This window comes from Rosa chinensis, chromosome 4 (genome assembly GCF_002994745.2).
Source record: "Rosa chinensis cultivar Old Blush chromosome 4, RchiOBHm-V2, whole genome shotgun sequence".
NCBI lineage: Eukaryota > Viridiplantae > Streptophyta > Magnoliopsida > Rosales > Rosaceae > Rosa > Rosa chinensis.
The window spans coordinates 51,730,590-51,798,691 of record NC_037091.1 but is presented as its reverse complement, the minus strand read 5'-3'; the positions used below and the strand labels follow the sequence as shown (position 1 = coordinate 51,798,691).

The following is a 68,102-nucleotide window of genomic DNA, read 5'->3' as shown; positions in this document are numbered from 1 at the left end:
CACTTCTTGGGTAAACTCAAAGGTTCGGGTGACAAGCGAGAGGTCTGCTCGGTGAAGGTACTCGCAAATCACGGCAAAGACGAAGGTGAAGTGGATTCGGTTGTCAAAACGTTGTGCGATGATATGTGTGTGAACGGCGAATCGCATCAATCCAATCCGGACTGGCCGAAAGAGATCAATGGATGATAATTCTATATTACGAACTACTCCCAAGTGCGAAAAGTAAAGTACATATAAAATAAAGAACAAGAAAGTAAAGTGCTTGAATGTAACGACTGAAATAAAAGTAAGAAACTAAAAATGAAAACAATAAGTTATGAAAGTTGAATAGAAGGCAAAGTACCTATGAAAAAGTAAGAGAAAAGTTTGAGTAAAAGTTGTATATTGATTTGTTTGTGTGGTGCAGGACCTTTTACGATGAGTTTAAAGCTCCTATATATACAGATCAAAACCTAGGCTAACTTGCTCTCTAGGACGTGGAATTCAAGTAGGATTCATCTTCCTTTTTTGGGTTGATTCATCCATAAATATTATGATTCGGCTGATATCTGGAATCTTCACAATTGAAATCCTTAATTGATTTGAACTCTTTCCTTGTGAGGATTCCTTCCTTGAACGGACTCCTCGGCCGATGTTTGTCAGTTGGGCTTAGCTGAGCATATCTAAGCTTCTTCTCGGCCCATCTATGTAGTCACTCATTTGAACTTGGATTTTCCAACCACGTAACCGTGTGATCCACTTTCATCATCTTTTGGGTTGTTCGACCCAAAATCTCAAACCTCGGCCGAGTGATTGAACGATGTCTTTATCTCAGACTCAAAAATCTAATCTCGGTCGAGTGACCGAACAACGCTCAGTCATACGACTCAAAACTATACTATCGATCGAGTGACCGAGAAACTCTGATTTCGATCAACACCTTCATTTCGGCTGTATGACCTAAATTCTATATTCTCGGTCGACCTAATGCTTATTTGACTAATTTCCTCATCTCAATTGAATGACCAAATAATTTCATTCTCGGCCGAATGATCGAGTGACTTCATTCTTGACCCGTACTTAATCTCAGCCAAAATTCTCTCTCATCCAACAGTGAAAGCTTAGTAGGTCGACGTGCAAAAAACAGGTGCAAACAGATAAATATATTAAACACGAATGAGGTTTCTGATTCTTGCTTGGCAATTTTAAATGCAGCAGAACTTGGCACACTTTCTGAGATTTCATTAATTCTAATGTTTTTCTTCTATCACCTCATAAAACAAAATCCACATCCTGATAAAGTAATCTGGGGTTCATATCCAAAACCAATTGGTAATGGATGGATTGGCCCAAACTCTTATAAACTCATAGGCAAGGTCCCACTTTTCCCATGTGGGATGTATATATTCTCAACACGCCCCCGCACGTGTAGAGAATTTTCAAGCCATACACGTGGACAACTTTGGGTGACATGGATCCCGTGTGGCCATTAGACATGCACACGTGGGTGGGTAACCTGGCTCTGATACCATGATAAAGTAATATGGGGTTCACATCCAAAATCAGTTGGCAATGAATAGAGTGGACCAAACCCTTATAAATCCACTAGCAAAGTCCCCATTTTCCCATGTGGGATCTATAATCTCAACACATCCAAGTAATCTGCAAGCAGAGCAATGAATACAAAACCAATTCAAGCAAATGTCATAATCTGTATGATTTTGTGTAATAAATGCACGTCATTGATATCATAAAAATCTTAAGAACAGGAGGTAAATGAAGGAAGTGATGCATACAAACAAAGTAAAAAGCTTGAAATTCTTCCCAAAATAGCTCGGACTTAGGGAAAAAAATGCACAATCGATTAAGGACTGGCAACCAAATTTAACACTAAACCAACTAAAGAGCATAACTGAAGATGGAAACTGACCTTGGATCCAAAGTAAAAGAAAATGCAGGCAGTAGCTATTTGGTTGTCCAATGACTCATATATCAAAACAATTGTTGTCTGCAAACAGAACAGGTGAAAGCATCAAACATCATATGTGCAAAAGTGCTTATAGAGGCACCCTTAAAATGCTAGGGAACCTGTTAGTTATAGTTATTGTGGTTCATCAACCAAACTCTATGAATGCTCTGCCACAACAGAATAATGTACCAAATAATCAAGAAGAAAAAGATAACACAAAAGAATTTACTGGGCTTAACATGAAAGTGGAAAACAATCAAAGCAGTGACTAATAAGCATAAAAGGTTTAGATTTTGCGTCGTTCTATGATTCCTTAGCAACTTAACAAAAATTAAGCACATGGCAAGAGAAAGCATTCACCTTTATGACTCTTCTCTCAATTCTCTTCTCACCTGAATGCAACAACTAAAACTCCATCAGGACTCAGAGTAACACTGCTTCATTTTCACTGAGAAAATTTAGTAAGAATTCTTTGGAGCGCAATGTACAGAGAGGTAGGAAAAGAGGATTGATTAACCAAAATCAATTTAGTATGAATTATTTAAAGCACAGACTATAGCCATGGGCTCTAATTACTAAATCTAGAACCGTAATGAGAAAAAATAAAACTTGAAAAACAACAAAATTGATTACCTTCTTGCAACTCTCGCAACACTTGAAACTCAAAATGGTGGGATGCTCAAAAACCTTTTTCTCATCTTTTTGGGCTCGATTTTTCTCTGCTGCTCTTTTGTATGAATTGTAATTTGACATAAGGGTGAATAGTAATGAAGCCATATCTACTCCACTCAACTCCCATGTTGCCCTCAGTCTCCGTTTGTCTTGCGATTGTGCGCCATGGCGGTTGTTGTTTCTTCTACAGATCGTGTGCAAATGCGTTGCGTGTTGCGCACTTTATTTTATTTTTTCAGCAGCATTTTCCTGATTTACAATAAATTTTTTTTTTTTTACTATTTTACGGTATTAATCCTTTTTTATGTCTTTATTTTAGTCTAACTTTATGTCAAAATGGGCAATATTATCGGATCAATTTTTTGGTGAAGCTTTTGACACCAAAGTCTGCGTCTCCCTTTATAGGAGTAGAGATGTGAGGGTTTTTTTAATGATTAGTTGGTTGACAAATATGTATTCTTTTTTGGGCGACGAGTCATACACCACCAAAGGTGTCATTTAAAAAAAAAAAAATTTATTGGATGCATTATTAGTTAATTGATGTCACAAAAATAAATCATAAAATGTTGGCTGAATATCACGATAGGGAGCCATAAGAGGGAAAAACATTAATTAATTGAGATACTTAACAAGCTTACAGATCCTTTATGAGAATCACTAATAATTGTTATAGAGAATACAATTAAGTTACAGAGAATACAATTAGAAATCAGTACATAAGAGAAGTCTTGTACATGTTTGTTTGTTGTAGAAGAACATTAATATATTGACGTGTCATTCTATCTATATATTATCTACTTCTAATTTTATTATATATATACTTTTGGTCTACCTTTCCAGCATATTAACCCCATTTTATCAATTGGGATTTGTACAACGATGTAATTTGCATATCACGCTATAAAGGGTTGGGCGTTGCGCCTGCATTTATTGAATCATTGGATGTTCAAAATCTTTAATGATTAAGCACATTTATTTTATTTTTGAAAAACATATAATAAGTGCATCTTGTTTTAGAGAAACGGGAATTGAGAGAAAATTGTTGTGTATTCTCATTGATAATAGAGGTCTCTTTATATAGAGAATTACAATACATAGAATCTGAATTGTACAAGGAAAAGTAATCATACATTGAATGGATATCCCTAAGATTCTCCGAGATTATCTCTAATTAAAATCATATTACCACTAGGTCAAGTAACCTAGAGTTTGGGCTAGACACAAAATAGAGATTTACTTGAACACTCCCCCTTGTGTCGCCCAAATGTGGTGCTCCTCTCGTTGCCTCATCAAAAACCTTGCCAAGTAACAAAAACCATGTGGGACAAAAATAACCTCGGTCGAAGGAGGAAAAAAAGTACAACACACCCTTCACGTTTCGAGACCAACATATAGACATCTCCCCCCTGATGACTACGATCATGGGAATTCAGATAACTTCCGCAAGCCAATGCTTGCCACATGTTTCTCGAACGTGGATTTGAGCAACGACTTAGTAAACAAGTCTGCCACATTGCCCTCAGATCGTACTTGATTTACCTTGATCTTGAGGAGCTTCTGTTATTGTTTATTGTAGAAGAATTTGGGCGATATGTGCTTCGTGTTGTCACCTTTGATGTAGCATTGCTTCATTTTTTTAATGCAAGCAGCATTATCCTCATAAATACTCGTTGGCTCATCTGTGGTATACTTCAGACCACAATTCCTTCGAACATGCGAAACTATGGATCGAAGCCATAAACATTCACGAACTGCTTTATGAAGAACAATAATCTCTGCAAGGTTCGAAGAAGTAGCAACCAACATCTGTTTAGTGGACCTCCAAGATATTGTCGTCTTACCTATGATGAATACATAACCAGTTTAAGAACGACATTTGTCCGGGTCAGAGAGATACCCAGCATCAGCAAAACCTTTCAAAACATTTATGTCTTTTTGGGATGGGGAGAGGGAACGCAGACCACAGTTGGTGGTGTTCTTGACATATATTGGGTCCAAATCCATCGTCTCTCTGTAGGGATAGAATAAGCGCATATCAATCGTACCACTTAGGTGTCGAAAGCTATCATTAACGCCAGTCCAATGGCGTCGTGTTGGCGCAGAACTATTTCTAGCTAACAAGTTCACGGCAAATGAGATATCCGGTCTTGTGCATTGTGCTAAGTACAATAATGCGCCTATTGCACTTAGGTAGGGCATTTTTGCCTCTAGCACATCTTCGTCGTCCTCTTTTGGATGGAATGGATGTTTCTTTGGATCAAGACTACAAACGTTTTTATCAGTATTGAAACCCTAAGCATCTTTTGGGTATAAGCTGATTGATGAATCAGGATACCATTTTCACGATGCTCAAGTTCCAAACCGAGGCAAAACCATGTTTTCCCAAGATCTTTCATCTCAAACTCGGATTTCAAGTGTTCAGCAGTTTCTCTTAACTGTTTAAGCATGCTAATTATGTTCATGTCGTCAACATAAACCGCTACTATTGCAAATCCGGAACTTGTCCTTTTTATGAACACACATGAGCATAGTTCATTGTGACGTATCCCTTACCAATCAAGCAGTCACTTAGACGGTTATACTACATCCGTCTGGATTGTTTCAATCCATATAGTGAGCGTTTCAATCTAATCGCAAACGCGCTCCGTGGTTTAAAGCCACTTGATTTAGGTAACTGAAGTCCATCTGAGACCTTCATGTATATTTTTGTATCTAGATCCCTATATAGATACGCAGTAACTACATCCATAAGCTACATGTTCAGTTTTTCAGAAACTACCAAACTGACAAGGTAGCGGAACGTAATGACGTCCATTATCGGAGAATAGGTCTCCTCGTAGTTGATTCTTGGGAGTTGTGAGAAGCCTTTCCCCACAAGGCGAGTTTTGTACCTTACAATCTCGTTTCTGGCATTACGCTTTCTAAAGAATATCCATTTATGACCAACCGGTTTGGTGTTGGGCCGTATTGACACAACCTTTCCAAATACCTTTCTTTTCGCTAGAGAATCAAGTTCTGCCTGGATTGCATCTTTCCATTTTGGCCAATCAGCTCTACGTTGGCATTCATCAACGGAGCGTAGTTCGATGTCATCGGTCTCATGTTGAGTCACAAATTACTTACGCAATTGTGCCCCATAATTATGAAAATTGATTTGTCTTCCACTCTATTTTACCCTTTTTAATCCATTTCCTTTTATTTGTAGGAAACCTTGCATTGAGAATAAAATGACCATTTGAGGCTTGAAATGCGGAGATTTGAAGCTAGGAGAAGAAGACACGGAGATTAGAAGAAAATTGCAAATTGACTTTTCCGGCGACTTTTCCGGCAAACTTTTCCGGCGAGCCACCACTCATGGAGGGTTTTTTCTCCAGCAAAGGAGGACCATGGTTGTGAAAATATCTTATCACTTGAAATTCAAATATCTCCCTACACCTTGTCCTTTTGTCAGCTTGCCTATTTGGGACCATTTGGGGGACAATGTGTAAGAGCATCTCTTGCACACTTTGGGACCAAGGAGGACACACATAGCTGATCAAGGGGAGGCCAAAGGGATTTATTCAGCAATTCTTGACTCCATTCAATCATCTTCATCCTATCCAAGATCCATTTTTCTCTCTAGAGAAGAGACCACCATCTCCACTTCTAAAAACCTCCATTTCCACCACTACATCCTCCATTTCCTTCACCACTCAACACCACAACTCATCTTATAGATCCCAAATTTCACTATTCTCACCAATATCAAGAGCTTGGAGCAAGGAGAAAGAGGTGACTACCACCACATCATGTTCTTGGAGACCCATCTCCACCACCTCTTCCGGCATCATCAATAGTCACCCTTTACTCCCTATCTCTTTATGTATTTGATGTTTAATAGAATGTTGAAGCTTGTGTATCTAGCTATGTGTGAGTAGTGAACTAGTTGGGGCTAGGGTTGAAAGCCCTAGCCAAACTTGCTTGGATTGATGCTTTTGTTTATAAATTGATGCAAATTCATGTTGTCATTCTCACATGCTAAGTCAATAGTTGAATGCATTACTTAGACCTAATCAATTTGAGTTATGTGTTTGCCATGACATGAAGTTTTTCCTAGAGATTGATTACCTTTAGGCAAAAAGGGAGCATGAAAGCACACCATGTGTGCATGTGAGGGTAGTGAGCTAAAATCACCTAGAGATAGGATTGGTTTGCTTGCTTAGTTACCTAAACTCTAAGCTTTATGCATTTTGAGGCAAAGGATTGAGACCTATCCGGTAATTGAATTTGTCTCTAGGTAGTTAGCTCTAGACTTATCCGGTTAGAGTTAATAAAATGAAAGGGGTTTAAGCCTTTGTAGTCCTATCAGGATGCTAAGAGGGTAGTTGGACAATTAGCTTTGCATCATTCATATTCAATTGCTTTAATGCTTGCAAGGGAGGCAAAAGGTGAAACCCGATGCCCTAACTCCCATCCATTTCATAACAACTTGTTTTGTTTAACTTAGTTTATATTACTTGCTTTCATTGTTTCAATTTGAATAGAAACCAATCTCAAAATCAAAATCAAATCTCTACACACCATCTTGCACATACTCACCATGAACTTTGGTTCACTTGTGAGCCTTTGTTTGTGATTGTATATTTGCATATTCTTCTAGTTTTTCCTTAGGTTTTCCCTAGCTAGGAAAGGATTTACCAATCCTCGTGGGTTCGACATCCTTACTTAATCCCCTATTCTATAACTTGTACCTCTTGCACTTGAGGGTGGCTTTAATGCTAACATCTCAATAATCTCACGCGCTACGGAATACGTGAATACATCATCAATGATGATGGAGTTTCCTTCCCACTTCCCATGTACAATAGTGTAATCAGAGATCTTTACGTTCTCAGGGATAGGTTCTGACATTGAGGCATCCCCCAATGATATCTCTTGGACATAACCATAATCCGGAACATTCTTATAGGACAGATTTTTAGTATCGATGGTCAAAGGATTTGTTTGTGCCTCATTCGCTCTCTTTCTAGGGCGAGAATCCTTTGAACCAATTGATCTACCGCGCTTCCTCGCAGGACCTGCTGCCATAGACGCCACATCACTGCCAATATGGGCAATGGTGCTATCTCTGCCAGTATTTGGGACGTCAATCCTTGCAGGCGTGTTTGTAGCAGATATATGTGATCTCGTCACTTTGGAAACATTAGAAAACACATCAAGCACAGTGTTTGCTACGTTTTGGAGCTCAATTATTCTTCATACTTCAAGTTCGGACTGTGCGGTACGGGGATCGAGGTGAGACATAGTGGGGACAGACCACGACAATTCCTGTCGTTTTGTTGAACATCTATGTTCTTATCTCCCCTTATCGACGGGAAGACTGTCTCATCAAAGTGACAATCCTCAAATCTAGCAGTAAAGAGATCGCCTGTCAAGGGTTCAAGATAGTGGATGATAGTTGGAGATTCATAACCAACATAAATGTCCATCAGTCATTGTGGCCCATCTTAGTACGTTGTAGCGGCGTAATAGGCACATAAATGGCACACCCAAAAATGCGTAAGTGCAAGATATTAGGCTCGTACCCAATCACTAGCTGTAACGCAAAATAAGGTTAGGTAACAGTGAGTCGTAGACGAATTAACGTCGCTGCGTGCAGTATTGCATATCCCTAAGCGGAAATAAGGAGATTGGTGTGTATAACCAATGTCCGTGTTATCATCTGTAGTCATTTGATAGCGGCTTCCGCGAGACCATTTTGGGTATGAACATGGGGAACTGGATGTTCTACATCAATCCCCAGTGACATGCAATAGTCATCAAACGTTTTCGATATAAACTCCCCAGCATTATCAAGTCGAATTGACTTAATTGGATGGTCAAGGTAGTGAGCCCGTAGACTGATAATCTGGGCGAGGAGTTTAGCATAAGCAGCATTTCGAGTGGACGATAGCGCGACATGAGACCAGAGTGTCGACACATCAACCAATACCATAAAATATTTAAAGGGTCCACATGATGGTTGAATTGGTCCACAGATATTCCCTTGGATTCTCTGTAAGAACGGAATGAGTATTTTGGGATGCTTTTCATAGGACGGTCTCGGTCCTAATTTCCCTAAGGAACAGGCTTTGCAAAATGAGCGAGGGTCTTTAGAAGCAACCAATGAGGATTTTGGTTGGGCATGAGCGTCTGTAGTGCTATTAGAAGCAAAATGTGTGACTACATCACCTATCATGGCGTTGGAACCATGGGAAGTGGCATCCATGGCGTCTTGGCCATGGGGATGAACATCCATGGAGTCATGACCATCTTTGGCGCCATTTATGGCGTTGTCACAAGGGACATTCGAGGCCCTATGGAGGCGATGGACAGTGGCCTCGCCAGATGCGGCGGCGGCGGCGGTCACACTAAGTCCGGGAATCAACCTTTGATTCTTGCTTTGTTTTGCTCTAAAGAATGGATGTCCGTGTGATGTCTTTAGTATACTGATCATCATATCACGACCAGGATGTCCTAGTCAGTCATGCCAAAGCCAATATGTGTCAGAATCTAAGAGATCTTCTCTTATCACGTTATTGGATTCAATTGGTCGAATTGTAGTAACGTAAAGTCCACTAGATTGACACATAAGCTTCTCTAAGATGCGCTTCCATCCGCAATCATTAGAGGTAATGCAAATGAACTCTTTTCCTTTCTCAGTATGCGTTTCCTCATGGAATCTATTGGCTCTTATATCTTTAAAGCTCAATAAGGTTTGATTTGCCTTAGGAGTGTAGAGAGCTTCTGCGACATTAATCAAGGTGCCATTTGGCAATAGGAATTGGGTCATTCCATGTCCTTGAACTAAACCTAATGGCCCAGCCATCATAGTCACAGAGGAATATGTAGGCAACATCTCTAAGAATAATTGTCTATGTTGTAGAATGGTGTGCGTAGTCGCACTATCTGCAAGACATTGCAGTTCTCCAGAATTCATTCCTAAAAGAAGAAAGCTCGTAATTAAAAGAGAGTCATACAGAAAAAAAAAAAAAAAAAAAAAAAAAACTCAACTTTTATTAATAAGCTAAACGAAATTACATCATTGTTTCTTTAGCCAAATAAAATCTAAACTAATAAACTAGCTATACAAAATAATGGCAGTCGTCTAACTTCTTTTGGTAACTCCAACGCAAATGTGATTAGGTGAGTAGAGACATGTCGGTGGAGCAAAGCTCGCTTAAGTACCACTAATCTCAAAACCTTCCTAGACATCACTTTTACTTTGGGTGAGCCTACTTTGAAGAAAGACTAAACTATTGGCATCTACTACAAAAATAATATGGCAATTGCCTACATCTCTTGGAAAATAAAAAGGACTTAATCAAAATCGTCAGTTTCTTGGCCCTTAAAGTCGTCCACCCTAAGAGCGAGATCGTCATCTTGATCATCTTGCTCCATGTAATGTGCTTCCCTTACTTCACGACACGCCTTGTATGCGTCTGCAAAATTGTGGGATACTCTACATGCTTTGGCCCAATGTCCGGATGATCCACACCATAGACAAACATCATTATGGTCAGGCTCCCTTGATCAAGGCGCCTTCAGGGCGCGATTTGGACTGCCATTACCCTTGCTAAGTAGCGTCACCACCATGGTCAGAGGCTCCGCCTCTCTCTTTCTTCACACGTTGACCTCCACGGTTCCGTGCTAGCCTTTCTTGGCGGTTTCCTTCCTCTTAAGAGCGAGTATATGGACCAGAACGTCCAGAATTATCCCTACTCTTAGGGTTTCACTCCTTGTGTCCTCCCTTGGGGGCGCTACTATAGTTAGACTCCGGAATAGACTTGGTTCTCACGGGTCTAGAGTTATAGTTCTTCACAAGGATATTGTCATGCTTCTCAGCTACGTTCATGGCACCAATAAGCTCATGAAACCTTATGATACGTCCAGCATTCACATCAATCCGATAATTCTTAGCAATCATCAGGGCAGAGATGGGGAAGGTAGAGAGAGGTTTCTCGATCAATATCATATCAGTGATGTTCTTTCCACAAAACTCCATCAAAGAAGCGGAGGCTATGCCATCTCACTTCTAAATCAGGAAGCAAGGAGTCACGAACGTTGCCAAATCGTTGCTCGAGTTCCACCCATAGTTTTCTGGGGTCCTCTTCATTGAGGTATTCACTTTGGAGCGTGTCATTCATGTGCCTTTGTTGTGAAATTTTAATTAAAACTCGCAAGCGCACAAATCGTCGTTAGTATAATGTGCAAGTATGAGGTCGTTCCAACTGAGGATTGATAATCAATTTAAATCATAACCTAATTAATCCAAACACAAAAATACATAAACAATCAAATTAAAGAAGATATGGTTTTAAGGTTTTCAACTAAACAAATAATGTAAAAATTAAAGAAGAAACAAACAAACAAATAATGATAAAACTTAGGGTTTCAGAATCAACCACTAACAATCCTATTTATGTTTCAATGTAATTAACAGATTCTTTTGTTTCTCTAGATGATAGTTCCCGTATCTAAATCCTTCTCAGGTACTCTAGACCATAGTTTTCCTTGAGTGTATGATGCTCTCCTTCTCGGGTAAAGATCTTATATCCTAACTATGCAGTTTATCCTTCTCAGGTATAAATTTAACATACAAGACTCATTATGCTTTAGAAAACACGGGAATCTAGGAAAACCTTAGTCTTTCTCAAGTAATAATGTAATTTACCACACTTAATCACAAGAAGCTAATTAAATTATATTGCATCTCTGCTTCAAATTTGTCTTCCAATTATTATATGCAAAGCCCTAAGGTGATCAATCAAAGAACTTAAACATAAAGCATCAATTCAAATAGTGATTAAGCATTCATCATAAAGAAACTATAAATCCATCAATAAATCATCAAAGTACATAAACAATCATGATAGGGCATCATCCTAACCCTAGAAAAGGTTTAACAAAAGATCTTGTGCCACGGAACTTGTGTTCTCCACAAATGGTTGTAAATTCCCGAGCAGATTTCCTGTTCTGAACTATCTTCACTCAAATAATCATAACTTTCTCCAGAAATATCGAAATCAAGATCCGTAAAATTCTACAGAAAGTAGACATCCGTAGTTTCTAATGATATAAGGCTCATTGTCTGATTCGATCTGGTTGACTCCCAGTAATTAGGTGAAGTTAGATGTTCTGTATAGGTAGATTCTGAAATTTGGGTGTCTTTCCATCCTAGTTAGCTCATTTTAGCTTCTTTTCTTCTCTTTATGAGACAAACCTACAAAAACACTATAACAACATAAATGACTCGAAATAAGGAGGACTAAGCATAAATACTAAGATTAAGAGGCAAAGAAATATAGGAAAATATGAGCACATCAAATACCCCCACACTTAGACTTTGCTAGTCCTCGAGCAAAACAACAAAAAACTAACAACACAAAGACACAAAACAAACAAAAACACACTAAGCCTTTCAACGTTAATCTAAAAAATCTCATAATTTCATGGCATCAAGATTAGCACAACAACCAAGAATCAATCCAATATTTATTCAAGAGTCAACAAAAATATATAACTTTAACATATAAACATGTAGGACATGGGGGCAACATTGGTGATATAATCTCAGCATGCTTCAAACAAGTTATGACTCAAATCCTCACCGGTTTACCCTCTTTCTTCTCTCAGATTTATTGGCTCATGCAAAAGCATATATTCACTCAAGTTATATGTGAGAGAGATAATATATAAGACAAACAAATAGCTCACGTATAATAGGAAAAAAAAAAAAAAGCTTTTTCTGAAAATATTTTTTTCAAGTATGATCCCATGAAGTATACCAATTACTTGCATAAATGGACCCAAGTCATAGGTTCAACTCTTATAACTCATCTCCACATATCAAAGACTGCTCTTTTCAAGGATCAAAGAGGTCTTATAATTAAAGTTGTAATGGGGTCAAGGCTTAGGGTTCATAGAAACGAAGGGATAGGAAAATATCAAAGTATCCTAAAAACCTAGTAGAGCTCTTGTTGATGTAGAGAGACAATCTTGAAATTCCACCACGTAAAACGTCATAGACTCCTCCAAAGTCTTTATAAAGGGCTAAATGTCATCATGTAGGGCTCATGCTTCATTCTAAACTTCCTTTGAACATTTGTGAATTGGACAAAGACCAATTTTTCTTGAATAGACCTTCACTTCAAAGCAAACTCCAAATCCACATTGGGGGGACTAAAATCCATAAACACTTACTCTTTTTTTTTCTTTTCTTTCTTCTTTTCATACATGCATTTTTTTTCTATGGACAAGTCTTACCCCCGCACTTGAACTTCCTTCTCTTCTCCATCTTCATTCTTTACGCCAAAGACCTCTTGTATGTCTCAAAAGTTACCTCCACTAAGTCTTTCGAACATGGGTAAGGATAAAACTATACTAAGGTTTAGGGTTTAAGGATTATGAGGGTGATGAAAGAAAGGCTTAATGTAGGTTTATCTAGGGGGGGGTTGCACATCTTGTGCACACAAATAGGGACACATGGCTATTTGGCAATGTTGATAATTTCCTAAGGTGCCTTTATCTTTTCCAAGGTCCAAGCATATATTGATAAAAGTTTCAACAAGTATAAGAGTGAATTCTAGCACTCTATAGTCTATTAAACTTAATATATGGCAAGCAATCAATCAAGATGAAAGAATAATGAGATCAACAAAATCATCGCCAAGAAAATAAGATGACATATATTTTTTCATTTAACACTCAACAAAGAAAAGGCAAATAGGCTCAAATATCTCACATAGGTTATGTATGAATCAAAAACTTATCCTAACATGCTCTTTTCTGTACCATGTAAGCAAAGCCACATCCACTACACATACATATGACAATCATACATTCTTATTAACCAAAGAATAAAGTCAAACATCATCTCGATTTTATGATCCTCTTAAGCCATGATTTCTGAAATATATACTCATCATAGTTGTTGAAAGGCCTAAGACTCAAGAAAACAAAACCAAAAATAATGGCGCACAAATAACAAAGAAAACACCGTTTTTTTTTTTTTTACGATTTTTAATTTTGCATAAACCCATAAAACTAACAATCCTAATAGAAACAAAAATCAAAATCCCTTCCCCCACACTTAAATCTAACATTGTCCTCAATGGTGAAAGAATTAAAGCATGCAATGCACATAAAAGCATGGGAAAGAGATAAGTGAAAAATAAAAACAAGAAAGTAAAGAGAAGAGTTTAGAGCTCCCTGGGATTTTGTGAAGAATAGCACAAAGCCGATGTTGAAGTCAAAAAGATAGCAAAAGTCATCAGGAAAAATTTCCCCACAGATTGAGCACTGTTCGGTATTTCTCAAATATCTCTTAGCTCACAGCTTTGAATAATGATCTGCTTGCATGGTGCATTAGAAACTAGACTCATGTAGCTTTCCGGTGATATGCAATAAGCCTGTTAAAACTTCAGTAAGATGTCCAGAATCTACATCACAAAGAAGGTACAGAACCTGAAAAGTTAAAAAGAAATTTAATGTTAGCAAATTCAAAACTGAAAATCACATAAAATAGGGAAACAAGATAACAAAAAAAATGGTAATCAAGTTAGAATCAAAATCAATCGTCGATCCCAAGCTACGGCGCCAAAAACTTGTTGTGAAATTTTAATTAAAACTCGCAAGCGCACGAATCGTCGTTAGTATAATGTGCAAGTACGAGGTCGTTCCAACTGAGGATTGATAATCAATTTAAATAATAACCTAATTAATCCAAATACAAAAACACATAAACAATCAAACTAAAGAAGATATGGTTTTAAGGTTTTCGACTAAACAAATAATGTAAAAATTAAAGAAAGAAACAAACAAACAAATAATGATAAAACCTAGGGTTTCAGAATCAACCACTAACAATCCTATTTATGTTTCAATGTAATTAACAGATTCTTTTGTTTCTCTAGATGATCATTCCCGTATCTAAGTCCTTCTCAGGTACTCTAGACCATATAGTTTTCCTTGAGTGTATGATGCTCTCCCTCTCGGGTAAAGATTTTATATCCTAACTATGCAGTTTATTCTTCTCAGGTATAAATTTAACATGCAAGACTCATTATGCTTTAGAAAACACGGGAATCAAGCAAACCATTAGTCTTTCTCAACTTATAATGTAATTTACCACACTTAAGTACAAGAAGCTAATCAAATTATATTTTATCTCTGCTTCAAATTTGTCTTTCAATTATTATATGCAAAGCCCTAAGGTGATCAATCAAAGAACTTAAACATAAAACATCAATTCAAATAGTGATTAAGCATTCATCATAAAGAAACTATAAATCCATCAATAAATCATCAAAGTACATAAACAATCATGATATGGCATCATCCTAACCCTAGAAAAGGTTTAACAAAAGACAACTAAATAAAACATAGGAAAAACATGAAAAGAATGGAAAGGGAAAAGAAAAGGAAGATGGATGAGTCGTCTCCACTCCTTAGGCGTCTACATTGTGCTCCCGAGACCTCCTTCTCATGTGAATTCGTGCTCCCTTATATAAGGAAGAGTTCTGCTCATCTTTGACTTCATGTTTCCTTGTAAAACTTGGGTTTAGATTCCTTTCTTCATTTGGAATGGGAAAACCTTGAAATATCTCTTATAGAAGTTGAATCCTCATCTGAATTGACTTCCTTGAAACATTATGATTGATGATCTTGTGCCACAGAACTTGAGTTCTCCATAAATGGTTGTAAATTCCCGAGCAGATTTCCTGTTCTGACCTATCTTCACTCAAATAATCATAACTTTCTCCAGAAGTATCGAAATCGAGATCTATAAAATTCTACAAAAATTAGACATCCGTAGCTTTCCAATGATATAAGGCTCATTGTCTTGTTAGATCTGGTTGACTCCCAGTAATTAGGCGAAGTTAGATGTTCTGCATAGATAAATTCTGGAATTTGGGTGTCTTTCCATCCTAGTTAGCTCATTTTAGTTTCTTTTCTTCTCTTTATGAGACAAACCTACAAAAACACTATAACAACATAAATGACTAGAAATAAGGAGGACTAAGCGTAAATACTAAGATTAAGAGGCAAAGAAATATAGAAAAATATGAGCACATCAGCCTTGTCGATCATGAAAATTATGGCTTTAGCTTGGTTCGCTTCAAAAGCGGCAGCTTGCTCAACAGTAAGCACATTCTGACTTGGCTCTTGGATGGTTTCCAGAATTCCATCAGGCTTAAGATGTTGGCGCACATCACAGACCCACCTGTGGTATCCTGCGCCTGTTGCCTCCAGTGAAACAAAGTTCAACTTGTTCAGGTTACTCATCCTGAAAAACAACAAAAGATTAGGGTTAGTTTCGAAGCGAAAAAGGCTAGCTTGGTTCGCTTCAAAAGCGGTAGCTTGCTCAATAGTAAGCACGTTCTGACTTGGCTCTTGGATGGTTTCCAGAATTCCATCAGCCTTAAGATGTTGGCGCACATCACGGACCCACCTGTGGTATCCTGCACCTGTTGCCTCCAGTGGAACAAAGTTCAACTTGTTCAAGTTACTCATCCTGAAAAACAACAAAAGATTAGGGTTAGTTTCGGAGCTAAAAAGGCTACCACGAAAACAATAAAATTTCTGAGCATAGTCGCTTCCAAGAAATTAGGGATTTCTGAGTGTAGTTGTTTCCAAGAAATCCAATTCCAAGAGGGGTTTGGATTAGATCGAAACAACGATGCATGTGGTAGATCGTTTCTTCTCAAAAACTCTAAGTTTGGAGGACTCTACAAGCTCCAAACTTGGAGTGAGCAGGAACCTCCACAGTTCGGCTATTGGTCTCCCTTATGAAGAAGAAAGGGGGGTAGAAGAAGGGAGGTAGCAAGTCCCCAAGAAAAAGAATAAAAAAAAATCAAAAAAACGGGAACTTTTAGAAAAATTTACCTTGAAAAGTTGCCGGAAATTTTGACCAGAAAAAGGTTGCCAGAGATGACCGGAAAAGTGGATGAACATGGCCTGAAAAAGGTCGTCGCAGGTCGCTGGAAAAGTGTCCAGAAACTGGTGGCCGGTGGCTGTCTGCGGTGGCCGAAGCTAGGCGGGGCTGCTGCAGGGGCTGTGCAGGTACTATGCGAGGCTCGTGCAGGGGCTGTCGGTAGATGCTGCAGGAGTCTTGGCAGGTGTCGACAGGCGCTCGGCAGATGTCGGCAGGTGTCATGCAGGCGTTGCGGGGCTGTCGACAGATACACGCAGGGTTCTCAGCAGCATCTCGGCAGGTATGCAGGGGGCAGGCACAATGCAGGGGTCGGTCTGAATTTTCCAATGACCGGTTCAGGAGGATTCCGGCCGGTTCTGGTGGTTCCGCCGCCGGTTCTGGGCTCCTGGAGACTGGGGCTTCAATATGTGAGGCGGTGGATGCTAGGATTTGAGGGCTATGAAATTAGGGTTTCAGGGTTAGGGCTTCGTGCTGATAACGTGTCTTAAATAAACGGAAATTGAGAGAAAATTGTTGTGTATTCTCATTGATAATAGGGGTCTCTCTATATAGAGGATTACAATGCATAGAATCTGAATTGTACAAAGAAAGGTAATCCTACATTGAATGAATATCTCTTAAATTCTCCGAGATTATATCTAATTAAAACTCTATTACCACTAAGTCAAGTAACCTAGAATTTGGGTCAGACACTTTGAACACATCTGTAATTTTCTCCAATATCTTATATATTTTTATGCGACGTGAATAATAATACATTTCTTTTCCGGTTGGCGACTGTGCATGTAGAGATGAAAACCATATCTATATATACATTTATCTACCATGTTAATCTTATTTTGATGTCATGTATGCCATGTTACATCGTTAGGCATGGTTTATTCATCAGAAGTTGGTTCAATCGGGTGATATGACGTACTGCTGTCATTTTTTTCTTTATAAAAGAAAGAGCAAAAGATAAAAACGGTTCGCAGTAGATCACACAATATATAGTAGTATTACTTTATTTGCAAACTCGTTCAGGTACCATATCCCACACTTATACAAAAAACAATAGCAAGTGCATGCAGTTTCCTACACAAACTATATATGTAAGTTGTTGTAAATATGACGATAAGGGCCAGTTGCAGTTCATATATATATATATGTGTATATATAGAGTAACTTTCATATGAGTACGTATATATATGGCAATCTAGCTATAGAGCTCAGAGCCAAAAGGTTACGATATGAGCAACATTTCAATTAAGCAGCAGATGGTGCACTTTTCTGGTGATCAACACCAGCATCTGCCAATGCAGCAATGAAAGGTCCAAGCTTTACAGTACGCTCATTCTCGGCCTTCACAATAACATCGTCGTTGTAATTGTAATCCAATGAAGGGTCTTCATAAATGTCCCACCATTTCTTCACCAGCATCTTTATGTCTTCCCTTTCCATATAATCTTCCTTACCAGTGTACCTCCACGGCTTTGCTCCCTGTAAATATATACATGTTAATATATGCCCGAATGAATCTAAATAATTAATCAGATTCGAATGAATTAAGAATTAATGTGATTGCAATGTTTGATAGACAAACTTGGTCAGTATATCGGAAACGTACCGCAGCACAATAATGAACAACCTTCACTCTATCAAGGTCAACATTTTCAGGGTGGCGCCACAGCATTGCCAAGACAAGGTTGTACACCGGAGGGATAGGCTGGTATATGTCCTTGAAGTACATGTTCAAGAAGTCCTGGCACATATCCAAATTAATCATTCTAGAATTAAGCTAATTAAATTAGGATTTAATTGACTGGTAATCTGGCAGTTCTCATTTTAGTCGAGATGGATGTCTTTTTTGAACAACATTCAAGATGGATGTCGAACAACATGGTAAAATTGTTCGAATGAATGTATTCTAAATTATGTTATACGATACCTGCTCAGCAAATGAGGAAGGAGGGGTGACTTTGACGGTCTCTAACAGATCATGGTAAGTTGGAAGACCAGGCTCATATACAAACATGCCGGCGTTGAAGTATGGTGGTGGCGGCGAGCCCATGTCTGCTGGCCACTGCACCTTTTCAGGGTACTGCTGGCAGTATCCGATCTTAAACTGCGGAGAGTGACTCCATGTGTTCTCACAAAAGCAATCCATCACGGCGTAGAAGTAGCCGTTGGGCATGTCAAACAGGTGATCAATGTTATCAAACACTTGTATATCGCCATCCAGGTAAATCAGCTTCTCATACTCCACAAACTAAAAACAAGGAACCAAATGATCAAATGGTATGTACTTGTTGCACAATAGAAATTAGTTACGATTTTCCAAAAGACAAACAATTTTATGTTGATCTCGTATTTATAAGTTTTTCCATATAAAACTCTAAATCCAACCCATTTATTTTCAAAAGAGCCGACTAGTACTCTTATTTATTGGAATGCTAGCTAGGGCGGATTAAAAAAAATTCTTGTTAGAAAGTATGACTTGTCATGATGTGAGATCACAATGAACCAACGACACAAAAGTATATAGATGCGACATCCAAATTTTTGTACCTCCCAAATACGGAGCTTTGAGTAGTTGATGACATAGTAAGCCATGGAAAACTGGGTCCGGTTCTCAGGAGGGTAGACTGGCTCAATCGGGCGCACAACGCACCCCTGAGACTCAAGAATCTGAAGGTGCTCTTCGGGAACATCTGGCAACACAGCCACCACAAGTGGGTAGGCAGATTTGGCCTTTCTGAGGCCCTTGGCCAGACCAACCACACCTTTCACATAGTCCCCGTTGCCCGCCAAGAAGGTCACGTATGCTCTCTTTGGTACTCCGTTTGTCTGTTCTGGAGGAGACATAATGGATGCAAGAAAGCAAAATTGATATATATGATACTACAGCAAAATTGGTTAGAAGTGGAACAAGCTTGGAAATTTGATTGTTGAAGTTGTTGTTGTATTGAGGAGAAGAGGTGAAGGGTTTATATAGGGGTTTGAATGAGATAGCAGAGTTTTAGAGTATGAAGTAAATGGATGAATATTCTGTCTATCCTTTCAAGCAGCATGTGGCAACAAAAATATATGAGACGCGTTATCATAAGTAGGTTTCAACTTTTTTCTTGTTTGAGCATCAGATTGATTACAAGTTAATCGCAAATAGCAAACTATCCTTTATCGGAAAATAATATCATTTTATGACTAGCTCCTTCCTAGGATATGTCAGTGAGATCACCTCAATAGCGAAAGAGATAGAAAATGAATGTTGATTGAGTACCTAAATTTTAGATATTTTCTGTTCCAATTTGGACATTCATCATTAATTCCATAATTACATGCCAGAAAATAAATTTTAGTTCTTTTTTGGCAATGAACGAAGCTTAATTAGAAAATCTTCTTCTTTTTTTTTTTTTTTTTGAAAAGAGAAAATCTTCTTTGATAGCCTTAGTTTTAATTTCTATTGACTATTCTATCCATTTAGGCCTTAATTTACAATTTTTCTAAAATGGGATTGCTCGTATGTACGTAGATCAGGTTAGAAATTTGTTAAACCTCACTCTATAGGAAAATATTTGTAATCAACACGCTTGATTCTAGTTAGAGAAGTTCTTTACGGCTTTACCAATCTCTTTCCTGGTCAGTGGAGTATTCTATTTCTAAAGACATGCACTCAGGATTTATTTAGACTAGCATGACTTGTTATATGTTGCCGACAACAACAGGAAAATAGTGTGTGTAGATGCGAGGTTAAAACTATTTTAGACATCTACCAATTAACAAATACACTCAGAAAAAATACACTCAGAAAATTAACAAATACACTCAGAAAAAATAACAACACTGACACGATTTTAGCAACAACTATATATTTTTAAGGGATAATGACTATTTACACAATTTTGGGGTTAACTAACCCCACTTACCCAAACACTCTAAGAGATTGCCCACTTACACAATATTTTATATATATTTTGCCCTAATACCGAATTAAGTATTTTTTATTACTTTTTATTTATTTTTAGGACAATTTTGTCATCTCCTTCTTTGTCACTTAGAGAGAGAAGTCGTCGGAGACATGTGACGGGACTCCGGCAACCGGTCACCTAAATCCCTAATCCGGCTACCGGATTGGTGACCGGATTCCTACGTCCGATTTTATTGTCCCCTAATAATACCCAGTAATCATATTATTGCCCCCCAATAAACATATTGTTGCCCCCCAATAAAAAAGTTATTGCTCCCCAATAACAAGTTTATTGGGGATCAATAATTAGTGAAAAATGAAGATGTTTTTAATTTTGAAAATTTTCGAAGGTTTATCCAAATAAATAATCTTATTATTGCCCCAATAAACATTTTATTACTCCCCAGTAATCGTATTATTGCTTCCCAATAATCTTATTATTGCCAACCAAATCATAATTAAAAAAACAATCACTACTTGCAAAATTCCCTTCCATTCTCAGAGTTCACAGTTTACCACAAAAAATAAAATAAAATAAAATTTGACCACCCAAAAAATGTTGTGGGTAGCAAAAAAAAAAGGCTAGAAATTGATTTGGGCATCCTGAAAAGCTCTGGGCACCCAATCACCATCTTTGCCGCTCTCTTGCATCAGAAACACCTCCTCCGTTCCTTCCTAACCTCACAGCTCCCTCGAATTCCGGAAACCCCCGAGATCCGACCTGATGGAGCCGGTCGGGTCCTACGACTACTTCGATGGAGCCTAGATCTACGACCCTAATGCTTCTCCCAAGTACGACAACACCTGCAAGGAAATCTTCAAGGACTGGAATTGCATTTCCAACAACAAATCCAACGGCCGCGAACTCGTCAAGTGGAGGTGGAAGCCTAAGCACTGTGATCTGGCGAATCTCCGACACTAACGGCACGAACATCAAGTCAATGCCGGCCCTAACAGTCAAGAGGTTGAACCACGACATCAAGTCAATGCGAATCGACGGCGAGCTGTAGCGGAATCTGGGCAAGAGGTTGAACCGCACCGGAGTTGGAGATTGGGGAGCGAATCGACGCCTGCCGGAGGTGGGGAGAGAGAGAGAGAGAGAGAGAGAGAGAGAGAGAGAGAGAGAGAGAGAGAGAGAGAGAGAGAGAAAACTGGAGGTGGAGATCGGGGAGAGAGAAAGGAGAGAGAGGGTGCCGGTGGCGTGGAGAGTGAGGAAAGAGAGGAAATAGTGGCATCTATACAGTTTTTTAATCATACGAAGGGCAAAACTGTCATTAAATGTTAAATTGGGTAAATGAGAGTAAAAAACTCTTAGTGGAGTAAGCGGGCAATTTTTAGGCTCAAATTGTGTAAATGGTCATTATCCCAATGAGGAGAGTGAGGAAAATATATATCAAATATTGGGTATTAGGGCAAAATATATATAAAATATTGTGTAAGTGGGCAATCTCTTAGAGTGTTTAGGTAAGTGGAGTTAATTAACCTGTGTAAATGGTCATTATCCCCTCATTTGAAGGATAAGGGTAATTTACCACATGAAATTACCTAGACAAATGAGATTGAAAATGAGGATCGAAGGTTTGTGAAAAAAGATACTAGAATGTACTTTTATATATAGATCTCTAACAAGGAAAATTACAATAATATATATAGTAGCTAACAAATGTTCTTCTATATATATATATATAGGGCATATATATTTGTATTGTCATTTTGAAATGATTGTTCCCTATACATAGATAGTAATTTCTCTTTTATTTCTGTTGTTTTGGGTAAAGAATCAAATTTTTCATCATATAAACGTGAATCATATATATGTAGCTGCTAGCAAAAACAGAATAACAAAAGAATGCAACCAAAAAGCAACAAGAGAATGTGTAATAAAAAAAAAGTAACCAAAAAAGAATCCGAACGAACATATACAATCCAAAGCAAAGGCTAACTAAGATATACTAACTAGAAAGAATACATATTCTTTATGGTTCTTGAAGAACCACACGGTTGAAACACCCTAGTGGAGATCGATGATGCCAATGAATTTTGTATTATACGCACAGAAGAAGCAATAGATGAAGAACTTTATATGTCGTTTACTACAGCTAGCTCATTATAAATATTATCGCAGTTATATTCTGGAATAAGTCCTTTTGAACTTGTGATACTTTTTAAACTGAAACACCTTTACATGCATTCATGGACCGACCAAACTAATTAAATTAGCAAGTGATATATATCGAGCAAATGACATCAAAAGTTAATTAGTTAGCAACTAACTAATTAAAAGGATAATGTACTTTAGTTTCAGATGACTTTAAATAATTAACCTAAGATGATAAAGGACCTATTTACTAATCATTTTGACTAATTGGTTTGAATCTCTCTATGATTGGAGTTAGATTGTTACTGTTGTGATATTCAAAGAAGACGTCACATTCATTTTATTCTTAGATTCCAAACCATTTTGAGGACATCACGAATATACTACTTGTGTTCTGCAAACAAGTGTACACAAGCTAGCTAGTTAAAAGAAGCATAAGGAATAAGGAGAAAAAAGGCAATGAGTAGCGAGCTTTAGGTACGTGTTAACTGAAGTCATTGTAGATGAAAGCTATCGCATACCTGGAGAATAGTATTGCTTTTAGCATGATTGGTGGGTATATACTATGTATCATGATTGAACGGAATTGAAGATAATGCATAATAACGAAGCAGTTGAGAAAAAAGATTTACTTGTTATTAGTTACAACTTACAAGATCTCACTACAGAGAGACTCATATCAGTTATTTTTGTACCATAAAACTAAGCATTCCTTAAAATCATTGCATAGGTGTAATGGCTTAGATTAGTTAAACCTAGGGTATAGATTTGGTAGAAGCGTAGATTAAAGGTTTCATTACCTATTGAATTTTGAGCTAAAAAATGCGCACATACATGATCATCGATCGAGACAAATGGCTAACAAAGATACTAGGAATTAATATCTTATTTGTTCGATGTTGATGAAGAGCCAAACGGTTGAAAGTTGAAATCGTGTGGAACCCTCACTCATCAATCATTTAAGATTTAGAATTTGTGTTAAACTTTTCATGCACAAAGCTAATTTGAACGTTCTTTTTATTATCATACCGGTATTAATATTGACGATGGTATCTCCTTGATAGTTAATTAGGGATCATTGTTATGTTCAGCTAGCTAGCGGAGAATCGGGTATGGATGCTAGTCATGGGCTCGTAGTTTTACTTTCAATATACCGAGCTTATGCAGTTATAAACTTATAATCGGTAGTTCTTACAGGAATATGACTTTGTGATTAAATTTCATCTCTATGGTGTTGAACCCTTGTATATATGTAACTCATGGGGCCATAGGCCTTGTCTTTTTAATTCATGATTAACTTCTCCTCCCTTTTTTTCTGATAAAAATAAAAAAAAAAAATTAAAAAAAGAGATTAACTCGGTTGAAACTGGAAGCACCTTAGTACGTGGAGATTCTGTACGTAATTATTAAGTTTATGCAAAAAAGAGGAAGACCTTTACACCTGTAGCAGATCGATTCACTAGAGCGAGTCGTTTTGGATTGTGTAATAATTGTATCTGAAGCAGTACCTCTGCGGGCAAGCATGGAGAGACCAGATAATTCTAAAAGGCCATGGGTTGCAAGTTAACCAAGTCAATTAATAACTAATTAAAGAGATAGATATCAGGACCTCATTATAGTCGAAACACCATTATAACTCTGGGAAATTCTATAGTTTGAATAATATTGCAGATGATATTATTTCTGCGTCTCATGCAGCAAAATAGTACATAGAAGATGTTTACTAAATATTTAAATAGGGAGAATATCACAAATAATTATTGAATTATGACTTATTCGATATTTTGGTCACTTAATTTTTGAAAATATCACTTTAATTACTCAAGTTAAATATTGTCTATCACTTTAGTCATTCGGTCTATTTCTGTTTATTTTATCCGTTAAAATCTCGTAAATAATACATTATCTCAAGGATATTTTAGTCAAATTACTCAAAAATTAAACTTTTTTCTTTCCTGTCTCTTTTTCTTTTTCTGCTTTTTATTTGTTTCTTTCCCTTCCCTGTCTCTTTCATGATCATTAAATCAAATTATCAGATCTTGATAAATGGCATCAACAAGAAGAATCTAAACGTTCACTGGAGTATACACCCAATAATCTTAAAACTCTAAAACTCTAAGCAAATCAAGCTGTCAATTTGGTAAATTTGCTGACTGCCCGGAAAATCGTTTAGAATTGGAAGGCTAGGTTGAGGAGTGACTTGGTCTCAGTGAGTACGTGTGAGATGGTACCTGGGGTTACTATGAATTGTGGTTATAATTGCTCATCTGCCTTATCAATTTGGTGAGATAGACAAGAAGAGGTGATGGGAGCATTTTATGCAACGTTTATAATGTTAATCCCTATATTAATCTTTGTTAGTTTATTCTATTTTCCCTTTATTTATTTGCTTTTATGTTTATTAGGTTTTTCGGAGCAAATATACAAAAAGGAGATAATATGGAGTAAAGATGTGCAAATAAAGAAAAACTTGAAGTCCTGGCCCTAGCAAGTGACCTTGATGGATCGAGGAGCTCAATTCATGGAGATATCGCAGCAAATTATGGAGATATTCGCAGAAATATTGATGATGGCATGACAAATTCTCATTGGACAAAGTGTGGAGAATCCTAAATCAAATAGAGAATCAAGAAGTTGCCTTTCTCTACAATTCAAGGAGTCACAAACCAAAAAGGAATGAAAAAGGACTCAAGGAGCAATATAAAAAGGTTGTGCAAATCTGAAAAAGATCTCTTCTCTTCTCTTCTCTCTTCCTCTGTTTCCTCTCTCTTGCAACTTCTTATTTTTCTCTTTAGCTTGTTTTTGTTTTTCTTTCTATGAGAAACTGACTCTTTAGTTAGGGGTTGTTTTCTTATTTTTCTCTTTAGCTTGTTTTTATTTTTCTTTCTATGAGAAACTAACTCTTTAGTTAGGGGCGGTTGAAGCCCCAAATCATGATTGTAAACTTGTTATGACTTTCAATTAGTTGTGTTTATCTATTGGATGAGAACCTAATTTCTATCTTCACATTGATGATTCCTTTGCATGTTTTCTTTGGTGCGCAACTTAGATTGCATGTTTAGGGTTCTATTGCTATGAATGATCATTTCCTACGCCTTGCTTCGAGGGTTCCGTTGAGAGTTCTAGAGTAGTAAATTTTCTATAAGGCAAGTGATTAGATTCCTAGGTTAATTGAGACGCGTCGTACTTAAGATGCCTTGTGATGTCTCGTTTTTCTATTGCGTAATAATTTCTTTGTGTTAAATCTAGAGTTGTGTCAACCTATGTTGCATTTTAGAAAATAGGTTAGGTGTAGAGCGTCTCTCACCTAGCATACAAGTAAGGAAAAACAATAGGTTAATTCAGGCGTTGGGTTAACTTGAGCTTCTTCATCCATAGATAAATGAAATTAGGTTGAACATGATTAGTGAAAAATGAATGATTGGTGGTGGATGCAATTCCTCTAACTTGTTTTATCTTTGATTTTCAAAACCCTGAATCAAGTCTTTTTATTTTCGGAGTCATTTAGTGTTTCCTTTTTATTTAATTAGTTCGTCAACCAAAACACCTTCAAAAATTATCAAACTGGGTCAGTAATTAGTTTATCATGTCTAAAGTCTGTCTGTAAATTTTTGTGACATTTAGAATAGTTTAGAGTCATCTGCTGGTCAGATCTTTATAACTGGACAGTTTTGGTTTATTTTGTTTTGAGTCTTTAGATTAGTGATTAGACCACAATCTCTTGCGGGAGCAATCCCTACTTTCCTATACTATTTTCGACATTCTTGTAGGGTTAAATTATAGACATTTTTGTACATCTATTTAGGTGTATAGAAATAGCCTATCAAGAGGTCTGGAAAGAGATGGGCTTATGGAGAGAGGGGTGAAAATCAAGCATATCAGCCATGGTGATATCTATAAGAAATTTGGTGACCAAGGGTGAGTGTAGAAAGAAGGAATAAATTAACGTTGATGATGGAAGTTAAATAAAATACCAAAATTTCATACCCAAATTTAGGCAATGAACAAGATCTGGAAATACTCATTGACAGACCACAAAAGAAAAGGAAAAAAAAAAGGTTCAGCCATGGTTGATAAGATTTACCATCAACCATGAGATAAGATTTACAGCGCAGGCATATTTGGGCTTTGGTCTCTGGAAGGCACACTACCGGTTGACATACTATCTGAATTACTGCCATTATCAACCCAGCTCTCACTTGTCACACTCTCATTGAACCCCATCCTGCTCAAACTCGTCATCGTAGCCTCCTTCTTCTTTAACCCTGTAATACCGTCACTGGCGACAGGCCTCGACAAATTACTAGACCCCAATGTCGAGCCTTTGTCTCCCCTAAACCCGAAAAAGCTCTCCTGCGGCAACAACCCCGATCTTGTCTTTATCCTATTCAACCGAGCGATGATGCCAGAATAGGAGACACTGAAGCCGGCTCCACCGCAGCCGACTTCTTTGGAGGGCGTTGTCGTTGAGCTCAGGCCAAGTAAGCTAGATTTGATCGGCGTTTTCGACTGAGCTTATTGACTGTTTTTACCCTTGGCGTCCTTCTTCTTCGTCCTGTTGTGAAATTGGTGATGCAGCCCTAGCTAGCATGGTTCATTGATAAACAAATTGAGATTCTGAGATTCAAATGGGAGAGAGGGAAATCAATCATATCAGCCATGATTTTTCTTCTTTCTAAAAAAGCTCAAAGACCATGAATATTTTAGAAATTTCTTATTTTTTTTCTTATAAATAAAAAATAGTGATTAGATAAATTTGCCCTCAAATTAAGGACTCGTAACAGTAAATCTAACGGTAGTGACTAAAGTGATAGATGATGTGTAAGTTGAGTGACTGAAGTGATATTTCTAAAAGTTGAGTGACCAAAGTGTTGAACATGTAATAGTTTAGTGACTATTTGTGATATTCTCCCTACTAAATATGTAGGTGAAAGACTCTACTCTAGCCTTTCGAATAGATGAATGGATCTACTAATATAATAATTAATTAAAAATGGTGAAATAGTACTACTGAAATATAGATTGGAGAGGTATATATGTATAGGCCGGCCCTCACCCCTATTTCATTAATGCGAAATTTCAGATCATTACACAGAGTTCAACTTTTACTTGAGATTATTGGGATACATAGGACTCTTGTTTGGAAAAAAAGAGTCCAAAATGCTTCTCAGTCTCCGCTTCAGGCTTTCGATTCTCTTTAAACATGGCAAAGATGTAAGCTTCTATAGGGAACTTGGGTTTCCTTGGGGGTCCTCTTCCACGCTAGCTTCAATGCTTGATCAAATTCGAGTTGTAAATTCTGGCATTCTCCTTGCTTGTCATTTTGCTATCCCCACCCACTGATGGCCAACCTATCTCCAACACAATAGTTTTCACAGAACCTCCCCCGACCCTCTCTAAAGCAGCGTAATGTGCATCCAGATCTGCATCGAACAAGTTTCGATACTGAAGATGGCCATCTTGCAGGAGCACTGATGGATACGTAAAGAGAGCATATTGAGGATCAATGTGCTAACGATTTTGAATCTAACTAAAATCATGGTACATATTGAGGAATAAGGGGGATTTGCTCGCCTTTAAGACGTCAATGATAGGATCTAGAAATGGTCTCCACTGGGGCTTGAATGCGCCTCTTGAAGGAGGGTAGGACTCTTGGAGGATTATAGGGTAAACCACGGTTATTTGCAAGGCCAACCTTAGAAATTGCAACATGAAATTTTCTATGGCAAGGCCAATATATGGTGCCATTGGATCTTTGAGGTGTATTTCATTTCCAACTGCAATGTATTTGAAGTTCACATCCCTATAGTTTCCAACATTTCTTTGGACTCGATCATCTGCAATGGCTTGACTAGAGGAAGAGAAATTCTTGCGTACGTCAGACGTACCAGACACGTGGTATGTCTAACCAATCAAAAGCCAGAATTTTTTTTCTTTATTCCAAAACTATCCTTGCTTTTTAAAAGTGAAATACCAAAAATACCCCATGCTGGGCACTGATTGGTCAGCCGCATTGCCACGTGGTACGGTTGACATACGCAAGACTCTCTTAGATGAAACGTTTTAAATAAGCTCATTCTCCACTCCTAGCATCACCTCACTGTTGGAGCCACTGGATTTGGAGCGCCTCGTGGTTGGGATTATAGAGCCGCATCTTTTTTATGTTATATTGTAGGCTGGGCTTGGGTTGGGTCGGGCCCGAAATTTGGTAAAACCGAGACCGAGCCCGAAACAATCTGTTCGGGTCGGTTCGAGCTTTTTCAAAAATGAAAACCGCCAGAAACTGATCACAAATGAGTCTGTTTGGTCCTCGGGCTTTTCGGGCCCAAAATTCAGTTTCCCAGCTTTGCCTGTAAATCCACAACCATTTTTCTTCTTCTTCATCTCTCCCCATTCTCTCCTCTCATTCTCTCCAATAGAGGCAGTAATCGCTTGGGGGAACACCAACCTGGAGACCATGGACCCATAGATCCACGACCTGATTGAGAAGGAGAAGCATCGCCACTACCGTGGCATCGAGCTCATCACCTCCGAGAACTTCACCTCCTTCGCCGTCATCGACTAGATCAAGAACCTCTGCTGCTCCCGGCCAACTTCGCCTCCTACACCGCTGTGCTCCAGCCCCACAACCGCATCATGGGCTTGGTCCTCCCCTCTGGAAGGGGAGAGAGAGAGAGAGAGAGAGAGAGAGAGAGAGAGAGAGAGAGAGAGAGAGAGAGAGAGAGAGAGAGAACAGTGAGGGAGGGACTGAGAGGGAGATTTGAGGGACTGAGGCTTTGAGCTGGGTTCGAGAGAGGGGATTCAGGGAGGCTGAGATCGGGTTTAAGGTTAGTGTCACTGGGTTTTAATCTAGGAAGCAGATTAACTGGGTTTTCAGAAATTGGGGAAGAACAAAAGTGTTTTCTGAAACGGGGTTAAGAGGCTGAGATCGGGAAAGTGGGTTGTGGTGAGCTCAAGTGTTTGTGCCTTTGTGGTGAGCTCAATAATTAGAGAAAAGGGTTGCATATATATTATAATAGTGGGAGACAAAGTGTAGTGCAGCAGACAAAGGGAGACAAAGTGGAGTGCTACATGTGCCAATAATATATTATAATATCACCACAGAGGGAGATAAAGTGAGGTGCTGCATGTGCATAATATCACCGGGACAAGTAGCAAATGATGGGAAATCAGGCCTTCGGTCTCATAAAATGTGAAGCCCGAGACCGAACCGATAATGCATTCGGGTCGGGCTTTGCACCGAACCGAGTATTTTCATATCAAAACTGAACCGAATCGGGCTTTTTGTTCTGTCCGGGTCGGGCTTTCAGTCTTTCGGGTCCAGACGCCCAGGCCTTTTATATTGTTTATAGAGCTCGAAGAGCTGGATTACTTCTTGTGCAAGTGGTAAGTTGTTTGCAACTATTCCATAACAAACACCAATTGCTCCTGCAAAAATGTCAGCTTACTATTAGTAGAGAGATGCATTTTTCGTTATGAGATGAGTAAAATAATTCAGAAATTCATATCCACACACAGAGAGACATGCCATTAGCGCACCAGAATATATATATATATATATATATATATATATATACATATATATATGGGTTATTATCACAAATGGTACCTGAACTTATCTTCTATTTTATCGATGGTACCTGAACTTCAATTTTGATCACAACCAGTACCCGAACTTTTCGATTTCATTTTAAATGGTATCTAAGGCCACCTTCGGTCACTATTCCAGCCAAAAAAGCCAAATCTAAAAAAAAAAAACAAGTTCAAGGCAAGTCTATTACCAAAAAATCATCACTATATATGATTGCAACCATTGAAATCATCACTATGATTGCCTCCCATGCAGTTTTTAGTCGGAATAGTAACCGGAGGTGGCTCTAAGTACCATTTAAAATGAAATCGAAAAGTTCGGGTACTAGTTGTGATCAAAATTGAAGTTCAGGTACCATCGATAAGATTGAGGTATAGTTCAGGTACCATTTGTGATAATAACCATATATATATATATATATATATATATATATATATATATGTTAGCTAAGAAGTAAAAAAGTAATTGCTTCCTCACAACTATGAGGTGCCTTTCTTATAATGTCGATCATGTATTTTTGAATGAGACTACTCATATTTCAATGAACAAATACGGTGAAAAATGGTTCAGATTTCAACAATTGAATACCCCATATGAGTATAATGAGGGGAGATGAGTGATCCTTCAACAGCCAATTAATGAAGAATTTAAAGCAAGGTGCAAGAGGAGAAGAAAATTGAGATAGAAATGCCAAACGACACGAGAAATTCTTATATGGAACAAACGTACCACGTGGCGTTAGGGCAGCCTAATCAAAACTCAGAAAACTTTAAGCGTGTTCCAAAACTATCATTACTTATTAAAATGAAATATCCAAAACACTCCCTTGCATATTCACTGATTGAGCAACCCTACCAGCCACGTGATATATTTGCCCTACGTAAGAATAGCTACCTGGAATCTATTTATTGTGAAAGATAATGATTATTAAGAAGTGATTTTAACGAACCAGGTCAGGTAATTTTATCGTTTCTTCTCATTCATGCTTGATCAAGATGACGAGTGGTTAATCTTGTTTATGAAAAACATAGTAGTTGTTGAGTTAAAAAAAGAGGGGGGAAACGAAAAGTAAGAAGGACGGAAAGCAAAACGAATGCACCAGCCGGGAATCGAACCCGGGTCTGTACCGTGGCAGGGTACTATTCTACCACTAGACCACTGGTGCCATTTGGTTATTGTGCTCACCTCAAAGAGGATAACCAAAAATGACCTTCAGCATTTACATTATCCATGGAGGATTGAAGGTAATTCTCTACTCTCTATCAGTGCCTTATCTATGTGAGACCAAAACCATTTGAATTGTTAAAGAAGGACACAAACACAGTGCCTTTGAGAAACAGAGAAGACACCCAAAATGGCGTCTTTGGCTCAGCAATTCACAGGCTTGAGATGCTCACCTCTCTCAACCTCGCGGCTCTCGAAGCCCTTCTCTCCCACGCAAACCAAGACCACTCTGCTCCCCATTGTCTCTGCTTCAGTCATCTCCAACGCTCAGACCAAAGAGCGCCTCAAGCTCAAGGAAATCTTCGAAGACGCACAGGAACGCTGCCGTACTGCCCCCATGGAAGGCGTCTCTTTCAATCTCGACTCTTTCTACTCCGCTCTTGAAAAGTACGACTTCAATTCCGAGATTGGTACCAAGGTCAGTCCTTCCCTTTTCATTTTCAACTCAAAATCAGCTATTGGGTATCACAAAGTTTCCGTCTTTATGTAAAATTTCACTGCTGGGTATCACAAAGTTTCTGTCTTTATGTAAAAATTTCACTATTGGGTCTCTGTTATTCAGCTAACAATAACCTTTAAACCCAAAAGAAAGCACTTGGTTTGGATAATATGTGAATTGAGAATGGCAATGACTCTGTCCGTTTCTGCTATATAAGGTTTTGGGAACGTGAGCTTTGAATGAGCGGGAGATTGTGTTGATGATTTTTTCTGGATTTTGTGTGTTTCAGGTGAAGGGTGTGATTTTCCATACAGATAACAAGGGGGCATTAGTCGACATTACTGCAAAGTCTTCGGCGCATTTGAAAGTGGAAGATGCATGTATGCATAAGATAAAGCATGTGGAAGAAGTAGGGTTAGTTCCCGGTGTGAAAGAGGAGTTTGTAATTATTGGCGAAAATGAGGATGATGATAGCTTGATCTTGAGCTTGAAGACTATCCAGTTTGAGCTTGCGTGGGAGAGGTGTAGACAGCTCCAAGCTGAGGATGTTGTTGTCAAGGGTAGGGTGGGTATCTGCTTCCCAGCTTGTTATGAGTTGATTTCACTTCCGTTGTGTGTTTGGCATAATTTATATGATAAAGATTTGTTTATGCAGGTTGTTGGTGCAAACAAAGGTGGAGTGGTGGCTGTGGTGGAAGGTCTTCGAGGTTTTGTTCCTTTCTCGCAGTTATCAACAGTTAGTTCTTTAACCCTCAAATTTCTAAGCCTGTTGTTAGCTTCATACTTGTGTTTCTTTCTAAAATTTTGCATTCAGTAATGTGGCCAAACAATGGAGTTGTAACTTCTAAGTATAATAAGAGTCAAAATGAACAGGCAGTAACTCACCATAACAATTTATGCTATAATATCTTATATTCTTCTCCACCCCAGCATTCAGCTCTAATTTACTATTTGAATCCGCAAATTTACTTTTGTATGTTATAGAAATCAACTGCGGAAGAGCTTATTGAGAAGGATATCCCTCTGAAGTTTGTGGAGGTTGATGAGGAACAATCTAGGCTTGTCCTCAGTAACCGCAAGGCCATGGCAGACAATCAAGCACAACTAGGAATTGGATCAGTTGTCCTTGGAACTGTGCAGAGCCTGAAGCCATATGGTGCATTTATTGACATTGGTGGAATCAATGGCCTTCTTCATGTTAGTCAGATCAGTCATGACCGAGTCTCTGATATTGCAACAGTTCTTCAACCTGGTGACACTCTCAAGGTATAGATACAATTCATACATTATTGGCCAAGAGTTTTAGTCTCTGTTAAACTTTTCTAATTGATACTTTTGGTGTAGGTCATGATATTGAGCCATGACCGTGAGAGAGGCCGTGTAAGTCTATCAACTAAAAAGTTAGAACCGACTCCTGGTGACATGATTCGGAATCCTACACTGGTTTTTGAGAAGGTACTTTCTGGATAATAAACTCTGTTACGTCCACAATGGTCTGTTTTTGCTGTCTTATCTTTTGGCACGACTACTGTTGTAGTTTGAGACGAGGACAAGAAAGCTTAAAGTTTGTTATATGCACTTTTTCTCCTCCTGAATACTGATATAATAACATAGTTGTAGCTGTATTTACCTCGTAAAACCTTAGAAATAACCATGTCTTTGATTCTGTCACTCTAGGCAGAGGAGATGGCTCAGACATTCAGGCAGAGAATTGCTCAAGCAGAGGCTATGGCTCGTGCAGACATGCTTCGTTTCCAGCCAGAGGTACTTGTTCTGTTATTATTTCCTAGATTCTATGGTTTGGTGCAATTGACATATGAAAAGAATGATATCAAACTAGAGTAGGATGCACTTCATTCAGTTTGATTCCATAGTAAAAGTATTTGATATTGGAAGTTCCATTTTATCAATTTACCTAATGCTTATGTCCTTAATTTGCAGAGTGGATTAACCCTAAGTTCTGATGGGATCTTAGGCCCAGTTACTTCAGACCTGCCAGTAGAGGGTTTAGATTTGAGTGATTTGCCTTCGGCTGTAGTGACTGAATGAGACAATAGAGTTCTTCAGCATTTGGGATAATTTCTGCTTACATTTTCTTGTAGAAATTGTTGTAAAAGCCCCTACCTTGAAAGAAAGATGTCAATTCACATTTGCATTGCTGTAATCAAATTGTTCATACTTAATTTTCAGTTTGAGTAAATGTAGCTTTTATCAGTTATACCTTGAAGGAACGATGTCAATCCTTGTGATAATAGAAATCTGTACTAGAGGGTGTTTCCTCCAGTCATTATTAGCATTTTGCGACAAGATATCGTGTTGCATGTCACATTAAACCATAAAGATTAAAGACGCCCTTGATTATTGATATCAATCTTCCTTTCTAAGCCATAACCCACAGAGATATTCAGACATTCAAGTTAACTAATATGGGATTAACTGTTTTTGCATGGGGAGACGGTAGGGTTAGTATAGTGGAATAACATTTTGGATGCAACCCCTATTGCAGAAAACGACTGTGGTCTGTCTTTACAAAACTTGATGCAGCACTAGGTTGTCTATAGCTTCTTCCTACTTCGCTGCGTTCTTCTTGACTTTCTTTTGCTTCTGCTTCAATTGAGAGAGGCCTGCAGCTGTAATCTTCACATTTCCAATAATTGCGGCAACCAGCTCAGGATCAGTACACGCTTTCATCAACTCTTTCTCTCTAGCTGTTGCGTCCGGCATGTGGCTAAACAAGTTCATGGCTGTTTTTGCACCTACAAAAATTTGGAAAGAAAGCACTTTAACATGATGTACAAAAAACTAGGTTCACATATTAGTCCACTTTCCCAAATGTATAAACTAATTTGTTAATTCCATGGGATTAATCCATGGTAAAAAGATGAATAATTTCTGTCCTCGCAATGCAGTATTTCAGAAACTAACATGCAGGAACATCTGCCCACTGCCATTAAAAGGAGCAAGTTCACCATAAAAGTATGCGGAAAATTTACAATGGGATGAACATTTAATACCTTTTCCTCTCTTCACAGAGCCAGGAATTATCTTCACTCGATATTTGTAAGATTGGACTGCATTATAAGGACCACATACAGGCACTGCATACAAGAGAATATCACTGGGCAGTGGATTGCCAGTCAAGTAATCCACATCATTTAATTTTTCTTTCTCCTCTTCACCTATCTCATGAATATCATCCTCCTCAATTGTCACCTTGTCTAGTTCAGAAGTAGTTTTATCCAAGGCATTAGGGTGATCAACTCCACCATTTGCATGACTATCTGATGTATCAACTTGATGTTCTTGGCAATCTCGGGACAGATGACCTACCTTCTTACATTTATAACATATTTTTGCACCCTCTTCAGGACCTGTTGGTTTTCACAAACAATAAAAGAAAGAAATAAGTTTAAAAATCAATAGACGGCCCCATGGCAGCAGCACTGATAACCAGATAACCAGTTGAAGTTGGAAACAAAGGAAGTATACAAAGACAATGAAATAAAAATACCAGGTTTCTTGTCCTCCACTTGAGCTATCTCTCCATTTTGCGACTCTCCTTTCTTCTGTACATTTCCAGCAGACTGAAAATTCCAAATATTAAATTATAACTGGGTTGATTTTGTTTTATAGTAAATTCTGATAATCATATTACTATAGCACAGGATGTAGTTATACCTATTATACTTAATTCATACGGACATGTTGGTCTAATATTTTATAATGACTCGTGCACAAATACACTCACGCTCATTTATGTCACAACAAAAGAGCCAACATAAATGGCAAGAAACTCATTATAGATCATAAAACTTAAAGGAATCAAGGCAAGAAAATCAATTGATTCTAAAAATCCAATGTAAAAGGTAATGAAGTTACTCACGGCTAGTAAAGCCATACGAATCCTTCTTTCTTCCTCATCTTGATCGGCATATTTCTCTTTTATCTTCTTGAGTTTACCCCTCTGTCCACGGCTGGTTTTTCCACCACCTGGCTTCTTATCATTTACTTCATTTTCAGGCTGACGGACAGAAACATTTTCTTTCACTTTATCTACTTTCAGTTTAACATCTTCAGGAACACTCTGGCCTTTCTTGAGCTTTCTTCTTTCAGCTTTCGAGATATAAGCTTTCTCTTTTACTGTAGCCTTATTCTCTTCAACATTTTGTTCTGCTACCGAATCAACTGGAGAGGTTTCAACTTTATAATTTTTAACAGACATAGATGCAGATCCAAGCCCAAGAGCTCTATCAATGAGGTCCTCAAGTTGTGGGGTGACAGGTGCAACACCATTCACAGCAACATCAACTGCGTTGTCTTGATCAACATCATTCAAGATGTTCCTGGTTGAATTTGAGTCCACTTGTTTAGCAACGGTTGTAGGGGTTGTAGGTAAGCTATTCTGAGAGGATATATCTTCTGGTTTATGTACATGTTTAGATGAATCTGGTACACTTTGTGATTCCCCTAGAATTTTTTCCTGTCTCAAATCCTTCTCTGATTCAGAATCAGAAACCTCACTTAGAGGCCCACTTTCATCAGCATCATTTGTCCCTTCCTCCTCACCTCTTACCCTCCTCTCGTTCAGATGTGAACCCAAGGAGCTCTCATCCAACCGAAATAACAGCCCAAAGCCCATAATCAGAGGGTGTGGAGGAAGGAAGTTCTTCTTCCCACGAATCATGAAACTTCCAACTGTAAGATACTCCCCTGTAGGAGCAGTTTTACTGACTTGGTGAGGATAAACCCACCAAGCACTAGTGACCATCTTTGAATCCCATGCCGCACTTTGGCAAACCTATATCATAATATCAGTAAAATAGTTTAGTCATACACTTCCAATGATATGAAACCCTCTCTATAACACAATAAACTACTACCAAATGTGAAAGCATTTTAGGAAGGTCAAAGACTTACTGTGTAGCATCCAGCTTGATTTAAAGTAAGTGGAGGCACTGGTTGTTCAGGCCTATGGTTCTTTACTACAGTACTAGAAGCGCCATGTAAATCTGCATGAACATACCTGTTACATAACCAAATCAATATTAGAAAGAAGATGCCGATTCCGGATTTACAGTAGATTGCCAGAGAAGTATTGGGATAGTTGTAAACACTTTTACAAAAACAATCTAGATTTCCATGCAATAAGATTCGAGAAAATGCTACATTGACAAATTAAGAACTTGTGTCTCATATGTTACACTTGATTTTGTTTCTTCTCTACCATACTGAAGACAAGGGAAATCATCGAAGGAAAACAAATGGAGAAAACATAAAACGAGGTAGGGCAAAATCAACAAACAGGACATAAGAAGTATCAATATCCAACTACAATGGAGTTCCTGAGAAGAGGCAGCCATAGGGAAGACATTAAAGGAAGAACAGAAGGTATCGCAAGACTAACAAAACTAAATGATGCACCTAAGCTCACATTTTCTCCTAATATTATCGTTCCGAACAGTTGTATATTTTAGGTTAAAACTCAAAAGGTGCAGTTCTTTAATTTTCACCATAAACTTCAGCATGTTGGAACTAGTCTTGGTAGCTGTATACTTTCAACCTATAACTGTCTTTACCCGGTGCTTGCATATCTGATTTATGTTAAAGAAGATCATGACAGCATAACTAATTCACTTACAGATCTCCTTTTGACATGTAGCGCTTGACTATCATCTCATTTTGTTGAGCATCACGTCCACTGATAACCAAATAGTTTTCACTGCTGATGAACCAGTTAAATTTCTCAAACCAGTGAACCTTGCGCATATGTGAAATGGTAGCAACAGCTTTTTCCTGAGAGTTATTTGAAGGAAACAAGATTAAAACTTGAAAACAATTTATGTCATGAGATTATAAAGCTATATCAAAATTAGATTCCGATAACGGCGCCATATATCTACAGCTAACTGTCTCTATTACTCATACATCACTTGCTAAATAGATAGGAATATAATTGCTTGGCATTGATGTTGATAGACTGCTCTCATCACACATATACACCAACATGAGATTACTTTTTCCTTCTTCTTTTTTGTGTTTGAATAAGAACAAAGATTCCAAAAAAAAAAAAAAAACCTGTAAAAGAGTCCACATCATGAAGGCAACAGAAAACAGAAGAGCACTATCAGTGTCTGATCTGCCATTCATGACACCACTGACTAGAATATCCATAATCAAATACATAAATATCTAAGTACTACATTATTTTCTACCTCAACTAACTCAAATATCGGTTGTAACCTAATAGAGTTTCTACTTAAAGGCTGAATGAAGACCGTGAACAGGCCCCACAGACAATGCTGAAATACAATGATAATACTATTGATTTGCATAGAGCATTAGCTATCTCAGCTTTAAAACCACAGAACGAGAAGCTACCTGCGATAGCTGCAGACGAGTCTTTCTTTCGGCAGCTTTAAATGCTTTTTCATGTGCTGTTACAGTCTTCTCCTGTTTGCTCTCCTTGCTTTTCTTTAGTTCATACCACCGCCGAGCATTGGCATGTGCAGAAAGCGCTAAATCAACTTCCACCTATAAGAGACAAGAAAGTTATTGGAAGTAGAATGTAATGAAGAGAAACATTGTTTCAATCTAAAGAAGATGCAGAAAATATAGATGCTCGAAAGACACCTTATCTGCAGGGAGAGTCTTCTCATCATCATCCATTTCATCAAGATTGTTGCTCAAAAGCAATGTCATGCAATTCCTTTCAAGATAAAGCTTGTCAATGAGTCCGGCAATAGGATTTCCAGATTTCTTCTCTTCCTTTACCATACGAGCAAGATCCTCCCAACTCATGCCCTTTGCAAGAGCTACACGAACAGCTAATATAGCAGCATCCACATCTTCTAAATTATATTCTATCAATTCCGCCATTTTAACACATTGGTCAACCTCTTTCCTTAACATATGCACACGATTTTCCTACATATAGGATTGAAATAACTGAGATGGAAGATTTCAATAAGTTGCTATGTCGTTCAACTTGAAAGAGAAGGATGATAAAAGGACTTCTCTAATTGAACTTGTGTGCTATCTTAAATTCAGTATAGTTGACTTGAATCTCTCTTTGAAAAGCAAATAGTAAAATAATAGAAAAGGTACAAAACCTGATCCACGCGGATTTTATTAAGCCTCTGGGTGGCAGAGCTCTCTTTTGCTTTTTGCTGCTGCTCTGACCTTTGACTCTCAATTTTGCTATAGAACTCATCCAAGGATGCATCAAATGTTTCAAACTGCACATACTCCCTCGACTTGAATTGGTTCAATAATATGGGGCAGAATTCATCATATATCTGCACAACAGATTCAGGAAATCCTAGATAAGATAACAATAATGAAAATCTATAAAGGTAGATCCTTCATTCAAGAGAAGAAAAAAAAAAAAAAATCTTGTGCACAAGAAATCATGTGGTAACCTGGCCAGAACTTCCTGGTTCAGATGGGGGACCATTCTTCCCTGAATTTTTGTGCTGCATCAAAATGTATCCTTCAGGAACTTTTTCACCGGATATAACATCATGCAGCCAGTCCTCAAATTTTGTAACAGCTTCAAGCAAAAGCTTTAGTGTATTGTCATCTAGCTTTTCATCTTTACCAACTTTAGTATTTGGAACAAGACCAGCATCTAAAATAATATGCTCAGAAAGGGCAGGTCCATAGCCCAGTCCGTCCCCTAGAACATTCTTCAAAGTGGCTTGTTTGGCTTTAGCATCACCAGGCTTTTTACTGGACTCAACGGGCTTCCCACCTTTACGACCACCCTTTTTTTCTTTTGGCGCATCAGATGCATCATTTCGACCTTCAGAATCTTTTACAGATTCATTGTTATCAGGTTCCTTGGAATATGTAAGGGCTTCCTGCAACTTTGCAGCGGTTGTTCGCTCAAAAACTCGACAAATCTCTATTGGATAATGATGGCGTGACATAATTGCAACCCCTTTGTCATCATCCCTACCAAAATGAGATTTTACCATCTAATTAATATTTTAAAAAGAAAATGAAAACCAAAATCAGAAGTCTTTGGGTTTCTCTCGAAGTAAACATGTGAGCAAAATCAAAAGCTAGAACGCCAAAGTCTTTTGGATTGCTACTCATATTTAAGATAAGTACCAACTCAAATAACAGTGCATCTCTAATCATGCAAAAGCCAGAATACTTATTCATGTCCATGATTGTTAAATGAAAACCCAAAATCAGAAGTCTTTGGGTTTCCCTCAATGAACAAGTGAGCAAACTTAGAGCCTAGAAAAATGATTCTCGATTGCTACTGATATTTTATCTCAAATAACAGCGCATCTCCAATAACTTATTCATCATGTCCATGAACATTAAACGAGACAGGAAATGGATTCACTAACCTATGCGAGCGAAGAAGAGTCATGACCATATATTCGGAATCTGCAAGAATAATATTTCCTTGCGCATATAGCTCCAATATAACATAGTAGGCATTAGCACCCAATCCAAACTGAAATAGTATAATCTGCCAAAAATGCCACACAAAAATTAACCAAAGCACAAAATGACAAGACTAAATTTCGAAAAATCCAAATTGCCAGAGCTTCTTGTTATACCCGATCATATCCCAGCTGCCTCACATCCTCGAGCCTTCTTGTTCGTATATGCTTCCTTATTTTGAGCGTAAAACCAGACGGAGTATTACTCTTGTCCCTACAATACAGAAGCAGAAAGCCATGAACACTATGAACTATAAACTATTAACCACAAAAAAAAAAATTAATTACCGAACATAGGCAGTAGTGTGCAATCTGACGCCGCTTTCGATAAGCAAGAAGACCTTCTCGCTCTCGCCGGACTCGGTGACGCCGCTACTGTTCATAAGCTTCAACATATAGGTCTGTAAAAATCGAAAACAAATTAGGAAAATCTTAGATTGTATCATAGGGTTAAACAGCAGGAGAAGGAGAAGAGAGGGACCTTGGGAGAGAGATCGTAGACATTGGCGCAGCGCATGCCGATAAGCCGCCGCAAGCACTTGACCTCGGCGGCCACGTCGGCCGTGTTCATCCGCACCTTCACCATCTTCGGCGGCCTCTTTCTCTCTTCTGTGGTTGGACGTGTCTTAAACGGAGCGTTTTGAGATAACAATCAGGGCGGTCAGGGATTGCTATGGCGGCAACAACGCCCTAATCACACTTCCTTCTTTCCTATTTTTCTCTTCCAAATATTTGAAGCTCAATTTTCTTTTCTTTCAAGATTTTTTATTTTTATTTTTCTTTTTGTCCCTTTTCTCTTCATGGGGGAGTGCCTCTCTGAGGCAAAGTTGGAAAATATTGGTAAACTTGCATGTTTTTGTTTTTTGTTTTTTAAAACAGCACTCGTGTAGATGTTCTCAAATCTTGATTAATGAAACTGTATAATACAAAAAGAGATATAGAGTCTAAACCTCATATTACAATAATCCTAAAATAATATCAGTATAATGAACAATAAAACAGGAACCGGTAAACTTGCTCTTGTTACAAGTATAATGAACAGTAAAACCGGGAGCTGATAAACCTGCTTTTAACACTATATAATAGAGGGTACGTAGTGTTGAATCGTCGTTCAAATTAGGACATTGTTTATAAACGAATACTACTGGCTAGTTTGATATGAGTTGTGCCTATAAGATAAGCTAGCTTATAGTACTAAAAATAAATGTCAAAGTGTTTTACTTAACTTAAAACTGAAAGTCTAAAAGTGCTACACAGTACAAAATGAACTACTTCCATAAATTAAGTTGAGTGAGCTTTTGCTAGCTTAACATAAAAATAGCTTTTTGCAGTCCTACTTCATTGCTTTTAATTTAAACTGCTTACATGTTAGATTGTCGGATCAAATTAGGGCATTGTAGTATAATATCATCCTAGTGTGTTCGTTTTCTCTGTTCATCTCTTTGGTACGATCTTGATGTTGCGCAGAGAAACCGAGAACTGTAGCAGCAATGAGCTGACAGTCGTGCGACGAGAATGTAAGTATGTAATTGATAAAAGAGGCACACTTCAGCCATAATTATAGCATAGCAAAGTTTGCGATCCTAACAGATGATACTCATAACTGTATGTAAAGGAGGAAAGGTAGGAAACCATCTATATATTCGATAATATTGCCTTTTCTCATTTACAGAAATATATCAACTATGATGGTCTGAATTATTTTACAATTCTCCAAACCAATTTATGATGTGAAGAAAGCCCAGGACCTGTAAACTTGACAAAGCTGTTGCACTTTGCAGATTAACCCCGCATATTTACATGTCAAATCCGGAGCTTGCAAGAAATAGATATCTACATGCCACCACTCCACCCCAAGCTTCACTCTGCTTTGGCTGTCCGCAGCTCATTGGTCCTTGACAATTCCAAGCAAGAACTTGCTTGAATCAAATTAACAGGGCTATAATTGTATGCCTCGAAAATCAGGCCAATGCAATATGTGCTCAATTAGAATGCATAGCTTCCATCAGCTCAAATCAAAACCAGCTTCTGCACTTATTGCATACATCAACTTCGTTTCTAATTGCTCCTTGCTGTATTGAAAAATATGTTATTGAATAGGCTATTATGATGGAAGACTCAAGTGTAGAAAATTAAGATATTTATATAGACAAACCTCCGATATGGTGGAAGCTTCAGCAGATTCATACATGTAGCCGCAGTTGGCAATCGGTCAAGAGCTTCATCAGTTGCACTACCAGCAGCTCTATCAAAATAAAGTAAATAAATACAAACAGAAACCAAATGTTCTCAACAATTTTACTACGATCAAATGATTTCTAATCAGATGAAACTCTAGCATGAATTCTTACCTCTGGATGCAAAACAATGGTTCAAGGTACTTGAACCCAAGCAATGGTCCTCTAGAGCACCCAGTCACAAATCTGAAAAAAAGCTGGTCAGTTAGTAACTTAGTACCTTTCCTGAAGTTCATTTAACTTAAAGAGTGGCAAAAAATTTAATTAGACACCATATGAAGGAATTTTCTAAAAGATGCTACAAACTTACTTCAAAAATTTCTTCTGATTTTCCAATGAAAAGCTTTTGAGAACTTCCCAGAACATGTCAACAACATAATGCTCCTGTTGAAACAAATAATGAGAAAAAATATATAAATAGCAGGAAAATTTGAATTTATAGAAGCCCACAATTCAGGGAAGACATATAACAGACCAGGTTAATTACCAAGGACAACTCCATCTGGAACTAGATTTATCAATTTAAGCAATATCTGTACATGTCCTAGAGAGGCATATAAAACAAGGTAACATCCAGGAACTTACACTGTGATAGCCACCAACATAGTTAGTGTTTCTCCGTAGATCATCAATATCCAGGCTGTCAAGTGAACCTGATATCAGAAGCTGTGAAAACGAGTTAAGTCAAAAATTTGGGAACTTCAGCAAATAACATCAGATAAAGATCTTGTGAAGCGATAACTATAATAAGCCTTGCGATAAGCACAATATGTACCAGTTAGTAAAGAAACTTTGCGAGCAATACACCCTTTATCCCATAAATCAATTTACTAATTAGGAACTTCGCAAGCCATACACACTTCGTCTCATAGATTGCTCTACTTGTTAGAAACTTTGCAAGCAGCAATGCAGCATACACTTCATCCAATAAACCACTAAACATGATACAGTATGGATTCAGCTTTTATACCAACTTGAGGTCAACAGGACATTCAAAACCTATTATATGGCAAGAAATGAACAATAAAATGAAGGGATCTTCATAGTTTATATCACTCAATATGAGTCATGCCATGCCTTCAACTGAGAACAAATAAACTAGAAAGTAGTAATGAAAGTACAATAAGCTAGATAAAGGATATCTAGTGATATGAGTTACTACGTTAGGTCAATAAAGCTGAAAGTCGAATGACCAAGTGCGGGGAGTGTCTAAGATCGCAATATTTCCTAAGTGCAGAGCATGACTAAGATCTTTTTTGTATATTAATCTTAGACCACCGGCAAGAAAGCAGAAAGTAGAATGACGAAGTGTGGATAGTGTCTAAGATCGCGATATTTCCTAAGAGCAGAGAATGACCAAGATTGTTTTAGTATATTAATATTAGACCACAGTCAAGAAATGAGTATGAACATATTATTCTATGTAAACTAAGTGCAAATCAATAAAGCATTAAGGTAGACCATAATACCTGAAGTTCATGCTCATTAAACATATCAATCCAATCTTTCTGTATAAGCTGCTGAAACCCCCTTAAGAAATGAGAACTTTGTTGACGTATCTGAAAATGAATGTAACCATGTTACGTCCACAACGAGAACAAATAAACCCAGACGGTGTCTCATATATTCAAATATTCAATACGGAAAGTTGCATTACCTGATAATTTAAACGGTGATTGGCAACAAGATGAATAAAAGTAATGACATTGTCATTAGTGACACGTAGGTTTTTTCCGCCGGGAAGCAGCTCTTCTTCCGTTTGCTCCCCATACTCATTATTTACAATCACAAAATATAGTTCTAGTTCTGAAATATCACCTTTGAAATGCTGCATGTAATAAATTGTAAAAGGGTGGGAATACTGAGCTTTCCAGAAATAGAAATAATTGCAAGATGATCCCACAAGAAACAAAAGAAGCAGTCATTTCAATTTAAATACAGATGAGAAATATAAGTGATTCACTTCAACTGTTTTTTATTGAACAAAATGCCAATCAAGTCCAATAGAATATTTTACAGAAAGAAAGATTACTTGAAGTGAGTGATTAGTAGATTAAAAATTCAATAACAAGAGTACAAATTTCAAATGATCAGAAAGAGTTTCAAAAATGACACAACAAATTCGAATGAATGCTATTGAGAAGCCATGCCCAGCATGCAACACTCAACAGTAATCTAAGATAAAAAATATTGCAAATAAAGGAGACTTCTCCTATGATCGAGTCAATACAAGCACAAGCCTCCAGTACAAGCAATTTCAGGAAAAAGATGAAAGAGTAAACTTACCTTCAAGAAAATAAGGTGGCGATACAATTCTTGGTCTAATGAAGGTAAATCATTCAAGTAGTTGTACCTAACCAACAAATGGAAAAGAAAAGAAGTTCAGTATTACAATTGCAGTCAAACATACTAGACAGTTTCATTAAAGTATTACAGGATTGCAGTAAAAGAGTGAGTGCTTACTTCTGCTTTAATTTGCTCAGGAAGAACGTTGCAAATGGAATATCAACAAGAATTCCCTCAAACAAGGCCTGTAATGGAGAAACACGCCATATTATGATGAAGCATCATATAGACATCTACAGTATAGAGACTTGTTACCTTTGCAAGAAGAATTCCCAGAAAGTGGAAAAATTGGAGATGCTGATCATGAATCATTCCTGAACCAGGATTAGGGTAGAGGAGATGGTCGGATGTTTCCTGGATATATGAAGCAGAGGGCAGAGAACAAAGAAGATAAATCAGAAGAAATAAATAAACAGGTGGCAAAGGTACCACCTGTTCCGTCCTAATCTCTTGTTCCCCTATCACAGAGGACATTTAACTTTCAGGTGACATATAGGTGTAATTGGGATGTAAAATTGGTTTGCGCAATTTAGAGAAATGTATCATTAGAAAGTACCAAAATTTTGGCTATAAGCAGTACAAACTTCAGAAACTTAAATACCACAAAAATTTCATCACCTTAAATAAACCATACTGGACATCAAAGGCTGCTCGAGTAATGTTCTCCATGAAATCTTTAAAAATCCCACCACCATCAATTCCAGCTTCTTCAACCCCAAATTCATTTACAAATGTTACCCGAATCTGCAAGTGAACAGCCAAAGGAGATTAATTTGTGCAATGGATAGGAATGGATAGGAACGTATACTAGCAACAGCAAAAGCACTCACAAACACAACCTCAATCTATTACATGTACAAAAGCCAGTAAAGACACATTACCGGTCCTCGAAGATCTTCTTCAGACAATGCACTCATCTGATTATAAGCATCTTCCAAGATACGATCCCGCCGTATTCTGAACCGGTTTCTGGTAAACACAGAATTAGACTCGTGTCTTTGTCTAGCTGCTGCCAATTGTGACTGCCAAATTGGTTTGAACAAATTAATGAAAAAACTGTTTAACATGTAAGGCTCAATAACAATTTGCACATCCTTTTACGTAAATTTGTCTCAAGGCCAATCCCCATTGAACGGACAGTTCCAGGCTTCCAGATAAAGGTTCAAAGCAGATTAATACTTACAGTGAATATTTTAACTCTGCTTGTGAACGGTACTAGGAACGGAGCTTGCTTCAAAATGTCATTGGCTCGGGTATTTTCTATCACGGCCTTAAAAAATAAAAAGACGAGATTAAAACAAATACAACAAAAAGTTTGGTCCTAGAAATGGGATCAATTTACCTGCGAAATGAAGAAATCATTGACACCATCAGCATGGAAGTCACTGGGGGAAGTAAACTCTCGTCTATTGTTCCAATCTTGCAACTACATATATAACAAATTGGAAGGAAGAAATAGAGGATAAGATTTACTGTTCAACATAATCTGGACACATATTAACTCAAGGTAGGAGACTAATAAAGCTCTCACAAATATAACCGCAAAATACACTTCTAAAGCTCATTTGTTACCTGGGAGAGGAGTTCAGATGCTACGATCCCAACCCTCTGTTGAATGAACTCCACAGGGTGCTTCTTCTTTGCAGGGGTGCTGGTGACAGATTTCGAAGAGTTACTGGGAGCCGTAGGATTCACCCAGAGAAGCTGCCATAGAGCCTGCAGAAAATGTAAAGTCCAAATAATTAACAATTAAATAGAAACTACCAAGTACTTGACCTCACAAATCAACTGTGTGTGTGACATGGCAATCAGCAGTTCAATACAGCACTGTAAATCCACTTTGTCATGCATAGTGAACAACCAATTATAGACCTACAAACTAGATATTCCCTGGCAGAAGGATACCCACAACTACAATGATCACCATGTTTTTAATATCTTAACTACATATATTCAACAAGAGCTCACCTGTCTGAGTATGATAATTAGGGATCTGATATCCTTCAACGATAGTGGCTTCTCCTGTTCATAGAACTCCTCATTATCAACTATTGTAAGCATGTGCCTGATCCATATAAATAAAGAGTCAAACTAGAGGCGTTCAATTCTATACACATTCAGTAGCCACATTGATCTAGCATCAAAACAGAATACATAAAGCATGACTAAACAATGAATAGATAATTCACACCATTAAAAAAAAAAGTGTTAAATGATGAGCAAGGTGGTAGTAGTAGTAGTAGTAGTACTTGTACACAGGACAGAAAACTGCCAAAGGTAATAGCCAACCAGGTGCATCTCCTGACAGTAGATATGCCAATTGCTCAGACAATGAAGACCATTTCTGGTTCTCATTGCACCGTTTCATAAAGTTCCATAGAACAGGGACAAGTTCGGTTCTATAAGCTAGGATAGTCATGATTCTCTCAAGAGGTAAGGTGTTGAAAGTGACATGTAGAAAAGCACACGCTGCGCCAACAGCTGACACCTCTCTATCATCCGGTGCTTTATGTGAATCACTGACAAGTGAAATCCCTCCGAACAAAACATTTGTCTGCTCCAAATCCAAGCACCGAAAAAATAACAAAAAATCAAAATAAAATTTTTAAAAAATAATAATAATAACTTAATATTATGAGGTAGAGGCAGATTTTCTTGCTATAGTTATCTATAGGTTTACACGTAAATCATCACGGTTCAAGATGGCTTACAAATTGCAGAAGAAAGCGTGAATCTATGGCCTCACAAATCTGCCGTTCCAAATCATTATTCAAACATATTTCCATTGCATCATCTCCCTCAGTATCATCCTCACCCACCATGGAATCTGAAAGTCAGGATAAATTAGTATATATGTTGATTATGATACAGAATTTGATACGTCACACGCTGTAAACAACTCAATACAAGATCATAGATGGACCTAGACCACTTTGGAAAGTGGAACCTACTACAGCATGTATGCAAAAACGGCATACCTTCCTTGCTTTGTCTGTTTGACGATTTTATTGAAGGAAGGGATTCCAACAAGAATGTTGCAACAGCAGCAAGGTCTACAGCCTGAAATTTACAAAAAAATTTGGCCATCAATAAAGTTGCAGTACTGATACATATGAAATAATGTAGCCACATAAGTGAATGCATAGCACATTAAGCAACTATGCTAAGAAATAACTCAATGACCATTGTCAAAAACCTGTGGATCCTGTTTTTAACAAGGGAAACAAAAGAATAATAAAAATAATAAAAAATAAAAACAAAAACTTGTCTTCTTTTCATCCATACACAGTACAACTGCTACTATAATGCTGCAACTTATAAAATCTATGATCTCACTGATTTTGTACTTTGGTTATACAAGGAGAAATTTATTGAACACTATGATCTCAAAACAGACGGAGCAAAGACAATATTTATTTTCATCAGAGAAACCTTTCTTTGAAACGGAATGAAGTTTATTCATCAATGAATGATACAGTACAAGTGGACAAGTGGTCCACTAGCAAAGAGGAAGAAAAACAGCAGAAACCACAAATCTACACCAAAAACACTTGCATGATGCAGACAAAACACCCAAAAGAGAAAAAGCTATGCTCAAGCAAATATGAGAAATGCTGGTCTCTAATTCTGCCGAAACAGAAGCACATAAAGCTACCAAAAGCTCTACAACCTGCACGTCTAAAAAAGCAAAAAAATCCACTTATCTTAGCCACAGAAGAGCAACAATCTAAATTCTTTGTCAAAGGCCTAAACAAGAAAGTTGAAAGGTAAAAACAAGGCAAAAAAAAGTAAAGCCAAGTGCAACCAAGCCATTACGGTAGTATTCAAAGTATGAAATCATTTCAAAGAACTGATAAGAATATAGAGGCCGGCAAGAGCACAAATTAGGTTCAAATCCTTTTTAAGTTACTCCAGCAATGCCTAGAAGATGATTTGAGCTTTGAAAGATCAAGGAAATAGTAAACAGCTGATTCACGGAGCAATGGACGACAAAATGAGAAAAGGCAAACAATACACTATTCCACAGAAAAAATAATAATAATAATAAAATTAAAAAAATAAAATAAAAACCTTCTAGTAACAGTGGAGCAGTTACCATTTCAAATGAGCAGTCAGGCTGAGACAGAGCAACTCCGGAAGAATCTAGTATATTTCCCAGAAGGCAGGCATAACTGGGTAACTCAACTGATGTATCATTGGGAAGCACATCAGCATGATTATGCACACAGAGTGCCATCTGATGAATGTAATGTTGGCTCAGCCCACGCGTTGCAAAAACCTAGTCAAAGAGGCCACTACATTTGTAAGAAAATTTCTTGCCTTGGCAATACGAAAACAAGAAATTGTTCTTTCATAGATGATAAAAAAATAAAAGAACAAGTTCGGCACAATATAAGATTTGCATTGAACCGAAAATCGGGGAAAAAAAAAGTAGCTCTAGTTTTGAGCGCCATCACCATGTGGGTTACGTCAGACATTAAAAATGCAATATGTCATTAAAAGTTACCCCTCTTAAATATGGTAGTAGCTTCCACAAGAAAGGAATTGTAAGAATCTGAGACGAAAAACTCCAGTGTGGACCAACATTTGGGCAGTTACATGGCTCCTGACCAACGTGAGGAATTACAACAGCAAGAGTGCGCTCCAATGAAGATACTCTGTCAATGCAATTATGAGTCTCTATACTAGCCTGCACCATATTACCATATGGTTTTAGTACATGCTTTCAAGTGCACAATCAAGATATAGTAATTGACAAGTCTCCAAAAATAAGATTAAAAACTAAAAAAAGTAGGAACAATACAGAAATATTAATAATAGAAAACCAATTGGTGGTTCATTACACTTTGTTGTTTTACAAATGGAAAAGAAATGTATGGTTTAAAATGACCCGAGGTCTAAAAGAATATCTTTGATCATCTTCTTATTCACTTTACATGTGGATGTGTTAACTACGTAAGATTCATAAACCGCAATGTCCCCAGAGTCTTGATGGGAAACTAAAATCATTGCAGTTTCTTATGTTGTTTTCAGAAGTCCTTACAAAGAGGATACATAACTTCATACCATATCCCCCTTATGTAGGGATGAACAGATATCTTTGTTAAACTTAGCTATAAATGTGGAGTTATATCTCATGGAGTTGGGAGCAATAAACAAAAAAAATAGCTAAGCATAAATAGCAGGAATCAGATGCATACCCTTCCTGTTAAAATAATCTCTCTAAACAGGGTAAATGCTTTTCTTTCCAGAAGATAGCTAACTGTCTTACAAACCCACGGAAGCTTATGATCAATCAACAAGACTACTGTTTCCAACAATAAAGTTGTTGGCACAGTGCACTCCTGGGGAGATGCAAAAAGTTGATCCTTCAATTGATTTCTGTCCAATAAAAGAATAGAAAAGTAAGTCTGGCATCAACGAGCACCTTAAGGAAAGTTATTTATGTAAATGGCATTAAAAACCAACAAAACCAAAAGATAAAGCATTTTGATGTTTTGGAATCAAAACACCCGGTTAACCGTGAAAATCAAAAGAATCAGTTTTCAGAAAATTCATAAGGTGTTTCTGCAACCAACCTATTTTGATGAACAGCCTTGATACACAGATATGCAAGTTTCTTCACTCTGTAATTTACCAAAGCATGCTTCGATGAATAATCCATGCCTGCAAAGAGGCTCACCGTATCCCCTGTTTCAAAGGCAGATATTGTCAATAATGGATCCCAAGAAGGGCAAACGAGTGATCTCATTGATCTTTTTGAAACATTAAACCAAACTTCTCATATACTAGTACTAAAGGTTGAAAAACTGCACTTACTATGGAAATTTCTCACTGTTAAACTTTGAAACAACATATCTAGATAGAAGTGATTCAGCAGCTTACTTGTAGCCAGCTCTAACCTTATAAAAACAATATGGATTGGGATTTAAATGAACACATCCTAATCATGTCGTTTAATCGTAGTCAATTAGCAAAAATTCAAGATCTATTACTAAACATTAAATGAGCCTCCATATGTATGTATATCCCCAAAAAATAAATGCTAATATGTTCATGAACCTTCGGGGGGGGGGGGGGGGGGGGGGATAAGGATGGTTTCAGGATTACAACTTAAGTGATAAAAGATTCCATGAAAGCATCTATAGGACTAAAAACAAAAGTTTCAAAAAAAAAAAAACCAAACCAACAGTTGGAATTTATCACGAGACATATATCAATCAAAAAATCACTTGAACTTTCACCTGTATCTCTGACAAATTGCTTAAGTAACCGGCATGTTTCCACAAGAATGGAAAAGTCGCCAACACTTCGAGCATCGAAGAAAAAAAGCAACTGGCGGAGAAAGTCTGAGTCTGGACCAAAACACGATCTGAATGCACAACAACAATTTGACATAAGAATGATGATGCTTAAAGTAGAGCATCAACTTAATTGACAACTATTACACTTAAGAGTCAGTTAAACGGAGCTCGTAAGTATATATAAGTAAGAACCTGAAGTAAGGATTCAATTCGTACTTATCTGCATTCTGGCAATGTTTCCCATATGTTCCATAGAACTGTTCCCGCACCTTAGAATATTCAGATGTTGCTACCTTTCTCCCTCTGAAGCATTTCTGTAGCTAGTAATTAGTCAAAACTGGGCAAAACACACATGGTAGTAATTACACTTCTACCTAGACCGAACTTAACTCAGCACAGCTGAGCTGAATATATTTCAAAATAAACTGGAATTGAAAAGCATTCATTGATAGTGAGAAGAGTAACTACAAGCTGAGTTATGACTGAGAAACGTGTGAGTTGTATAATCTTCCTTCTTCTTCTTCTTTTTTTTTTTTTTCCCTTTCTTCTTTTTTGAAGATATCTGCTAAGACTGTACTTCTAGAGATTCACGACATGTTCATAGTTTACTCATACTACCACTCCATGCCTAAAGTTGCAACAATGAGAAATCATGAGAGTATGCATAAAAGGGCTGCTCATATTAGTCAAATTCTTCATTAACTCGTGAAGATTTCCCAAGTGCGTGAACAACAACAGCTACATCCTTGCTCCAAAAACCATGTCTCACTCAATCCTGAATGGTAATTAGCCTTTAACATTGAACACATTACAAATACAGACTCTCGACTGCCAAAAATATTGATTTCAAGCTAGGCACCTGCTCTCCACAAAATCTACTCATATGGTAGGTTTTCAATCCACAATCTACGCTCAATTTAAACAAGAAACTCATTTCTTTACTGTCTTTTAACATTCTCAAGTGCTTTACGATGACATTACAGTAAAATGTAGCTACACAGCCACAACAAATTAGACTTAAAACACTACAAGCCTATCCAATTCGATCCAATTTCCACTCACTATCGATTCTTTCGCAGTAAGAAGCTAATTCAAATGAAAATGCAAGAGCACAGACCTGAATCTTAGTTGCGGCGGAGTTCTGCTGGCGTAACCACAACCGCCGGTTGCGCTCCAACCTCGTTTGCTCCAGAAGCTTCTGCCTATCCCTCTCCTTCGTACTCCGTCCCCCCAAATCCACGCGCTTCCGATTCGACGAATCGCCTGAGAAGAACATTCTCGTGAAATTCGAATCTCCGGAGCTAGGTTAACGTCCACGCAACTCGTTCCAGGCTTCGGCGAGTGCTTGATCGGCCGGACAGCGAAGCTAGCCCTAGAATCGGAGAAGCTGAAGAGTCGCGATTGGATTGTTAATCATAGAACAAGAAGAAGAAGCAAGATTAGGGTTTGGTTTTGGGATTAAATCACGAGAGAGCTGAAGAAGAAGAGGAGGTTGGGCTGGACTGAATGTAGACGTCGTCGACTGAAAAGAACGCAAATTTTGAGGTCTTTTTCAAGCAAACCTGATATTGTAAAAAGGTTTATTAGGAAATCGCGTTTTTCTTATAAAGAGAGTCGTACCGAAACTTCGTTTCGTTTCGTTTTAGGCGGGTGCCCGAAACGATTCGTTTTGGTTTTTGCCCCGAATTTTGCTTCAAGATGATGCCATAGAATTGATTCATTTTATGCATGAGGAGATACAAAAAAGAAACTTTAATAGAACGCGCCTCACGCGCCTTGTCTTTCTCCCTACGAAACAACCGTTTCTGATTGTTGACTTTGTTTCTCTCGGCGTTGACTCCACCATCTCCGGCTCCTTTTGGGCTACTTGTTGGGACTGGTGGCGACTCCAATGTTTGTTTTCTCCGCCCTTCCACCGGGAAGTGGCGGGGATGGTGAGAATTTGATGTTGCAGCGTAAACGCACACGAAATGGTGGTGATATCAGTTCTGAGCTTCAAGCCCTACGAATGGAGGATCTGGATTCAAGCGTTCCAACTTCTCCAATTCCGGCAACAATTATGAGTTATGCTAGTACTTTGAAGAACCCAGTGGACCGATTTCGGCAAACTATGCAAGAAGATTTTGAGATGTCTGAGGATGATTACTCTATTACTGAAGGTAAGCTTGGTACCAATATTTCCTTTTCTAAGAAAGTGCATAATAAATTGGATTATGATTGGTGCTGTGCTGTGATAGTGAAGCTTATGGGAAAACCTAATTCCACTAACACTTTTGATTATATGTTGAGAGGGTTAACGAGGAAGTGGAAATTGAAAGGGGGCTGGCGTCTTATCGATCTCCCCAATGATTATTTCTTAGTTAAATTCAATTTGGAGGAGGATATGAACCATGCTCTTTGTGGTGGCCCATGGATATTGGCTGGACAGACCTTGGTTGTGCAGAAATGGAGACCCAATTTTGATCCCAGGAATGAAACAATTGGGAAAATGGCACTTTGGGTAAGAATTTGTGGGTTACCAGTTGAGTATTTCAAAGACTACATTGTGACCAAGATTGGGAAAATTATTGGGGATGTAGTGAAGGTTGATCAACTTACTCTTGGGCAGTCTAGAGGGAAGTTTGCTAGGGTATGCATTGAAGTAGATTTGAGTAAACCTCTGAAACCCTTTGTCGAAGTTGAATCAATTGCGTATGGAATTGTTTATGAAGGCATCTCTCTCATCTGTTTTGAATGTGGGTGCTATGGTCATGCTAAAGACAAATGCCCATCTGTTAGGGTTGCTGCCAGTACTAGTACGAAGCATCATGATCCAGCCATCAAGGAGGTTAGTGACATAATTGACTCTGCTAATCCTAACATTTGGCAGGATATGGATACCTCACAAACACTAGCTGAGGGAGATTCTGAAGTGAACGTAGTGACTAAACCAAGAATGGGACCCTAGATGTTAATGAGCTATAGACATAAGAAAAAGCATACTGATACTGGAGGCATCAAGAAGAGTTCTGTGAATGGTTCTAGATTTGCTGTGTTACAAGATGAAGAGGAAGTTGTCCCTCCAGAACCAAAAATCAATGATCAAAATACTTCAGCTGCTAAGGATACTCACCCTATTGTGAAATTGTGGAAAAATTTTGAAGACAAGTTGAAGAACTCTCATGATTCTGGTGCCTCTAATAGGGAAAAACAAGCCAAGGTGGCCACTGACCATATTGACAAGAGTACAGACAATAGCAAGACTAAGCATACTTCGAAAAGTATTCCTACAATTGGAAAAGGGAAAATGCCTACTAGGACTCCTATGCGTGATATGTCCAACAAACTGGATGGTGGAAATGGTCCTAAAAGTACTATGCAGTATCAAAGAAAAACAAAAAATTTGAGTTCCTCCCTATCCAATCTGCAGCTCCCTGTTCCCAAGCAGCTATCTCTGGATAACACAGACACTAATGTGGGTAGCTCTGATGTTTCAGCTATTTTTGGACATACTCCTCCAGAGGAGACAATGAGCTGTGGTGATGACTCAACTTCTGCTGCAAAGTGTGAGGCTACTAATAGTTTTGTTGAGCAGGTTTTTACTTCAAATAGTGTTCTGACACAGGAAACTAGTTTGCCTCCCCAAAACGGGGATGGTATGGCTACTGAAGTATGAGGATTACTCCTCTTCCTACCTCTACCTCAATGTTTAGATTGATGTGTTGGAATGTGCGTGGAGCTGGAGGCAAGAAGTTTAGGTCAGCTATTCCTGATCTCATTTCTCTACATAAAGTTGATTTACTTATTATTTGTGAACCTAGAGTCCCTTTTGCTAGCGTTCAAAAATTTCTTGGTAATCATGGGTTTCCTAATGCTGAGATTGTTGAAGCCAGAGGTTTTTCTGGTGGTGTTTGGGTTTTATATGATAAGAATAAAATTGGTGTTAATTTTGTTGATAGTACTAACCAGTCAGTATTTGTTAAAGTCTCAATTGGTGGATTACATGATTGGGTGCTGACCGCTATCTATGCTAGTCCTACTACTTCAATTAGATGTCTACTATGGGAACATTTATCTCAGTTTGCTCTACACTGTCAATTGCCTTGGTTGGTTATTGGAGATTGTAATGAGCTATATAGTAGTGCAGATAAAAATGGAGGATCTTTAATTGGAAAATTTGGCGGTATGAGAAGATGGGTTGACAACTCTGGGATGATTGATCTAGGCTTTCGAGGTGCTGAATTTACTTGGCAAGACAAAAGGGTTAAGGAGCGGTTGGATCGAGGATTTTGCAATGATTCTTGGAGAGTTGCTTTTCCTCAAGCTTTTATCACTCATCTACCTAAGTTGAAGTCTACCTCTGATCATTGTCCTCTATTGCTTCAGTCTGAATCTTCCGTAACTTCTAATGGTGGGATGAAACCTTTCAGATTCCAAGCTATGTGGATGAGCCACTGTGATTATAATAAATTTGTTCTTGATCAATGGCAGAGTTATAATGGGGGTGTTCAACAAAAAGTTGATTGTTTGGCCATGGATTTGCAGATGTGGAATTCCAATGTTTTTGGTGATTTGTTTAAAAAGAAAAGGAGGATTTTAGCTCGAATTTCTGGTATTCAGAAATGTCTTGCTAAAAGTGATAGCCCTTTCCTTGTAAACTTAGAGATTGAGCTATGAAGGAATATGAAACCTTAAGGGATCAAGAAGCTATGTATTGGCAACAAAAATCTAGAGTCAAGTGGTTGCAGCATGGTGATCGAAATTCTAGATTTTTCCACATGTCCACTATGTTTAGAAGGAGAAGAAACAGAATTGAGGGTTTGTTGGATATGGATGGGACTTTTTGTAATGATCTTGATGGTATGAAGTCTATTGCTGCCAAATTTTTTAAAAATCTCTTCACCTACAGTTCTTTTGATGATCTAAGATTTGTTATTCCAAGCCTTTTCCCTCCCTTAAGTGGAATTGGATGAGTAGAAATATCACAAATTCTGAGGTGAAATTTTCTCTGTTTAATATCGGGAGTCTCAAAGCTCCAGGTGCAGATGGCTTCCCTGCGTTGTTCTACTAGAAACACTGGGATATATGTGCTATTGAAGTGTTTAATCTTGTAAACCAAGCCTTCTGCTCTGGAGTTATTCCCCATGGTCTGAATCACACTCTCATTACCTTAGTGCCAAAAACTGCTAGCCCTCAAGACATGGCTCTATTCAGACCCATTAGCCTTTGTAATACTCTTTATAAAGTTATTTCTAAGGTGATGGTGGCCAGAATTAGACCTTCCCTCAAGAATCTCATAAGCCCAAATCAAGTTAGCTTTGTTCCAGGGAGGCATATCATTGATAATATCATTATTGCTCAAGAGGCTCTACATAAGTTTCAGCACTCCTATGGTCAAAAAGGGTTTATGGCATGGAAGATTGATTTGTCCAAAGCTTATGATAGACTGAATTGGAATTTTATCGAGTCTGTGCTATATGAAGCTCAATTTCCTGATTGTATTGTGAAATTAATTATGCAATGTGTTTCTACAACTAGTTTCCAAGTCTGTGTCAATGGTGAGCTGTCTGAAAATTTTACTACTAGCAGGGGAAATAGGCAAGGGGATCCCCTGTCTCCTTACCTGTTTGTTTTATGTATGGAAAAGTTGTCTCATCTAATCACTTCTGCTGTGGAGTTTGGGCAGTGGAAACCTGTGCGTGCTTCTGGTTCTGGACCTTTGATTTCCCACTTATTCTTTGCAGATGATCTTATTCTTTTTGCGGAGGCTAGTTGTGAGCAAGCAACTGTTCTTAAAAAATGCTTAGATGTTTTTTGCGCTCTATCTGGACAAGAGGTTAGTTTCAGCAAGTCACTTCTTTATTGTTCTCCTAATACTTGTAAATCTTTGGCTGGAAACATAAGTAGAATTTGTGGCTCTTCCCTAACTAATAATCTTGGCAAGTATCTCGGAATGCCGTTGATCCACACAAAGGTAAATAAACAGACTTATGCTCCTATTATTGAGAAAGTTCAGAGTAGACTAGCTGGATGGAAAGGTAAGTGTCTGAACATGGCTGGTAGGCTCACTCTTATAAATTCTGTGTGCTCTGCTATTCCAGTTTATGCTATGCAAACTGTGAAGCTACCTATATCTCTATGTGATTCTTTGGATAAATTAAACAGGGACTTTCTTTGGGGTGATTCTGAAGCTAAGAAAAGGGTGCATCTAGCCAATTGGGATATGGTTTGTCGTCCTAAGGAGTATGGTGGCTTGGGAATCAAGAGTACTTCGCAAATGAATCAAGCTCTTCTTGCAAAACTTGGGTGGAGATTAACTCAAGGAGATAATGGATTGTGGAGTAAGGTTCTCCATTGGAAGTATGTGAAGACTAATTCCTTACTTCATTCTCAGTATGTGTGCCCTTCTAGGAGTTCTAGTACATGGAGAAGTGTCCTTTTTGGTACTAAATTGCTTAAGCAGGGATTGTCATGGAGGATTGGTGATGGTAATACTGTGAATTTTTGGACTGACATTTGGACTCCAAGTGGACCTTTGATTAAGGATGCTGTAAGCCCTGGAAATGTTGATTTAAATCTGAAGGTGAAGGATTTTTGGAACGATGATGGTTGGAACCTAGATTTGATAAGACAATGTGTGAGGGAGGATTCCATTAGCGAAATTATCCAAGTCCCTGCTGGTTTCCTTGGTGGTGGACATGATAAATTGATATGGGGGGCTACTTCAAATGGTAATTTCACTGTTAAATCTGCCTACCTTACGCTTATAAAGGAGAAATTTTTTGATAGTTATCCTTGGTTCTTTTGTTGGAAACTATGCATCCCTCCCAAGTTGAAGACTTTTATGTGGTGTTTATGTCACCTGAAACTTTTGTCCAATGTTGAGAGGGCTAAAAGGCATATGACTATGGATTCTTCTTGCCCTTTATGCCATGAACAACCTGAAACTATGATCCATATGCTTAGAGACTGTCAGTTTGCTCGTGTTGTTTGGAATGATATTGTTTGTTTGATACGGTTGCTAGAAGCATGCAGCTAGATTGGAGTAGTTGGTGTGCTGCTAATTTACATTTTCATAGGCGGTGTTATGGGGATTTGAAGTGGAGTACTGTGTTTGTCTTCACCTGTTGGTACTTATGGAAATGGAGAAATAAGGTAGTGTTTGAGAATAACTTTCATATGCCTTTGAATCCTTGTAAGGTAATCATCGATGTGGCTAAGGAATGGTGTGCTGCAAATTCTGGTAATTCAGGTGATTCTCCTAAAAAAACAATTACTCTTAAGTGGAATGCTCCTCCTGTGCACTGCTTTAAACTTAATGTTGATGAAGCAAGGAATCAAATGGGTAAAATTGGGGCAGGTGGTGTAATTAGGAGTCATGATGGCTCTTGGGTTGCTGGATTTTATGCCAACCTGGGAAGTGGCTCTGTTCTCCAATCTGAGGCATGGGGTCTGTTGTTGGGGCTAAAATTGGCCTATGATAATCAATGCTCCCATTTGTATGTTGAAAGTGATTCTGAAACCCTTATTAACATGGTAAAGAATGGAGTGGATGAAGTGCATCCTCTAAAGACCATCCTCAATTGTTGCTCATTCTTGCAGCAAAAGTTCCTGAGCTTTGATATTAGACACACCTATAGAGAAGTGAATGTAGTTGCAGATATCCTATCCAAGGATGGGTTGCAGGCTGAAGCTGGGGTGCATGTCATGTTGCATCCTCCTCCACAAGTCATTAACTCTCTTCTTGATGACTTGTGTGAATTTCCTAGAGTTAGGATCGTGAATTCCGAAGTTTAGTTTTTCTTTCTTTTTGGGCCTCAAATCCAAAAAAAAAAAAGAATTGATTCATTTCATTTTGTATTGAAATAAGGTTCCTTAAAAATTGTTCCAAAAAGATTTGCTTTGAGACACCCCATATCGAAACCTAAATCGCTTGGCAAAATAGCACTTGTTGAAACCAAAGGTGAGCGACGACTTTGGAATAGCTAAATTAGCTAGAATTGAATCCCAAACTGTCCAATCAGAAAATTCTTCTACGCATCGGTGGATCTCTGTCATTAATTTTATATATATATAACGAAAAAATATATTTAATATTATCTAGTCGTCCATTTGTTTTGAAAAGGAATAGAAAGCACACAAAAATTGAGTGGATGGATCTCACATACTACATTCAAGATGGTATATTTGGTCTTAAACTGAGCCCAAAAGGCCCATTTTATAGAGTTCCAAATCAATTGGGCTGCTCCAGCTTTTTAACTTGAGTCCAAAGCAAAAAGCAGCCCATGTGTAGAGCCCAACAAAGACCAAAGGAAAAAAGTAAAGCCCAATAAAAGTCATTCAAATCCTTGTTTTCTTTTTTCTTTTGGTCAATATTCAAATCCATGTTTCCACTTCTCAAACACAATTCATGGGTTCCTATTGGAGAACTGATTTAGTCTGAGAGTGGTCCAACTCCAGCTGACAGAAAAAGGGAGCCTCCCAATGAAATGAAGAGGAAATTACCACTGAAGAATCTGGACTTTCTATTCAAACATTCAAGAAGAAGACCATAGAATTAAGAACACAATCCTAAATCATATTTGCCACAGTAACATGCTGAATAGAATTATATAAGTTGGTTATAACTCCACCTATAAGAACCTTTTCAGTGTCAACCACAAGTCTACGTTCAGTTTAGTTAGAACTAATAATGGTTAGGTGTTGCTGCAACACTTCACCTTCAGAAAATGAGTTCTTTCATCAAATTCTTCATTCCAATACAGTGAGCAAGACGAACACCTTAATGATGATTAAGAAGTATCTATAACCTAATTTACATTATCTTACTGCAGCAATGCTCACTGAGCTGATTAACTTGTATATATAGTTAGATTCATACATCCCAAATTGATTGACCTGTTGTGCTAATGTAATTTATAGTTGAAATTTCTCTTTGACTGTGCTATTTCTGACTTTCTTGTGGGTTTGAAGGAGGCGGGATTGGGGGTTAAACTTATCCATTTCTGACTTCCCTACCTTGTTTTGAATGTAGGTAGAAAGGAATTTGAGTTTGTGATATCGGAATCCAATACCGACAAGTAAGTCAAGAGCTAATCTTTAGCTAGTTCTAAAACAAAACTCAACACCGACAAACTAATCAAAATCGAGTAAAAACTCTACATTTTGAATAGTTCCAACCAATATCCGCACAATACTATTCACTTACAGTATCCATTTTTTAGTATCTCTTCACGAGCTAGCACGTCGACTTTGAAAAAACATATGATATTCCATGATGACATTTTCTAAACAAGCTAGCTTATTCTATTCTCTTAACTAGTTTGAACCAACTTTCACAAGGTATTAATAACTAATATATTGTTAGAAATGCTCTAAGTTTAGTCGATGTTGTTTGAAGAATTTCAAACACTATGAAAAAGAATTGAATTTTGTAATAACTCATATACAACAACTAATTTATTATGAGTCGAACTCACTACCTCCCACTTATAAAAGGGAAGACTTATGCTACTAGACCAAATAGTACTAGGTTTAGAGCAATTTTAGCAGACTCTCTATTTTGGCTCTTTAATTATTTTGGAGAGCATGTTTAGCTTTCTATATATTTTAGCAGCTGCAACAGGCTCCTAAGTGGCTTTCTATTATAACTTTTAGCTATTTCACTCTTAAATATAGAGAGCAAGATAAGTCTCTCTATAATTTAAAACATTAATTTTGAGCCTAATTAGTTAAAACTCGTATTAAAAGCGTATAAAACTTCAGTACGCGTATAATTGAAAAAAAACTTCAGTACGGCGTATTGAAATTGTAGACTTGGTTTTTTTTACGTATTATTGAGTTCAACCTTTTAAAACACGTTTTATACACGAACCCGTTTTATACGGAGTAAAAATACTTGGAAGTTAAAAAAAAAAAAAAAAGCAAAAGTTAGTTCAAACGAGTACAAAACTTCAATACGCGTATAAATAAAAAACTTTCAATATGACGTATTATAATTCAAGTGCCTGATTACATTATACTTGGGTGTCATATCCTTTTCTTCATGTTTTGTCACATTTCAAAAATGTTATAAAGTAAAAGCAAGAGTCGAGAGTAGATTATTAGTTATTTTCTTACAAAAATGGTGTTTTGTATATCCGTATTCTTGATTATGTTTTTTTTACTACTTGCCGAATTATACACGTATAATTCAAACTTAAAAATTTTCCATATTGCGTTTTTTTAACCGAATATTTGACCGTATCATTAGATAAGGTAAACCGAATAATACACGTACGTATTTTTGCCAAATTATACGCGTCCCGTTTTTTACTATATATGATTTTGAGTTATTTTATGCAATTATAAATAAATTCAAAACTATTTAATCTTCATTTAAAAAATAATATAAATTCAAAAGTAGCTAAAATAGAGAGCATTTATGCAGACGAATTTCTAAAGTGGCTAGCCAAAATGACTTTTTAGCTACTTTGGCTAAAATCTGACTCAGAAATGGCTAGCATTACTAAAGATGCAGACTCTCTACTTTGGCTCCTTACCTATTTTAGAGAACATATTTAGCTTTTTATCTATTTTAACAGCTGCACCAGACTCCTAAGTGATTTTCTATTATAACTTTTAGCTATCTCACTCCTAAATATAGAGAGCGAGATGAGACTCTCTATAATTTAAAACATTCATTTTGAGTTATTTTATGTAATTTATAAATACATTTAAACTATTTAATCTTCATTTAAAAATATATATATATATATAAATTCAAAACTAGCTAAAATATATAGCACTGATGCATACGTATTTCTAAAATGACTAGCCAAAATGACTTTTTAACTACTTTGGCTAAAATTTGACTCAAAAATAGCTAGCATTGCTAAAGATGCTCTAATACATGATGTTTTTTATACAAATGCTAGGTAATAATTTAAAGAAATATAAAGTAAATTAATTACAACCATGCTTATTAGTTAATTCACAAGCGAGTTAATGTGGTTTACCAATTCGGATTACGTCGACAAGTTTATTATCTGGTAGTGTTTACTAATCTATAATCAACCTATACTAAGTAAAAAGTCATAAAGAAGAAATCATTTCTATTGTCTTTGTAGCTGTTATGTAGAAACAACTGGGTCAAGGAAAAAGAAAAAACCTTTAACAAAAGGTTAAGGCATATTTTGCAATCTTTTGTCCCACAAAAAAAAAAAAAAAAAAAAAACAAAACAAAACAAATCGATCTTGAGCCTACACTTTGTGCCTTGGGGGCTTAGATTATAAGAATATTATGAAATGATGATTAAGGAGCTTGTTCTTTCCCTAACAACATTATTAAATTTGTGAAGCTTCTATTGTTGACAAGCAACTAAGCAAAACCCCATGAATGGTTTGTCACTGATTTGTCTTGCTTTGTCTAGTCGATGGCTTCAAAGACCTGTACACAACATCATTAACATGGGGCATTACAACTTTTGGCCTCTATTAAAAAAACAAGAGCACGATAGGCTGAGAGCTTAAGTTGCTTTACTATATGTGTGATATATACAATGTGTTAGCTTAGGTCCTAGCATAGAATAATGGGAAGCCATTAAAGAATTGGGAAAGAAATTAAATTCATGAAGGCTTTCGAATGCGAAGAAGAAAACGGCTCGAAGCATTCACATTCTGGTGGAGTACTTTGGTTTAAGGTTAAATTAATTGGGAACTATATTTTTAGGCGTTTTTAAAACGTTTGCATGAGCATAAAAGAATTGTATTGGAGGCCCTATATGAGTTTAGTTCAACATAATGAATCAATGCTGTTGTTCTTTAACCAACAATATGTTTCTGAAACCAAGCAATGGGACAAGAAAAGTATGTGAGATGTTCTTTGCTTTCTCAGTTCAATGTAAGTATTTGCTTTCAACTTTGTGATCCTAAAGTAAACTCAAAAATCATGCATCTGCTTAGATAGGAACTTAATTTAATCTTTGTTTTCTAGTGGTTTTTTTTTTCCCCCAAAGGAAAAGTTCAAGATAAACTCACCTAGCTATCTTTGAGCAATTTGATACCACCACTTTGAAAGAAATCCCAAATGGGAATATCATATTTAGAGCGACAATCAAACTATTAGTTTTTTTTTTTGTTTTTGGTGTAAAATGAGGTGAGCACTTTATTGAAATTGAAAAATTATAACGATACCAAGCCAATAGGCATAAAAAAGAAAATCAACAATGCGAAAAGAAAAGATGCAAAAATTGCATCAGAAATACAAAGAATTAAAAATGCAAGAACAGCAGCGTCGAAACGCAGCGCTGGTTTTACACTACGGATTGCAGCCATGTAGTGATTTGAGTAGTCAGTGGTTTGACTACTCATCGAACTCCAACGCACAATTTGACAAAAATCAACTTGCCGTCGGAATGAAGGCACTCTCCCACCTAAAGATCGAAGCCGGCCAAGGGTGTCAGAACATGGCCATGTTGGCAGATGATCTTTCACGAACAGATACCAAAGACTTGGGTCCCGAATCCAATACCAGTAATGCATAGGAGCCCCAAACCATGGTATCAAATGAGCAACAGTCCAACAAAAACAGTGGGACGCAGCCCAAGCCCATCTCCCTCCTAGATCCCAAATCTGGAACCCTTGGCAAATTCCGGATCCGGGTCTTTCTGACGTCGATAACAGACGAAATGGGATCAAAGACCACAAACTCATGGGAGTGGACCACCAGGCTAGCAATTGTCCTCCCACTCAAACTCAGGCCCAGATCCAAGATTTGAGCCCAAGGCCCATTGGGTCGTCTGCAAGCTCCCAACGCATCTCGATCATCTGCCATGCCGCCGGTGACTCACCGAGTTTCCGCCATGCCGCCACACGATTAGGAGTCGACCGGCCAGAAGAGGTCGCCTGCACCACCAAACGCCGACCCATAGAACGAACGCGCCCTTACCATACACATACGGTCCGACTGGAGGAGATCCACCATTCGCAACCACAGATTGAGTCCCGTGTCAACACCGTGGCCGCAACCCGGATCCCACTCCTCCCAGCACTCGCCGCCATCCTCCCATGGCATCTCAGCCATTTGTTGGCCCACCAGCGCAGCCCCAGCAACGCCCAGACTCCCCTCAAAATACAACCCGCCTCTGAAACCAACGAAAATGAGCATAAAGAGGCCGAAGCCTGAAGTTTTCTCCATGAAAGGAGTAGGTATAGGATGCGACAGATCAGGAAGACTCGCCGCTCCACAAACCCTAGCAGAGCGCTAGGTCTAAAATACCATATGCCTATTTATATAATTACACTAATCTTAAACTATTAGTTGTTTGATACACTAAGCAAGTTCTGAATACTTCTAACACCCACACTATGTAGGACTAATAATACCTTTCAGAAAAGAAAAAAAAGACTAATAATAACAAACACATATCTAAAATCCACACTATCTAATATATGTTGGTGTGTGCAAGTAATTATTAACAGAGAACATTACGTACAATATATTGATCGAGACAACATAATGGTGGAATTTGAAGCTCTCGTGGTAGTTTGAGTATTAATACTCCACCAAAAGTTGTAGTTGGACTTTCCTATCCTTTTAACCTCCAACGATTTAGTGCTATTGTTTCGAAAACACCATAACACCCTGAGAAAAAAAAAAAAACAATGCATGTGAGTATAACTAATTATAATTTGTTCATGATTAGTTATTCAATACAACAAGCAAACTTTCAGTGTACTTTTTTTTTTTTTTTGTCAATTAACTTTTTAATGTACTTAACGTATTGAATCCGATTCTATATAATTTTGTAAACACAATATATCTAACCTTATCAAAATAATTCAAATCGTATTTCTTTGAAAAGCTTTTAATGTTCTTCCAAACTGATCTATATATGTAAATAAAAATGACATATATCATTGACTTCATGGCAACCATGATTTCCCTTCAAACGTGTTAAACCCTTGTCAATCAATCATACTATACTCGCTTGGTCTAACTTTTGGACAGAGACTAGGGTTTACTCCTAGACCTTACTAATTAATTTTCCTAACACCATTGAAAATGAAAACTTAGTGGGTTTTGTTAAATCAAAGCATTATGAAGCCAAATGTGACTTTCTAAATGGGTGGGTCTAAAGCCAAGAAAAAAGGAGGCTTAATCATGGAATAATTGAGGGAATAAACTAGTGTTTTTAGGCAGTGCCACAAGCTAGCTATTGATTTTCCGAAAGTAGTTAGCCAAGGGAAAAACAAAAAGAAAAAGGAAAAAAAAAAACAAAATCTCAAAGAGAAGTCGTTTTACGAAGAAGACTTGATCAAAGACTCGATGATCTAAGAAAATTGAAGTGCCATTGAATCTGGACTCTAAACTTGCCATCAAAATCGTCAAGTCTTATCACACATGTGTCTTGCTACAAATTCATGTTCTTCCCCAATATAAACATCGCAGTCGACTTAAGCCAGCAGTGCCTTCGTTTTCAGTTGCACTGTAGTTACAAAGCCATTTCCATCAGAGTTTATAATCTTCAATCATCGTCATTATTCTCGTCATTGCTATGGTCATCTTCATTAGATTCTTTCATAAACCCTGTTTATCTGTTATGATCTCATCACTGTTGCTCTTAGTTGACCGTCTTGAATTGGCTTAATTAGCTTAAACCCTAAAACTGTTATACCTAATAGAAACCATGGAATTGTTTATTGCCAGCTAGCGTGGTAGAGTCAAGTATGGTCGGAGCAAGTTATACACGTATTAGTGACGAGGTTTTTGGAGTCAGAAGTGGGGGGGGGGGGGGGGGGACTCGCGGCATTATGACATGCTTAAACTGGTGAGGTGCAGCTTGGGACGTTACAGAAAATAATACCCGGGGGGGGGGGGGGCCGCGTCGATTAGTAGTAATATGCAAGAGATACATTGCTTCTATTTTGACTTTTTGCTTGAGGCGTTACATCCAAGTACTTTGGTTTTCCTCTTAAAAAGTGAACTTAATAACATCATTGTTTCAAAAGCAAGATGATCACTTGGTACACACTAAAGAAAGAAAAAAGTTACTACATGGGTGAATTACTAGTAGTTGTGTCGCTGATTGGTTATATATTTTTAGTACAATGCGCATATAGAATTTATTGGGTAACTCCAAAACTCACATTTGGTCATGTTTTAAGTAAAATTATATATGTTGGTGAGACGTGACATGTTGGTTAGTTAGCCTAACTAACATCGTGGAAATCATGAATTCAAATCTCACTAACATCAAGAGTAAGTGGGGAATTACATTATCGTCCAAAATAAAAAAAAAATTATATATAGGCAGCTGATATAACTAATAATTTTCTTCTAACTAATCAACATATGATTTCGAATCACCCTCATGTACTTGCATATGTTGTTTGAGTCCATAATTCCGTATGACAAACGGATTAAATTCAACCATAAAAAAACAATCTATAAAATGAATATAACCATGAAAGTACAATCTATATTCGGCAAATAAGGATGAACTTTGATCGTCGATCCGGTGGTTAAAAAGCATAAATATGGCAAGGTTTTCCATTCTTATACGTGCCATCCCCTTCAAAGATGTCAATCATGTCATTGTAGCACTAGTTGGGTCAAACGATTAGTTAAAAAAATGAATTGACGTCGATCTTGATCATACACGTAACCATGGACGGTGAACTAATCAGATATACATCATCGTATCTCACAACTGGGATTCTCATCTAACCTGAAGATTTAACCAGCGCAGAAATGACACTTCTATTCTCACAAACAATAGGACAAGCCTAGAATGAGTCCATTGAGATCGCATACGTGAACCAATCCCAGATTGACAGAGCGAAATGCAGCTACTGGCTGGTTCTGCTTACACTTCTACCAATAAAAGCTGAGATTAGATTATTATGTTCGAATGACATATACATAAGCTAAAGACTTCACATAAGCATTCAATGGCCAATTTGAATGATTGAAAGCCAAATGACAAATCTTTGATACATCATGATCATCTTCGCCAGATACGCTACCAACCCAAAAGTGGAATTTTACTAACAAATGAAAAAATTGTGAAATTGACTTGAGACATGTGTCGAAATATAGATTGACACTTTAAAGTGTACGTAAAAATAGAAATAACGACGTAAGTATGTCGTATGAATGAGCGAACATATGTAATTGAGTGCAGCATAAATGTTACTTATCAAAACTTTTTTCTAATTCATAGAATGTTTAATTGAGATATTTCATCAAACATCTAGTTTTCTTTTTAAAAAAATTGAAAATAAAAGTAATTACGACAGTTTAGTTAACTTCACGGTGATTCTGCTTTTACGTTGATTATAGTATATGTCTATCAAAAGTTTACCATCGTTTCCCCACCATACAAGGGTGAATGACAAGTTAATGGCGATGAGCTCCAAACCTATCAACGGGTTAATCATCCACACAAATTCAGATTAGTAAGAATTAAATAGCTCCACTACTTAATACCAAAACGTCATCCATCAAATCGGATCTCCTCCGTCAGCCACCAATGTGAATGACTAATGCATCGTAGAAACTAGAACATTGAACAATTAAATCAATCATCATTAATTAACCTAATTAGCAAAGCTAATAATAGATAGAACACCTTTAATTTACCGTAGTGGGGCACTAAAACGCTTATTCAATTAAAATAATGCTATTTTCGTCAAAAAAAATATATATTAAATAATGCTATTTTTAGAGCTAATTGTCACTCAATTAAAGCTAGAGACGATCTAGCTAGTTCTAATTAATATGTGTGTATTATATAACGAGATTACTATGTGAACCCAGAGTTAGAGACCAACATAGTCACGCATACAAGCACAAATGGGGGTGAGAGTTTAGGGAACACAAGGACACACACTTCGTTGTTAGAAGCCATAGCTTTTAATTT

General features: G+C 37.6%; 4 protein-coding genes and 1 non-coding gene across 6 annotated transcripts; 1 reads left to right on the top strand and 4 right to left on the bottom strand.

Moving 5' to 3' along the window:
* Positions 1–17,558: 17,558 nt before the first annotated feature.
* Positions 17,559–19,538, bottom strand: LOC112197839 (galactinol synthase 2). The gene is made up of 4 exons (XM_024338733.2): positions 19,122–19,538; positions 18,502–18,822; positions 18,181–18,315; positions 17,559–18,053 (listed from the first exon to the last, which is right to left on the bottom strand). Exons 1-4 carry the CDS (start codon positions 19,416–19,418, stop codon positions 17,820–17,822), a joined length of 987 nt encoding a protein of 328 aa, XP_024194501.1. The 5' UTR covers positions 19,419–19,538; the 3' UTR covers positions 17,559–17,819.
* An 11,765-nt stretch (positions 19,539–31,303) lies between these two features.
* Positions 31,304–31,374, bottom strand: TRNAG-GCC. Its single transcript has one exon. It is a non-coding gene; the product is annotated as a tRNA-Gly (tRNA).
* A 101-nt stretch (positions 31,375–31,475) lies between these two features.
* On the top strand, positions 31,476–34,155 carry LOC112195890 (30S ribosomal protein S1, chloroplastic). Its single transcript, XM_024336120.2, has 7 exons — positions 31,476–31,851; positions 32,162–32,437; positions 32,528–32,608; positions 32,857–33,138; positions 33,217–33,327; positions 33,550–33,636; positions 33,814–34,155. The coding sequence occupies exons 1-7, from the start codon at positions 31,564–31,566 to the stop codon at positions 33,919–33,921; spliced, it is 1,233 nt and encodes a 410-aa protein (XP_024191888.1). The 5' UTR covers positions 31,476–31,563; the 3' UTR covers positions 33,922–34,155.
* A 55-nt stretch (positions 34,156–34,210) lies between these two features.
* Positions 34,211–41,142, bottom strand: LOC112195889 (nuclear export mediator factor Nemf). The gene is made up of 14 exons (XM_024336119.2): positions 40,813–41,142; positions 40,620–40,732; positions 40,449–40,545; positions 40,233–40,357; positions 39,291–39,825; positions 38,982–39,167; positions 38,503–38,796; positions 38,251–38,403; positions 37,511–37,665; positions 36,790–36,895; positions 35,756–36,670; positions 35,384–35,456; positions 34,887–35,243; positions 34,211–34,628 (listed from the first exon to the last, which is right to left on the bottom strand). The coding sequence occupies exons 1-14, from the start codon at positions 40,915–40,917 to the stop codon at positions 34,441–34,443; spliced, it is 3,402 nt and encodes a 1,133-aa protein (XP_024191887.1). The 5' UTR covers positions 40,918–41,142; the 3' UTR covers positions 34,211–34,440.
* Positions 41,143–41,860: 718 nt separating this feature from the next.
* Positions 41,861–52,794, bottom strand: LOC112197290 (E3 ubiquitin-protein ligase UPL6). 2 transcript variants are annotated; one of them, XM_040518193.1, is made up of 26 exons: positions 52,337–52,794; positions 51,412–51,533; positions 51,160–51,287; positions 50,494–50,605; positions 50,116–50,296; positions 49,422–49,604; positions 49,011–49,193; positions 47,893–47,974; positions 47,626–47,741; positions 47,164–47,468; positions 46,883–46,979; positions 46,487–46,630; positions 46,257–46,340; positions 46,098–46,184; positions 45,796–45,936; positions 45,533–45,658; positions 45,170–45,268; positions 45,032–45,099; positions 44,855–44,921; positions 44,226–44,396; positions 44,038–44,127; positions 43,154–43,234; positions 42,879–42,952; positions 42,683–42,754; positions 42,487–42,576; positions 41,861–42,403 (listed from the first exon to the last, which is right to left on the bottom strand). In XM_040518193.1, exons 1-26 carry the CDS (start codon positions 52,493–52,495, stop codon positions 42,337–42,339), a joined length of 3,129 nt encoding a protein of 1,042 aa, XP_040374127.1. In that variant the 5' UTR covers positions 52,496–52,794; the 3' UTR covers positions 41,861–42,336. The 2 variants fall into 2 exon arrangements, with proteins under 2 accessions (XP_040374127.1, XP_024193679.1); XM_024337911.2 differs by having other exon boundaries at positions 41,932–42,403; positions 51,436–51,533; positions 52,337–52,793.
* Between the last annotated feature and the right edge of the window lie 15,308 nt (positions 52,795–68,102).

Excerpts from the sequence above, each read along its gene's own strand:
- LOC112197839 (XM_024338733.2), bottom strand. The coding sequence starts at position 19,418 with ATGTCTCCTCCAGAACAGACAAACGGAGTACCAAAGAGAGCATACGTG. Across the intron at positions 18,316-18,501 it reads CTTCCTCATTTGCTGAGCAG|GACTTCTTGAACATGTACTT; the intron begins GTATCGTATAAC and ends GATATGTGCCAG. Across the intron at positions 18,054-18,180 it reads TTGTTCATTATTGTGCTGCG|GGAGCAAAGCCGTGGAGGTA; the intron begins GTACGTTTCCGA and ends ATATATTTACAG.
- LOC112195890 (XM_024336120.2), top strand. The coding sequence starts at position 31,564 with ATGGCGTCTTTGGCTCAGCAATTCACAGGCTTGAGATGCTCACCTCTC. Across the intron at positions 32,438-32,527 it reads ATGTTGTTGTCAAGGGTAGG|GTTGTTGGTGCAAACAAAGG; the intron begins GTGGGTATCTGC and ends TTGTTTATGCAG. Across the intron at positions 33,139-33,216 it reads AACCTGGTGACACTCTCAAG|GTCATGATATTGAGCCATGA; the intron begins GTATAGATACAA and ends CTTTTGGTGTAG.
- LOC112195889 (XM_024336119.2), bottom strand. The coding sequence starts at position 40,917 with ATGGTGAAGGTGCGGATGAACACGGCCGACGTGGCCGCCGAGGTCAAG. Across the intron at positions 40,358-40,448 it reads GGCAGCTGGGATATGATCGG|ATTATACTATTTCAGTTTGG; the intron begins GTATAACAAGAA and ends CATTTTTGGCAG. Across the intron at positions 35,244-35,383 it reads AGTGGAGGACAAGAAACCTG|GTCCTGAAGAGGGTGCAAAA; the intron begins GTATTTTTATTT and ends GAAAACCAACAG.
- LOC112197290 (XM_040518193.1), bottom strand. The coding sequence starts at position 52,495 with ATGTTCTTCTCAGGCGATTCGTCGAATCGGAAGCGCGTGGATTTGGGG. Across the intron at positions 50,606-51,159 it reads GCAATTTGTCAGAGATACAG|GGGATACGGTGAGCCTCTTT; the intron begins GTGAAAGTTCAA and ends CCTTTGAAACAG. Across the intron at positions 46,185-46,256 it reads ATGATTTCTTCATTTCGCAG|GCCGTGATAGAAAATACCCG; the intron begins GTAAATTGATCC and ends TTATTTTTTAAG.